The sequence below is a fragment of the Hesperophylax consimilis genome, chromosome 1 (assembly GCF_061612785.1).
Source record: "Hesperophylax consimilis isolate HC1 chromosome 1, BYU_Hcon_1.0, whole genome shotgun sequence".
NCBI lineage: Eukaryota > Metazoa > Arthropoda > Insecta > Trichoptera > Limnephilidae > Hesperophylax > Hesperophylax consimilis.
Genome location: NC_142836.1, coordinates 13003551 through 13075639, shown reverse-complemented (window position 1 = coordinate 13075639; position 72089 = coordinate 13003551). Strand labels below are relative to the sequence as shown.

Here is a 72089-nt window from a genome sequence, read left to right as displayed (position 1 = left end):
AACAACTTTATTTTAAAAACTTTATTATAAAAAAATGTTATATTTACTATGGAAAGCATTTTTTTTGTGTAATATCAAACGTGTTTTATAGTAAAATTATGTTGCTAATTAACTACTTTTTATTCTTCTATTAATAAACTTTTAACCGCTTTTTGGAATCTAGGTATGTTCTCTTCCTTTCACACATAGAATGCCTTATTTCTTAGTGAGAATATTTTACAGTCGTAATTGATAACATAGCTTGGCACTCAGTTTATAAAATTAACCTAATCATTCATACTGAAGCTATACTTTATTATAATATTATTACTACTAAGACGTGTAATATTACTTATTACACAATAATATTTTAAACTCGCGTACGCACTTGCAAACATAATGTTGTGATAGCTCAAATTAATGTTACTGAGATTAAAAGAAAATTGACAAGATGAAAAAAATACTTAACAAATGAAGTTTAGAGATAAGAAACATCGTTAGACCATAAATCATTACCCAACAAACGAACAAAAATATGATAAATGCATAGTAAAATAATAATTAGCAGCGTAGTTCGACTAACATTGTTGCAACTTTATGTTCTAAATTTGAAATAATTAACATTATTTATTAGGCGCCAATTCACCGAAAAGAAGTCTGATTAATTAACTCTAAAGGCCCGTTCACACGGCGCTTCAGCCTTGATAATATTATTATTTACTGTTCTCACCGGGGTATTACCGCCCACTTAGTTTGTAAACGGACCATTATATTTTAACACATTACCGGTCGTCCATGTATTTTATTCAATTGAATTAATGACGCTGTTGAATTATTATAATATGTTAGTTAATTAAATTAGGTAAATTATTACCTTCTCTAATGAGTATTGACTAACACTGGACTGATTTGAAACTGACTGGTGTATGTAGGTTCTCGTTTTTTTTATATCTCTCTATATCTATTTACACCTATGCTATTTTTAAAATTCTAATTATACAAAAATCAGGATACATTTTTGGAGATGCATTTATTTTTCACACTTTTATTCATTTTTAGACCTCTGCTCAAAGTCAACAGCGAGATTTGTAATTAATTATTTTTCGTAGTTACAAATCGTATATTTCTTAACATTGTACAAATTCATTTATGAAATAGATTGAAAAAAAATATCAAACATAATTATTAATACATTGCAGAGCTCTTCTTATTGGAATCGAACTCAGTTCTCAGTTATGTTACTTCGCAATACTTACATTGGAACACGCTTATGATGTTAAGAATTACTAAATATCAAATTTTAATATAGTAATCTAAGCCCAAGGCTACTAATGTACATTATATATTTTTTTGATTTGCACACGACTTCGGGTAGGAACCAATTCAATAGGTACCTACAATGAAAACAATATAAACTTAACACCGTATATCACTAAACGTAAATGAAATAAGACCCGGAGTCAAAATTCGTTAAAGATATTTGACAAAATGCCAGAAGAAATAAAATTTGACGAAAATTTAATTTAAACTTAAATTACGAATTCATATGTTCGATTTATTCTAAGAAATATATATGTTTTAAGATTGTATTAGGACATAGATAACTTTACATGTACCTATTTAAAAAACCACAAATAAAATAAATAAATAACCACACATTTTAACTAACTCCGCATCCAAAACATCAAAGTAAGCTTCCTTTCAATAATCTTTACCACAATCATCATTTCTTGCACAAAATGTCTAATTAAGTACCTATTTATTATAACTCGATTGTTGTTTAAGTCGGTTCCTGGCAACTAACTAACCGACTAAATGGCCTCTGCTTAATTACCTCTGTGTTGCCAGGTCCGGCGTTTTCCCGTATTGGCGCGCAGGTTACCTTTTGGCGGGCTTTCGAGGTAAAGGCCCGCCAATTAGTGGGGCGTAACGGCGGGAGCCGAACATTGTCTGACAAGTGTAAACCGCCCTTAATAGCAGGACCGAAGTTACGTCCACTCTAACTTATCTATTAAAAAGTAGTTTAGTTAGAAACGCATATTAATAATGTTATTATGAATAATATAGGTTGTCGTGTTAGCCATTAGATTTGAAAATGGATTTGAGTTTGAAATATAATTAGGCAAAAAAAAAAAATTTTGGTTTTAAAAACTTCCCACAACTTAGCTAATCATATAAAAAAATATACACTTACTGTCGTTTTTGTGCAAATTTTCGTAGAATTTCGTTAAATATTATCATTGGAACGAAATTTTAACTTAGTCGAAAACACACGGTATTGTAAAACATTCCAGCTGAATCGAACTAAAATTGTAAAGAAAACATGTTACAGATATTTTTTATTTGGTTGTGGTGGTAACCAAAAATTTCGCATGTTTTCAACATGTTTTACAATAAATAAATCATTAAATGGAACGTCATCGAGCAATTGAGGTCTTAATGTTAAGCCCTCGACATTAATTTATATGAACTGACTGTTATATTATGTCATAATTATTATAATAATTTATATACATATAAACCGTCTGTTAAATTGAAAATTGGCATCACCCAAAAATCATATTAATACCTACCTAAACATTTAAAAAATTTTTTTTTAGGAACATTACTTTCCTAGCCCCTCTAGACTGTGTTCACGCAGTTTAAACGTAAATCAGTGTATTGTTTTAGTCCAGTGATAGAAGCGGCGACTGCCAGCGGAATAACATAGTCAGCTGTAGTTAGTTGTCGGGCGAGACCTAGTTTATGGTCGGACTTGGGCATAGGGGTTCGCGTAATAACAGGTTCTAAATAAACGCGCCAAATTTGATCTATTTTTAATTAGTTTTTAGTTATCCCGCCGACACTAAACTAAACTGTGGAGACTTTGTATCATTATCGCTGAAGTTTGTTGTCTCCGCCTCCGAGGATTATGTTATTAGGATGGTAAGGATAAGAAGAGTTTTGATTTGATTTTGTTCTAAATTGATTCTGCCGTACCGGTGGCCTTTTAGATATCGTATGTTCGATAATGCTATAAATACAAATCTATCCCTGAATAACTTCCTGGGTTGTTGGTCAGCTTGGAATAAGAGTAACTGAAACTTTAAAAATAAACCGTATCACCGTATGACCACTATTGAAGAATTACGAACAACGTTTACAAAAGTATTTTAGTAAATGATTAATTTAAATGATTATAATTAATCAACTAGATTTTGTTTAAAATTTACCATTTGTAAGATGCCCCAAATAATGCTCTCACAGACTTAGATGCGGTGAACGACGTCATATACTTATTATGGTTTATTATAAGTGAGGAAGAATACTCGAAACAAAAGTAAAGAGAGAGATTTGGATGAAAAAAGACGCTATGAGGAAACTCAAAAGATAAGCAGTGACAGACGCTTGACGAAGACCACCAAGATGAGACTCGTCCGGGCGGTGATTTTCCCATTATTTCTCTACCGTGCGGAAACATGGAAACTTGAAGCCAGCGAAATAAAGCGCACAGACATCCTCGAAATGTGGCGCTGCAGAAAAATTCTCAGGATTCCATGGATAACTGAGCGTCCAAATGTGTCCATTCTGGAAGATCTAGGCACCCACAGTAGTTTTTCAGCTGTCTGCCTACAACGTATTTTAATATACTTTGGACACTTTGCTGGCCAAACCTAGGAATCCAACTTGGAGAAACTCATAGCCTCTAGCGTCTGTTTTGCAGGAGAAGCAGAGGTGTTGTAACCAAGTATTTCTGATATCTTATACTTCTGTGTCCTTGGGTCGCTGAGCGGAGGAGACTTGTTCATGATCACGATCCTCAACAATAAGGAACCGACACAAGAAAAATATTGCCTTGTCAACATTATATTTATTTATATTTATGAGGAATTTATTCTATTTATTTTATTTTATTTGTAAGCTTATTTAGTAACACGTAAGTTAGAGTATTTTTCTGTTAAATCTATTATTAAATTGTGATTCAATATAAGTTAGATTAAACATTTTTCCTTATTTTAACCCGAAGCTAATCTGTATTGATTAAAAAATGGGTATCACAGCATGATCCCAAGAAGAGGGCGCTTAATCAACTTCCGATTAGTATCTTCAAGAAGTCATCAAGTAATGGTGTGTGGGTACTGGGCTTGTGTAAAACACGGCCTTAGTGAAGTGTTGAATTATTTGTGTTCCGACAGTTTTGAAGGATTGCTCAACTCTTTCCAGGAAGGCCGGCGGCAATTCCGTTTTGCTGAGTCGTTAGTGTGGCTTAGTAATGGCCTGAAACTACAATAAAACAATAACTTTTTATACAACTCTGAGTCAATTGGCCGTAAAATTACATAAAACCAAATGATTGCTGTTTGTTGTAGTAACCGTATCGCATAGGCGTTTAATTAGGTGATGTACGAGAATAGTTACTAATAAGTTAAGATTGTATAGTTGAATCATTAATGAGATTCTTGCTTGTGTAGTGGGTAGTGTTGTACTGTATTGTAGCACTACTAATTGCCAGCTAAGAGGGAACTGTGGGCGAGTGTTACAAACTATTTCGAACCATGTGGTGGTCCTCAAAACTAGAACCACATTCACTCATCGACAGTTCTGGTTCATCCATTCCTAAAATACACAATGTTTGAGCATCATATCCCCTTTTACGAACCGTGTACAACATTGTTAATTTGAAACTGTGGGAGCTTTTTTAAAGATTACATAAATTGTCAATTACGCTTCACATATTTCATTACTTCTATTAAATTTGAATAGATTTTACTTTTCTTTCGTATTGGTCGGTAATTCTTGTGAGCTCTTCATCGCTCTATAAGTTGTTGTTTATATATTTTTTTTTAAAAGGGATGTAATCAAATATGTATACTTTTGCTATGCTTATATATATAATGTTGCTTAGTAACATTATTGGAGTATTTTTCTTTTTATTTTCTTTTAAATGTCTAGTTCAATCATTCATATTATTTTTAGTTTTGATTTTTTTTTATTCATGTCCGTTTACTGTTTTTTGAAAATGGTTTTTACTTTTGTTTCTACATTTATTGTTCTTGTTATTACTTTGCAACACATGAAGCCTATAATACAGGCATAAGACCATTATGGTGGTCAAGATGATGTGAATGAATTGTTATAAATTTATCTGAAAAAAAAATTATAATAATAATAACCACAATCGGTGTGCACGAATGCATTAAAACGTGGGCTCTTTAACATATTTTATACGTTTTATGATACGAAAAAAGGCCAAAAAAGGCATTTCTAGAAGTTTCTATATTACAAATATTCAATATTACAAACCGTAGTCTGTTTATTGTTGTGGATATGTCATAAATATATATAAAACAGCAAAAATCCCTGCTGAATGAATCCATACTAGATACATGTGGCAGTAACTCTCGAGAGGGTTTCCTCTAGGGGTAAGAATAACCTCGTCGAATTTAACGTTTCAATAATAATAATAATATTAATTTCTTACACACTTACAAATTCGGGTTTAATGCATATAAGAAATTAGGTTGTACAAATTTTTTACAAAAGATTGTTTTCAAGTATTTATACATAAAAAAAGAAATTTCAAGAAATGTGGAATTTCCGAAAAAAATTCAGGCAGTGGTGAAAGATCTCGTCAATGTGGAGAGACTCTTTCAAGAATCAGAAGAATTTCCCTTCAGAATCTCTCCTCACTGACGCCAAATATATCAATCTGGGAGGAGATTTGGTTCATGAGCAATATACTCCTCCCTACCGGGAGAACCATTGGCAGGTTAATTCTGCAGGTAGGAAGATAGAATAATCTATGATGACGTTGTCTAAGATAGTCATCTGGAACATAGAGACTCACGCGCTCCAAAATGGCTGAGTTCTCAATATAGCCTCGCAGCAGTCTGAATAAGTGGGTAGCGGCATACTCCTCCCTTCTGAGCTGCAGGGAGTGAAGTCCCAGCATGCCCAGAAGAAAGTTCGTCGGGTAGAGCCATGGATAGTGGCCGAACTCCCTCATGTAGAGAAATCTTAGAAACTTTTTTTGAACCTTCTCCAACATGAGGGAGCACCCCACCTCATGAGGATTCCAGATAAGCGAACCACTCTCCAGCCTACTGCGGACCAGGGAGAAGTATAAAATCTTCAGAGCATGGGTATCCCGAAAAACTCTGACGGCTCGGAGAACAAAACCTAACATTTTAAGGCCGACTGGCACACCCCTTCGATATGAGGACGAAATGTCAACTTATTCTCATACATAATCCCAAGATCCTTTATGTTTGAAACTCGTTTGAGATTATCACCGAGCATAGTGTACCTGTGGTATGTAAGACTAAATGCTCTGGTGAAAGTCAGAACTCCAGCAATGTCATTAATGAAAATGGAAAAAAGAAGAGGCCCTAGGATCGATCCTTGGGGAACCCCAGAAAAAAACAAGAAATTCGGCAGATTGGAAGATTCCGTGAGTGACAAGTTGTTTTCTGTTCTTGAGGTAACTTTTAAAAAACTCTAACATCCGAAGTGAAATACCCATCTGGGCAAGTTTTATGAGTAAGATATCGTGATTCACAGTATCAAAAGCTTTGGAGAAGTCGTTTTACGAACAGCCCACTCTGTCTAGGGACCTAGCAATATAGTCGGTGAAAACCATCAGATTGGTTTCAGTGGATCTTCCTTCCCTGAAACCATGCTGTTCGGGGATAATGTATGCGTCTATCTGAGGCATAATGAATTAATTTTTCAAATAGTTTAGCAGGAGCTGATAGTATAGCAACTGGTCTATAGTTTTCGATTAACTTTTCCGAACCATTCTTAAAAATAGAACATATTTTTGAAGTTTTCCATACTTCGGGAAAAGTGGAAGTACTTATAGCTAAGTTAAAGATAAGACATAGTGGTGTTTTTAGGAACTCGGCGCACCCTTTAATAAAAAAAATACGGAAATGAAGTCTGGTCCGATAGAGTGTGAGTTCTTCATAAGTCTTATGGCACTCATAACGTCAGATTCCATAAGTAAACCTAAATCGACGTTTGAAGCTCCTCTGGTATTAAATGTGGCCGTATGTCTAGAAGTGGAGGGTCTTTATTGTAGACCGATTGAAAATGATCAGCAAATGCGTTAGCCACCCCCAAGCCACGAAATTCCTGATTACCTTTCATCATGGTGTCTTCGAGACCACCATCCTTCCGAAGAGATTTTATATAGTGCCAAAACATCTTGGGATCATGCATGATGTTTTCCTCAATTTTAGACACGTAGGCTAGATAGGCCACTCGAATCTCGCGCCTAACTAACGCTCGGTAAAAACTAAACAGATCGTATTCACTCTGAAGGCGTCCAGCTTTCCAGCGCTTATGATGGACGTGTTTGATCTCTATATTCGAGATGACTTCTCTCGAGAACCACTTCGGATACTTGCGACCACCACAGCCTGCACGTTTTTTGGGAAAACAAGAATCAAATACGTCATAAATACATCTGTAAAAATATTGCGCCGCCTCATCTACTGTACAGAAAGTGCTGAGATTTTGCCAGTCCATCCGGCTCATTGATCCATACAAGTTGATGAAATTACACCTGTTACAAAGACCCTATTATGCCCGATTACGTCTAAAAAAGATCAAAATGACAATCTACTCTCCTTCAACGGAAACGGTATTCCCAACGGGCTTTCCATTGATTTGCTTGGAGTAACTATAAGTGACCCGCTCATGTACGGGGACTCTATCGAAACCATATATAAGCTAGCCTATCTGAACGTACCTAGTATTTAAAATACATAACTGCTAAGCCTAGTAAGCCCCACGTTGAATTTGGCAGCCACCTCTGGTCTGGAGCCTTAAAATACCCGAAAAAAACTCTCGAATCTTTAGAATACAGAGTCGGTTTCTCATCTGACTCTGGTGATCGACTATGGCCGGTGTATCGACAATGGACGACTATGCTATCCTTGTTCTACCGGTATTTCAAAAGAAATATGCAACTAGCGTCATTGATCCCTCTGGCACCGGTGCACAGTCTATTTGCATAGACTTTACATTATTTACAACATGAGACTTGTTCTTGAGCTCAACAGCTCGGCTATGGAATAATTTTCCTGTTTCTGTGTTTCTTTCCTCCTACAACATGGATCTCTTCAAGGCCCAGGTTCACTCCTTCCTTCCTTTCTACAAAAATACCCCCCACAATGCATTCCCAAAGACGGCCCCCTTTGTGGAGTCAATCAAATCTAAAAGTATTATTTGCCAGCCACCTGAGGTCAAAAATAATGAGTAAAATATTTGTAATAATTAAAGAAGGGAAAAAATATTCATAACTAACTGTACAAAAGAAACAATGGCGCGTGCTGCTTTTACGTTCTTTTTAATGCTGTTTTTCAAAAAGCATGTTTGTCCAATGGACGGCACTGTTTAAAAAAAAACACGTGTTTACCTTTAATCAATCTATATAATATATAAAAAAAAACACATGCGTATTCGAACCTAACGTTGGGCCAAAATTTCAAATTCAAATTTTTAACAAACGAACATTTAAATTTTTATTTATATAGATAGATTTGTCAGTAGGTAGGTTCTCCTTACCACTTACAGTTAAAAATGGTTTTTAACCTGCACGGGATCGAACTCGTTACTTCTCTAAACACGTATACCTTTACACTACATAAAGCAACAATCGCATATTAAGCAGATTAAAAAAAATATTTAAAAATAATTAGTTACAATAAATAAGTTTTTTTCATATAAAAGTTTATGGCATTCGACATTTTTAAAGAACAACGCTCGTGTAAAAAAAGGCGGAGAATCTTAGTAAAACAAATAAAATGAATAAACATTAAGCAGAAAATAATATGAATGAGAGTGAGAAGAGAAAAAAGAACGCACTACGTAATCTAATATTATTATTATTGAAAAATATTATAATTAAATTTAAAAAAACATATTGAGAAATATTATCGATAAAATTTTTGAATAGTTTTGTTTTTCTAATCTAATATTTATTATTAAACCATTTGACTCCAATATATTTATATAATTGATGGGCTGTGGTAGTGTTACAGCACGTAGTTATTGTGTCAAGAATACCTCTTAGTCTGTTGCTATTTGAATGTAATGTTGTGTTTCCATTATTGAAACAATTTTAGCGGATTTCTAAAAGAGCTATTTTTAACAAATAATTTACAACAAAGAATTAAAACTATTGAAATAATTTGATGATGGGGTAATCATAAGGCAAAATATAATTTATTTATGTTGGATGATTTCTAATGAAAATATTGATTGGTGGTTTTGAATGTACCACCCCAGCCAACAATTGCATCAGGGAAAATATATATGTAATACTTGCGACAAAAATTAGCTTAAGTGCAATAACTGGTAAATATGAATACAAATACTCGTATCATTTCGCCGTGGACTGCAATTATCCATCATGATAATAATCGTTTTTTCCGAGGAAACTTTGGCGGCATTTCCTTCACAAGAGCAAGAAAGTAAATTCGTATCGTGCAAGACAAAATCAGACTTCAGAGGTAAAGAGAGTCACAGAGAGGTACCCGGTAGTAATGGAAGTCCCATAAAGCCTCACCGACTCGGCTGGAAACTGTCACCGAGATACGTCATCTCGGAATCTTTGTCATAACTCATGCGGGGGCCGTCTGCGCACTGTGCGCACACTTCTGCGCAGGTCGTGTGAGGTTTCCCCTTTGTGGTTTATTCGCCGTCATTTTTGGCATGGAAAGGGTTGCAGAATTGATATTAACGATATTTTTAATTATTTTGTTGATTAGTATTTATTTTATTATACTTTTAACCGGTCCATCATATATAATTTCAAAGCTTTTTATTTATTTAAAACGAACATGCGCTGTTAAGCAGACAGCCATATAATTTATTCAGTTAGATCTCGATGTAACCTTACTTTCAATGCGTGACAGACAGGATGATGTTAAAGTGGAAATTTCGATTATATGCCTTCATTAACTTTAATATTTATAACCATCTTTTCCATTTTCTCATTCATCTCACAGAACTAACCAATCTTATTATAACCAGAGCAGAGTTTTCAATTAGCAGTCTAGTGTCTTAGTCCTAACCACCATTCGCATTAGCAGCCCTAGCCGGCGCCTCGCGGCCAAGCGAATTAATCTCGCAGTATCGCATCACAAAGTGCGTTGCCGCTCGTGTAATTGGATATCCCCTGAACTATCCTGGGCCCGGATCCGAATTCATCCTTAGACGGCTTTATCTCCCACAGGAATGCAAGAATGTGCAGCAAAAACTGCGCACTGAACACAGCCTTAATCACGATGGCAAATTCAAATTAGAGACTTTGACCAGGAATGATTTATTCACTTATTCGAATCGTGGGAAATATTTGCACCTGTTTTACGTTTTCTTACTGTGTAAAATATATTGATTTATTTAGGTTAGTTACAATTTATCACCGAGAGGTTGTTACGGCAAAAGTGGGTATGAACGAAATAGTTAATATTTAATAGTTTCACATCATATAGCGAACAACTTTGATTTCAAAAAGGGCGCCAGACAACACTGGACCAGTGCTGTCGCTGTTCGCTGTAATATTGAATTGGTAGAGCAGTTTACAATTATCTCGAGGGCCTTGACATTATTAACCTGTATACAATATTTTAAGACATCACAGGGCGTCAATGAAAAGAATAGATGTTATAGAAACTTGTTAGGTTATTATATTTCAAATTATAGTTTGACATTATAAATCGGTTAAATAGATATATAAGAAGACTCACCCAAAAGATTGACCCTGGTCGATAAAACTCATAACTAATCCTATCTATATAATATCACTGCGTTCGGTATGGAGCGTCGGAGAGATCCGAGGGTTGGCAGCAACCCTCTACGTTGTGGTGGATCCAGTCCCAAGAGCTGTGGAACGGAGGGGACCCTCGGCGTTGTCATGGATCCAATCCCAGGAGTGGTGGGACGGATGAAACCCTCGACTTGGTGATGCATCCAATCTCAGGAGCTGTGGGGCGGAGGTAACCCTCGACGTGGTGATGCATCCAATCTCGTTAATTGTCGCATGAACTGTGCGTCCCGCGGCGGCGGGATATGTGGGTAAATAGTGGTCAAAACGCATTCTCGCCAAATAGATGGTTTGTTTTATTATGCAAAAGCACGACAATCACTTGAGAATTCCAGGATGGGTGCGGATAATCTTCCGATGCTTTTCTTCACGCCATTAATCGAGATCGGCTTCTCGCTGTAAATATAACATTCGTGCTATTGATTTGAAATTTCGAATATGCACAACTCATAATGAGTACACAACACTCGCACTACTGTGCTTGAAATCCGTAAGATTAAAATGACATTTTATTTAACTAGTTGACTGTATGCAGCGGATCCACTTTGCCTGCCTTTGAATCCGTTCTAGAGTGTCCGGAAACAGGAAACTTTGTTCTTCTTGCCTCTCGGTGTTGCTATCATTAAAAAAAACAAAGATTGTCAAAGATAATGCTGATCAATATACTGCTATTAATGCAAAATCCCGTTATCATTGGATGTTGTGACGTAGCGTCATAACAATGTGCTTTTATGCTCAATACTCATGCACTTTTACTCAAAAGATTATTATTAGTTTTATTAACTTTACTAATAATCTTAAAATAATCACACTAAAGGCTTTAGGATTAAGGGAATATTTCTAATTTGATTTGCCAACCATCTGAGTGAAAGAAAATAATTTGTAAATGTTCGTAAAGACAAAACGACCAAATCTGAAACAATCATTGCATCTAGTGGCGTACCGCAAGGTAGCCATTTAAGCACTGCACTCTTCCTACTTTAACTAACCATATAAAATCCAGCTTGACATAGTTCAATTTACATTTTAGACATACAAATTTACAAAGGAATTACCGATTGATAACCAAGAGCTTCAATCAAATTAAAATGAATTTTATAATTAATGTGTAACGAACAATCTATTTCCAAATATTAACAAATGTAAATCAATAACCGTCTAATAATATTATCCAATTATGTGATAGATCATATAAAACTGGAGATATAAACTTCAAGTTATATTGGATGAAAAACAAGAATTTGTGCACCACATAAATCACATTACAAATATTTGGATTTTTGCTGAAAATTGTTAAAATCTTTAATTCACTTCCTGTCATGAAAATGTTATTTGTCTCATCGTTCATAGACAATTAGAGTATAATTTCATTATTTGGCCACCTCACCATAAAATTAAAATTAGAAATATTGAAAGAATTCAACTAAATCTTATGATTTATTAATTTTAAGTTGAACAATCCCTCAGACCGAATTAACTTTTTTTTTAATTAATTTATTTACAAATACATACACTTGAGGATCGGTATAGGATAAGCGACCTATGTTCCTTTTACAAATTGTACCTTGACTGTTGCGAGTCTGGTCAATTTAAGAGTACCTACTCGACTCACTAGGCATAACGATCTATTTCAATGACACCATTCACAAACAAATTATGTGACAAACTCGCTAATTCCTCGCTTGCATTTTTAATGTAGCAAATTCGATGTTGAAAACTGAATTAAACATTTTTTTTAAAGCCAAGAATCATTTCTAATAATTTCAGGTTTTAATGCTCCTTGCTTTTTTCCCATTATAGATACTTAATCTCATGCACATTCTTCTGCCGCACACTTTGCCTGACATGTCCTTACTGAAGCATTTGATTCACTTGATGGTGTCATGTGTTTTTAGATTGTTACAGACTTCTTCCATTCATTTTCGAGTCACTAAAACACTCAAATATTTTTCAGATACTCCTTTCTTCGTCCATCCGCTCTACGTGTTTTTACTGTCAATCGTAACCTTAGCGCTCCCGTCGTAATTTAGTTAATTACTAATCAGCCCTGCATTATTTTTGGATTTTATCTTCAAATACCGCATTTAAAGTAGGTACCTAAAATTACGATGATTTAAAGGAAAATCAAGAGTTTAACATAGGTACATATTTTTTAATCTCGTGGGTAGTCGGTACTGGTTTATCGCTGCCCTAAGAGTGAATATTACCGTAGTTTTCGTCGCCGACGCATGGGCGGCCCAAAAAAACACCTTTACAGACAAATTGATCCCTGGCCCGAACATAAATATCCCCATCTACCTGAATGTGTGTGTTTTTATGAGACAATCTTTAAATCTGTTGCAATTAATTTCTGTGTGTAGTCTGACACCTTTTTATTCCCCCTCTCTGGGAATTTCAGTATTTTTTACTCTTTACCCGTCTACGAGAATAAATGGATTTGATGAGTTTTTTTATAGGTTAGTGATTTAAAATATCAAACATTATTCATGTCATGTATGATTAAATTCAGACAGATGTGTAATCATATACATCACGTACGATTACACATCAGCCCTGATGATGGAAACTGCAATGCTGTCCGAAACGTTGGCTAAAGAAGGAGGTAGCGCGACACGGCATAATACCCCAAAAACAAATCACTATAATTATTCATGTCGCTTTCTCGAAAATTTGGGAGAAATTAGTTATAAAACTAAGTCTTTGCTTATAACAAGTTTATATGGAAACTCTTTGTTTTACACATGTATAATATTTTTAATGAATACAGCTTATTTATTCATATGAAATCTTTTAAATACGATAAAAGTGTGTGTCTGAACCGTTATATTCAATTTTTTACTATAAAAATACAAAATAATTTGAATCCTGATGTATTCTTGGAGCATACGACCTTTTCCAGTTTTGAATATACGACACGGAGAGATATAGCAAAAAAAACATCAAACACACCATTGAAATAATTAAAAAAAAATAGTTCAAAGATGAGAAAACTTCGTCGTATTTTCTCCCAAAAATTTGTAGGTCCACCGTAATACCGAACTATGTATTTATAGCGCGCAATGTTAATCCGTTCATGATCATCGCTTTGAAAATTCTTATTTTGTCAAAAAATACAGATTGCAATCTCTAATGGACAGACCCAATCTAGGAATTTCAATGGAGCCCGCTTTAGCTGGCACCATTGACTTCGTTAGTGTACCGGTGCATGTTAGCGAATCTCCACTACATGAGCGGAATACCCATTCACAGTTGTTGACATTAGAACGGGTCGTTTCTCCGACTCATTTTTGTGTAAGTCGGCTTGCATGTGGAACGAGCTACCGGCATGTTTTACCACCCTGATACCGGTCACTTCAAGACCTGCATTAATAAAGACTTTCCTACATACCTTACCTTAACCCGCCCCACCTTAACCGGGTGGCGATATAGTTCTCCAATCTTGACACTGTACATACAGACACGGACGTTTTGAGAGATGTAACATAAAAAAAATAGTAAAAAGTTTTTCTCATCAAATCACGGACGAAGTTTTGTAAAAAAGATAAACCCGGTATAAGAGTCACTACAGAACAAAAAAATCAATAAAAAAACCTGTGTCAAAAATGTGTCACTTCAATTAGGAACTACACCTTATTTAACCGCAGGTCAACAAGGATGTTTCAGATTGACAAGTCTAGGAGGCCCAAACTAATTGGTGCAGGTACCAGGACCTGCCTATCTCAGGAACGGTGTCCGGCCCTAGATTTACAAGGACCTACGCTGGGAATACAGATTGTACCACGTCGATAGATAAATAATATATACTAAGAGCCATAAAACCAACTCATGACCATAAAGAAAACGATTTTTTGCTTTGTTTTCTATTTTTGTGTTTTTAACTGCGAATTTGTGGTATAAATAATACCAACATTTATAACGTCTCGTACGGTTTTACTAGCGATAGCCATTTACTCTTTAGACGGATAGAAGACATGAATCGCGTGATTTATTTCACAAAGTTGAAAAGGATTTTAGTTGCGACTTATTTATAGGTTCTATCGTTATTTCGTTGGCAAGCGTATACCAATATTTCAACTATAGAAGAATGCAGTTTTACGGACGCACCCATGTTGCGGTTTATGTGCATTTCTAATTTTAAATCACGAAGATCAGTCAAATGACTTTAATCCTTCAAAACATAATTTAATGTGAAAAATTGCAAAATAATTTATGTTGTTATCTAGCAAAATACAAGTTACAAAAACTGGTAAAACAAATTATTTAGAATTATTACTATTCGTTACTTCTACAAAATCATATGCTTTGCGCCATTATAATCCGTTTGAAAACCCTACTATTCACTTTCCATTTTTTTCTCAGATTTGAAACATCTTCACATTCCTTTAAGAAAAACAAAGGCACATAAATATATCTATCATATTTTTCCCTACGTTTTTCATTAGCTATTGGATAGTCTCGATATCGGTATCTGTTAATTGATTAAAATGTATTGTTATTTTATTGAATTTATTAGAAACCTTACTAAAAAAGAATATCGCCCGATCAAAACAAAAGCATTAAACCTAAGTTTTCGGATATGCCATTCATTATGGGCAAATACGATAAACCAAACTGACATCTTCATGAATTTGCTAAAATTTAAATAGCAATATTTTACTTGGGTACCCTTGATAAGGATTTACAAGTTGGGTATATCCAAGCCACTTAACGCGAGGCCATAAATCGCTGATAAAATATATATTTGTGATAAAACGAAACTGATTTGGGTAGAACGAGTAGTGTAAATGGAAGTGTTACCCTTACCATTGGGAGGCTGGTCATGGTGACCAGGACATGGGCGTGCGGACACCCTCTCTGTTTCAGGGTGTCTCGAATTACATCCACGAATTCTCTGTGTCTTCATTTGAACATATCATAATATATTGTGAGTTTCTGCAAATATAGAGAAGCGTGGCATTTCATCCCCTCTGAGAACAGTTTGAAAATGATGCAAAACAAAATATTTGTCATGCACTGTTTTTATTTATTTCATGCAAAAAAAAAATTGTTTGTATTATTTCACCCGTCATACTAGGGATGTCCCTGTGTTATAGCCGGTGAAGTTTACAGATTAAATTTATTCGTGATATGGTCTGTAATAATAATAATTGAATTATGCAATTCATTTTGATATATAAATATTTTATGTGATATTAAAATTAAGTAAATTAAAATAGGAATGGTGTTTTAATGGCTAGCGTGTAAAAAGTTCAGGTATTATGTATGATTGAAATGTATTGCGGATTTTATTTGTGCTTTGAAATAGAGTATATCCATAGCGTTATTTGAATGTATGGAGTTGGAAATTATGATAATTGAAGTAGGTAGAGATACTAGTGTGGTGTACTGACTTTCTAATGCTGCAGTTCCAACCATGAACCGAGAAGAAAAATATAAAATAGTCAAAGAAAGTTATCTATCCTACAAATAGTGTAGCGGGCAATAAAACAGTAAGATGCCTCAGTCCTATTTGACCACCCAGATCAACCTTGGCCGTGAATCAATCCCTCCTTATCTCGGCCCAAACCCAATACAGTCAGCTGTCAGCAAAAGACGCATGGATGGCCTTCCGTCCACTCTGGTTTCCTGGCGGGGTTAACAACCCAGAAAGCGACAAGACACCAGAGTCGGAGTCTGACGATATCCTTTTGGCGACATGTCTGCTAAAACTTTTACGGCGACAACGTGACATGTCCACCAACATTTTTTGTTGTTTTCGACAGGTTTATGAGAGATTGGTAGCTGGGAATGTTGGAATCATGTTTACTGGGGTAATCGGTTGGTGATCTATGGATTTGGGTAATCGATTTGTGATCTATGGATCTTGTTACAATAATTTATCTTTTTCAAAATATTGTTACTTTAAAGGTCATTGGAAAGACTTGTGCAACTTTTAATCATATGCAGTTTTGTCTATTTGAAACGAATAGGTCACGTCGATTCCTGCATACATTAATCAATTATAACAAAAAGTGTCGAGAGACTGGTGATCTTATTATTTTGGTTGCGTTCTAAATTTTATGTATTTGAAGTAAAATGATAAATTTTTATTAGTCGTGTCAGCACCATTTACTAAATCGTCGTTAAGGCGATGCCATACGTAGTAATGCAAAATCATGTGTTTTTGGTTTGTAAATTTGGTCGCCTAGAAATATTTCAGATGCTTTAAATAAATACCGCGAGTAATTTATAAGGCCCTTGAAAACTTTAAAGTTCAAATTTACCTACTTACGAACCCATTTTCGGTTACGGTTTTATTGTATAATGTGGCAAATTAAGTTATTTATAAAATGATCGGAAAACATTTAAATATTTATGCTTAAAATAAAAGGCACTTTTTGGCCATGTTTTTTTCTTGCCTAAATCAAAACAGTTGGATGGTGTGAAGCGGGAATTTAAGCCTTATCGCCATCTACGTAAGGAGTGTTATTGATGGTGGCTCGATTCAAAATATTACACGACGTATGGCATCGCCTTAAAACAGAATGGAAAAAATGATTATCGTAAGGCATATATAGGTACAGCAACTCAGCTTTAAAGCCGACATTTATTTGAAATAATATGGTCCTTACTTATAAAGGTGTTTTAATTTTTACGTAATTGATAAACGTATAATGTTTAATGTATGGTAAATGGTTTTTGTTGAGTATTCCACACAATACCAATGGAACGCTGGCATTGGAAAGTGTATAAAAGGGGAAATAAAAAATATTTTAAATTACAAAGATGTTATTTGAAGTTTGATGTTTTTAGAACCATCGACCTTCGAACCCAGAACAGTTGATCTTTCCGCTCTGCAGTAAGGTCATCAAAATATTTATAATTTTACAACCTTCGTACGTGGTGGGAAAAAACCGAAATACGCATTTATTCCACGAAACAATGGCACCATGCTGTGATTTCACCAATCAATAGATTGATCATTGGTCAATAATCGATCCATGAATGAAATCCTGTTCACAGATTCCACTACAAAAGGTTACAGGTGATTCATGGAATTTTGCGTAAAGTCAAAAAGGCGATGTTGCGGTTAGCGGCGATCAAATTAAAAATATACCTTGGCCACAGTAAAGTTTCAGTGAGTTGTTATCTTGTCAGTTAATACTAGTTATTGTTATTTTCGAGGCGTATTTTAGAGATCTCTTCTAGGAAGTGCCGGATTGCCCGCTGAGTATCGGAAATGGCACCCGCAATGGGAAAATCGCGGCTTATTTCGGCTACCTACATTTTTACCGAGAATAATATGCCAGACGATTAATTAAATTATATGATACGCTTACAACGGCTGTTAATTATGTGCTTTTATGGCGTTGGTCAAATGTTTGCTTTTAATAGGTTAGCAACTTGGAGATTTGATGAATTAGAACTTTGTTCAGATGTTTTATTCTATTTCTTTCAAGAATTAATTTTTAAATTTTTGCCCCTTAAAATTAAAATTATTTTTTTTAACCTTTTATTTAAAGCAGTACGATTTCTTATTTTAAATTATTGTAAAATATTTTTTCACATTGAAATATTTTGACCAATTATGACATACGTTTTAAAAAAAATTTTCAAGGATTCAAGAAATATTGTGTAATAAACTGTTCTATGATAAGCAGAATTATCGAAGTTATGTAATTTCATGGACGACGCCGACGCGCGCCGGTTGCCATTGCGTTCAGTGCGTGCTATAACTTGCGATATCTAGAATCTCCCGAATGTACGACCTGCCGCTAAGTAAAGTAGGCGCAGTCGTGTGTGGCATTAGATTTAATTCGCAGCAAACTAGTTGTTTCCTCTTCTGTTGCACTCGTAACTTAACTGAGCTTAAACCGCACCCAATACAGTAAATTCTGCAACACACATCTAGGTAACTCTTTATGAAATAATAAAATAAACAACTACTTGAATGATGGAAAGATTGAATTGTAGGGTAAATTAAAGGGAGTTTACATCTCCCGAAAATAACTACAATATTATTTTTACCTAGATTTTTGTGAGGCTGGTATCATTGTAAACCTGCGCGCGGTACCTCGCGCGGCAAATAATATGATTCCGTCTCCAGCAGTCTAGCCGTCAGGTTGACCCTAAACCTCCTCTAGCGTACGGGATTTATTTGTTCATAAAATTATTATGAGTGAGTTTTGTTAAAATAAAAAAACTAATTTAGAATTATCCAAATTCTCGTTATTTCACACTGAAAGTAATCACGCAACCTCGGATTCTGCGGATTGGAGAACCGCAGAATCATTTAGCCAACAACCCATTTAAACTAGCGATGATAACCAATCCTCCAAATAATGTTACAACATTAACAAGAGAATTTTTATTTTTTATTTATTTCATCAATTTTCATTTATTTTATAATTTTTTTGTTTGAGGACAGTAATAATTAAATAAAATACTTTGGCAGGTATATTCAAAGTTGGATTCAACCTGCCTCACCAGACGAACCTGCAATGATGCAGAATAAAGAACACCAGTGAAAAATATTACGGCCTTAAGAATATATGTTGATCAACAAACGCCGTTTCTGTGATACAAGTTTAAGTACCTATATATAATTATATGTAAAATTTATAAATTTCCATTTAAAAATTAATAAAACACCACATTAAAACGCCTTGTTTAGTTGGCACAACGGAATCTGTCGATTATGATGTCACGAGTCACGAATCACATTTCATTCTGGTTTTGTAATTCGAATATGCGTGAATTTAAAAGATTTTATTGTTGTTTCACAGTGTTGACGGAATTGAAACGTCATTTAGAGGACGTTTATAATTAATATTTTAGAAAATTAACGATAGTTAGGTGTATAATATTAAGGCAATAGGTTAGTGTCAAAATTAATTGAGCGGCATTATAATACAAAAACATTTATATGGTAATCTACTTACATAATATTATCATTATCGATTATAATAATTCTAAGATGATAATAGGTACCACAAAGAAAATTTCAGCAATTCTGCAGATAACACCAAGGTGTAATCAAACTTAATCAAAGTACAATATGGGTTAAAAAAAAGTCTCGAATCTCTACGCCACCATACAAAATACAGGGTTTGTTAAAATTAAAACGTAGTTTTTTTGCGACGTCAGACAGACAAAAATACATCCGATGCGTTTTGGGGGGGACCCGAAAAATGGAAATTTTGAACATTATTTTAACTTCTAAAACTAAAAGTAAAAAAATACTGTTACTTAGAAGGTCTTTATAGAGAAAAAAATATAAATAAAAATAATGAAGTTCTAAGGAACCAAGGAACTATCGAAGGAACAGAACTTTGCCAACATGACTTGCAAATAAATAATACTATAGAGATATAGGTTTTACGCAATATTGATACTGTCATTAAAAGGGCGTTTAAGTGAAGGCACCGTTAAAGGCTCGATCATTAGAACTTATCTAAACTTTATCTAAATTCTGTTGCTGTATATCTTAGTGGCAAAGTATCATTTAAAAGTATTTTAAAAAAATACACTCTAATGTCCAAACTCAATTTTCAACCTTTTTTATTTTAGTTTTATTTTATGGTACTATATTACTAGTTAAATGATTTATTATAATTTAGTGTATAGCTAATACCTCACTAAAAAAACTTGTGCCGAGGTGTTTAGTGTAGTATTTACTTTGGTATAGGTATAGCAGATATTACTGTTGATTGTATATATTTTTGTAGCTTTTTTTGTTGAGTAGATAAGTTGATTTTAATAAAAATGTTGTCGTTTGAATGAACTTACACATTGTACATAATTCAGTGAATTGATTTGTGAGATAAGTGGATGAACATAAAAAAATCTACTGACATGTGAATTTTTTATTAACTATGCAGAGTTTTCAGTTTATACAAGGTGCAGTTTACCCCCTACCTCCCATTCGCCCACACGTTAGCCAATAGTCGTTAACGGCGGGTCTATCAGGAACTACGTGTTATATGGCCGCGCACACCGAGAAAGAAATTGTGGCGCAGTAAAATAATTAAGTTCATAATATCTAATAACTCAAACAGTGACAGATCTCGCAATTATTTTTACATAATGGGTAGTGTACAGGGTTATCATGAAAAGATTCAGAGTGTTTCAGTCTTTTTTTTTACAGCTTTAATGCGTGCATTACTGGCCATTATTGTTGGCTGCTCTGTGACAGATTTATTTCTCATTTTCCTATTTAGGCGGACTGACACTATATATTTTTTAGAAAAAAATGGTTCTTTTGAAAGCAATGCGTTAAGTTAAAACAAACGCCATTGTAAGTTTTTATTTAGCAATATCCAACATTTAAAAGCGTGAGCGTCTCCTTCTTCCCAGTTCTGGTAAATAGATATAGTACATTTCTCTTCATGCTTGTCAATTTCTTGTCATTCTTCATTCATCCATTAGTCAAATTTCAAAATCATCATCAATTGTCGTAGTAAAGTCATACTCCTGTTTCTTACAACTTTTCCATTATTAAAGACATCCAGAGAATTAAAAAAAAACGTATTACTATTTTCAAAAACCGTTCCACTATAATTTTTTTACGTGAATACCACACAAGACTTCCAACTGCCCCCAACCGTCTGGAGCCAGTGCGGCTTGGTTTCCAATTGGGGTATGTGTAATGTTGATGGTAGTGAGGAGAGGAAACAGACGGGGAAGAGGAAGGCGGGGAATACCTGGTTATTCAAATCTGGTCTCCAAACACGGCTAAAGCCATTTCAAGCAACGTTTCAATTCTGAATGGATGTCTAACACTAGGGCGATACTGAGAGTGTATTCCAATCTAGAACGCATACTATATATTATTTTAAATAAATAAATCGTGAAATAATACATATTCATCAAATAATATTTACTGGCGCACGCCGGGATTTGAACCCAAGTTCTTGGGTGGAGGCCATTGTTCGATATTAATTTCTCAAACTGTTATAAATTTGAATAATCACTATAATAAACATATCGTTATCTTAACCACCCTGTGGATGAAGTCATTATGACGGATATAAATATATTATATTATAAGATTTCGGATTTGGAATGAAATGTTTATGGCACGACAAAAATAGAAAAGCTTTTTATAGCCAGATAAGTACCTGAGATGCTGGGTAGGTTCTTAATATTATTAACTGAATGAAATTTTGCGCAATGAACTTGGCATTTTTATTTGGCCGATCAAAGTGATTTATAAAGGCTGCCTGTCTCTAGTTTAATGACACTGGGTGAACAGTTTATGTGTAACAGGGAATCTAAAGATTAACGTGTGTTCGGTTATGCTTATACAAAATACAAACCTTCGGTTTGGGTAAACCTTCGGTTTGGGTAAACCTTCAGTACTGTTCTTCCAAAATCCGTTTAATATTTGCTTCCTTAATGATCAAGCATATGATTATTGAATAGTCTAACACGACAGCATACAGACTCCATACGTTTGTTCAAAATCTTAAATCTCCGAAAGTTCTTCACCTATTTGCTTTGAAATTTTGACACAATGTTGCATTCGAATTCACTTTTGTTTTTATATATCTGTTTTATAGATGTCACCTGTGACAGGTTAAATAATTAATTAATAATTTTTAATTAATTAATCAGTAAAATAATTTGCAAACAATTTATTTATTCGAAAAAACAGTTTTTAACATAAAAAACATACTCTGCACATCTCAATTGGGCATTCCTGTATCAAGATGTGCAGCTTTACAATTATATCATTAAAAAAATTCATATATGTAAACTTAATATAATAATAATAACATTAAATTTAAACCTAAAAAAATAAAAGTTTATGACACGGTCGTTTCGAGACCGGTAGACAAAAATAAACAAAATTTTAGTAACAAATGTACGAAAAAAAAAAAAGTCAACAAAAGAAGAATTAGTAAGTAAGTTGGCAACAATAATATTCTTCTGTTAGCTAAAGTACAAGGTACCTGTGCTGGCTTATCAGACACAAGCATAGGGTAACCATACTAACAATTACAACATGGGTAGTATGAATAATAAATTATAAGAAAAATAAAATAACTAAATAAAAATAGGTAAATAATAACCGATAGGTAAGTAAATAATATTAATAATAATATAATAAAAAATAAGTAAGTAAATAAATTAGCTAGATAATAATTAAAGTAAATAATAATACTAGAATTAAGTAGATAGTAATAAGTACATAATAATAATAAGTAAATTTTATAAAATAATTTTCAATCAAGTTCTAAAAATAATTCACCAAAGTTTGGTAATTAAACATAACTTGATTTACTGTCGTAATATAATACCATATTATGAATACGAACCAAATTCATTTTTAGAAAACGAATTTTATAAAATATATTATGATAAAACTATACTAACAGACCGAACGATTAGACATAATAGACCCGATATAGTTTTACATGACAAAATTAAAAAAATAACTTATATCATAGTTAGCTATTCCAAATTCCTGTAATATTAAAAAATCTGTTAATAAAAAAATAAGAAAATACACAGATTTAGGAAATGAGATTAAAAGAATTTGGCATTCTCAGACTGTAAAAATATTACCGTTCGTTATTTCGGCTACTGACATTATACCTAGCTCTCTCATTAAAAATTTAGGCGTATTAGATCTATCAAAAAATTTATATATAAAGATGCAAAAGTCGGTCATTTTGAATACATGTAGGATAACGAAAGATTTTTTAAATATTTATGTTGAGGGATTAGTAGGATTTATAGGCTCTGTTAGAAGTTCTACCGAGCCGAACCCTCTGATATGAAAATATCTGGAGTCGGTGAATTTTTTTTCCCATTTGATCTCTGGTGATTTGACGTGTTGTTGTTCTTGTATTGTTTTGTATTTATTTTACTTATATAATGCACTTGCATAGTGTTGATTGACTAGCTGATCATTTGTGGAAAAGTGAGTGGAAGGGTTTAGTTTTTCCTATGGGGAAGATTTAACCCGGACAACAAAATCGGAAGCATTAAAAAAGATATTAATAAGTATATAATAATAATAAGTAAATAATAATAACAAAAAGTTCTTATTTTAGAAGTAAATAAGTACATGCGCAGTAAGTAAATAAGGATTGTATCTAAACAGAGCTTCTCAGCTAGTACAGAGATTTTGACCATTTTCTTGAATGAATTTAACGTACCTATAGTTTTTATATTTTCTCCAAGCATATTATATAGCAACGGAGCTTTATATGAGAAACTCCTTTGTCCGAATTGATATTACTTACCTGTCCGTGCTATTGGATCGATCATAAGTAAAACATTGATATTTCTAGCAATGTTCCCTCTGAGCCTGTTTGTGGTCGCACATTTATTAAAAATTATTCTCACACATGTTTTCATCTTCAGCATACATCTCGAAGAAAAGAACGTTTCTTCAGATTTTTGTTTGGCGCAAGTATAGGGACGCAAAAATAACCGATATTTAGGTATTATCTCTTTTTAATTCTACTGTTTCATTGTTGTGTACCTGATGAATAATACATTTCCTTCCGAAGCGATACATAATTTATAGAAAAATTTTCAGTCTAAATTTTTTGGCCTTACCCTGCTCCCTCGTGGGCCGGTGAAGAATCGGCATAAACCGGAATAAATAAAAAAAATTACTACATAACAGTGGCTCTTTCTAATCTCTGACTGACATTATACAAGCTAAGGCTTTTAATGGAAGACCAGTAAAATTATAATATAAAAAATGTAACTAACTAAAAAAAAATATCACCAATTATTTACTTCGATAGGAAGGAGCATTTTTGAAAACGAAAATAGTTTTTTTTTATATAATCTACGCATTTAAAATATTTTATCGTTTATTCTTGGTACGTTAACTAAATTACTTAGTTTTATCTACGCATAAATGCAAATGAACCTTTGTCTGTTGTCGTCGCACTCTAACACTGCAGAAGTCATTCTGACAACTTTATTATCCCACAAATATCTACATTAAAAGAGCTTTGAAATTTCATATTCTATTCACAAAACCACATTATTATAATTGAGAAAAAATAAATTATTGTAATCACAATACAAAATAGTGAATTATGGGCATGAGATCAAGGCTATTTTAAAAAGAATTTTATTGTAATAACAATGATAAATAAAATAATTCTTCTATTTACTAAGTAGTATATCTATTTTTTTTGTATAATATTAGCAGAACTGTGAAAAACACGGATATTATATATATATATGAAAAAAAATAAATATATATATATATATATTTTTATATATAAATTTCAGCTTATATTTCGATTCAATTATATTTTTTTGTTGACAAATTTAAGGGACGTCAGAAATTAACCTTTCGAATGAACACAGTTAGTAAACTGGACAGAAATACACGTTTCAAATTTATATTTATTACTTTAACGCTCGTATGAATTATTCCCACAATCAGTTCCAATTGTGAAAATTAGAAGTTCATTGACCGTGAATGATTTCACATAAAAAAAACAGAAATTAATATATCTGATGATATAGGAAATTTATTATTATGTTCTGCTTACCGATGTGAATTGTAGGTTAGTAAAAACATTCGTAAAAGCAGTAAAAATGTTATTTTGTAAATACATTTCAAAAGTGATAAAAGCTGTAACAGACCTCTTCTAAAAAAAACATTTTCCATTCTTCGAAATTAGAACAACACACGATCTACAGGAAAAGGCCTCCACATTCTATAAGTCTTATATAGGCACTGTTTTGACATAAAACAGCAATAAATTTTATAGGGGTGCGCCCAGGCATCAGATCTAGACGTTTAGACCTTTCAATGGCGAATCGTTAGACGCCATTGAAGGGTCTCGTATATTCGCTAGGTAATTCCCTCGTAAATTATTCTCTTGACTCCTTACACCACCGTGCGCCTTCGTGGGGAGTCCGCGTTATCTGGAGACGTGTTGGTTTCACCATTTGATGTCTTTTTTCGATCTTGGCATCCTCTTTCTTCGGATTCACATAAATTTGATGGCCGACACAAGACACACTCATGGAGGCCTTTTAACCACGTCTCTGCATTACTTAGAGCAGGGCTGGGCTTGGGAGGGAAGGCTAACAAGGGAAAATGTGATTTAAAAATGAGACTGAATTCGCAAAATATGTTTTTTAATGTTTTTTTTATGATGATCAGTTTTACAATTATATTTATCAAATAAGTAAAGAACATAATACGATGGAGTTTCTAAGGTGATTTATGACAAAACCTACGATATGGGTAATCCAAAATCACCACCCTTAGTTAGTATGGAAATTTTGACCATTTTCTTGAATAAATTTAACGAACCTATAGTTTTTATATTTTCACAACTGGAGCTTTATAAGAAAATTGCAATGAGTAGTTCAGGATTGCAGGCTGCAGAGGAATTTGTTTTGCTGATTGTGAGAGAGCACATGAAAAAGGAGAAAAATTCACTCCATGTTTAGTACCGACATTGTGATTTTTACCCTTTAACTCGCTTTAACCAGTTTCCCATTTGTAAGAATATAAAAAAATAGTATTTTTTCAGTAAAAAACCAAAAGGACTACAAAAACTAGGAAAAAAAAATTTTCATATTCATAGAAGGGCTTACTTTAAGGCGCTGCAGTATTATTGATTAACTAAACTGTATGTTGAAAACACCGAGAATATCTGATAATTGTGAAATATGGTGATCATTTTAAATGTGTATTTTTAAGCGAAAAATTTACCATATGTTTTTGCGTCCCAGCAATAGTTTTGTTAGACAACCCACCCGTGCGAAATGTGTCGACTGATTTGCATTATTATTAAAGTTTATATGTATTTATTATAATTTTTGGTGTATGTTTGCCACTCTCCAATGTCTAAAGCATTGTTCCGGCCCTGTATTCATGACATTGAATGAATGGGTTGAAACGAGTGACATTATCGCCTGTGTTAAGTGTGAATGTTTTTTTTTCTGCTCATTCAAGACAACTTTTTCGAGGATTGAAACAAGAAATAGAGGTGTGAAATTACAGGATGTGATTTAAACATTTATTTATTTTAATTGAACGCTGGATCAGTAATTCTTCGTCCAATCTTGAGTATAATGATGGTAAATTTATTGGAATATACCCATAGATTTTCTCCATCTATCGGAAAAACTTTTAAACATTTAATATCTTATAAACATAAAACAAGGCGAGTTCGCGAAGGTTATGCAATGACAAAAATGCAATAAACAATGTCGATTACTTCAATAATACCTGCATTTGAAATTAATATAAACTAGCGCACACCCGTGAAAAATCATAGGATATTAGAGTTGTATGATTTGTGGCTCTGAAATATTTATAAAAAAAATATTTGCCTCAGGATCATTTTCCTTCAAAAGACTATTTTAAATAAATTTCGAGTGAAAATTGTTAGTAATCTTGAGAAATTGCGAAATCTGTTTTAATCTAATTTTAAATAACATAAATACACATTTCAAACATAGAATTATTGTTGATTAAATAAAATGAAATAATTTTGAACCTACTTTATCGCTTGTTTGACGTTCCCACAAATAATTCCAAATTTTGAAATCAGAGCAAATCCCAGTTCTAGACCTATTACCCGAGTTACACATAGACCCAGATACACAGAAAAACAAGAAACCGAAAACATTATTTTTAATTGTGCGTAAAAATAGTGAAGAACACCTTCTCAAATTTCAAAAATCAACATAACTAAAAATTAATTGAAGCCTTTTTAAAGATATTTATTTAAATACCTCAATTTGAATTTCTTTTTTGTTTTCATGAATGAATGCGAATCCTGGAAGTGAAAATTAATCCACTTTCCGACATCGGATCAAGCTGAAACTCGGTATATAGAATCATTGTCAATTAATCAACTTTGGTTGCAATGCGCTCGCACACAGAAGGCGACATATAATGCATTTCTCTGAAATTCAAAGACATTACAGCAGTTAATATTCGCAGTAAATGTCAGTCTTATCCAATCTTGATTTAGCTCGCTTGGTAGAATTGTCGTCATTTTATGAGTAAAATGTTTCAATCCTCATCTAAACCAATTAAAAAAAAATATGTATATGTTTGAAAAGAAATTTGAAGATAGTAAAAATGTAGTTTTTTTACGGGTTGATTTTCTCATTTTCTTGTATTCATAACATTACCCGATATGGAAAAGTCACTGTATCAATGGCAGTTGAGGGTAATTCAAAATATCACAGAATAAAAACACCCCTAAGAAAAATATTTACGAAATAGGTTCATCAGTTTTCTCTTGTCTGTTGTACTTGAAAGCAACCAATGCATATGTTACTACAACCAACATCTTGAAAGCAACCAATGCGCATGTTACTACAACCAACATCTTGAAAGCAACCAATGCGTATGTTACTACAACCAACATCTTGAAAGCAACCAATGCTTATGTTACTACAACCAACATCATGAAAGCAACCAATGCGTATGTTACTACAACCAACATCTTGAAAGCAACCAATGCGTATGTTACTACAACCAACATCTTAAAAGTAACCAATGCGTATGTTACTACAACCAACATCTAGTTGCTTTCATTGATATCTGACAGGTTTAAGAAATGCTACTAACCCGAAAGAAACTTAAACTGAACAAATACTTCTGAAAGCTATAACATCAGTAAAATGTAAGCACGGCATTATATTTACAACCGATTCGTTTTCCATTAGAGTGAGTGTATATACCTACTGTATAATATTGTATCTCGAGGTGTGAGGCCGTTCGCATCAACCATTAAACTGGCAACAAGCTAATTGGCCCTATAAAGTTTAGCCTCCACGTCAAGTCAAGTATTGGACCGCTGCAGTCTCTCAATAAAACAATCACTGGGCCGAGCGATACCAAACAAACTGTGCAACGGTTTTAATCGAATTACGGATATTTATTATGCTGTTTATAAAGAGGTTCTGAAGTCAAGAGTCTTTTTTGTAAAAGAAACTGTATTTTGTCATGAATAGGTAAACAAAAAAAACATGTATATAAAATATTACGAGTATAGCCCTAAGGCTAAAGGAAGCTTCTATTAGTATAGTACTTAATATGTAATGTATAAAAATAAGATAAATTGTATAGGATTAGTGATAATAGCGACCTATTTTAAAAAAGTATTTATCATCCTTTTTTGCAATTTTTAAGCATTATGTTAACGTATAATAATAATACTATAGTTGGAAAATATTTACTTCAAAATTTAGTTACTTATCTACATAAGCAAGTGATTTTATAAGTAACGATGAAGACACTTCGTCCTTCTATGAATTGGCCAAGTAAATATACATTAAAATGGCAGGTCACAAGTCACAAGTAAAGTTTGACAATCAATTTTAATAGCTAGATTATATTTGTGTGTATTAATTGAGTAATTCATTGGATTGGCCACCTACCTGTAGTAGCTACATTATGTATGTGTTATTGTCAGGGTAGCTAAGGCGCTTTTAATGAAATTGTCTAGCTTAGGGTGGTCCCAGATTGAAAACCTTTCAGAGATAAAACCTTCCCTGCCAACATGTGTAGGACCAAGTAATGACCCCAACCCATTGACGACTTTATATACTGATATCAAATCTCGAGACCGTATTAGAAAAAAAAGCATAGCTAGAAATCGAAAATGGGAGAGGAGAGACAATAAAACGATCAACAGGAAACAAAATATCGTATTTCAATTAAGATACCGATTTTGAGAGCGTTTTATACAGTGTATTTTATTAAGACCTCCTACCTCTGGGGAACATGTAGCAATGTGTTGTATCCTTAATTTTTGAAGGTGCTTTTACGATACAATTTATATACATTGCTAGAAGTCATTTGGACAATTCTATGACGCTGGTAAATAATTGTCAAGGCTTCAAGAAAAAAACATAACTTTTATTCAATTTTTGCTAACCATACTAAGAAACAGGATGCGTTGTGGTGTTTCTAAGTTTTTGGTAACCATGCGTATTGAAAAAAAAGTGTCTTTGTGGTGTTTTAAAGTTTTTCATAACCATACTTAGAAACAGGATGTGTGATGGTGGTGTTTCATAAAATAATAATATTTTTGTCAAGCGGAACAACATTAATGGTTAGCAAATAATTTTATTGGCGAAAAATACAATTATGGTATGAGGTTATTAAATGCAAATTTTTATTTGCTGTGACGTTTTTCTTCAATATGTATATTTATGTTCAATTTATGTGGTGCTCTACTATTGGACCTGTGGTCGAGGGTTCAATTCCCGACAAGGTCATGGAAAATGTATTCGCTCAGGAATATTTCTCTCTAAAAAAACTACATTCATCGATTACGTGATTATCTAGGAACATATATGCAGTGAACACACTATAATTAGTAATAAATACAGTAAACTTAATGAACACTTACAGCCTAACAGTGTTGAGGAGAAGGGATTTGTTATTACGAATAAGAGCAATCATAAAATGAATAACCTTATTAAATACCTTCTTTGCCACCTTTCAGTATTATGACACTCATTTAATCTAATAACCGACATAATAAGACACTCTTCGTTACGACCAAGAACCCGAGCCATATTCATAATCATTTTATTATTATTGCGATTTAATTTTTGTACGTAGGTATCTAGAAATTTTTCATATTTCTTTCTTTCATACCAACAAAAGAGTGGCCACCTACAAGAATCTTACCAAAAAAAAATGGTAAGAATTTTAACCCAAAAAAATAACTCCAACTGTTTGGAAATTGATTTCTTTCAGGTTCTGTTAACACCTACCTTTCAATACTAATTTTCTCGTAATCCTTAATACCGTTGGTTCTTCTTGAAACCGACGAATTATTAATCCACATATAAATTCATAAGATTATTCAAATTTCAAACAATGTTACAATGGTATGCTGTGACCTTTTCCGACTTCCGATATATTTCTAAAGCATTCTATACATTTACCCTAAGGAACATAATTTTAATTTCAATTTGTGTACGGAAACAAAATAATCTCCTGTATACTCGTATTACTCCAGCAGAAGAATTTGACAACAGAGTGTGGCCATAATTATGTATAATGCAGTGTTAAGTACGATTAAAACTGTTCCGATTTTTTGCTTTATGTCATCAGGATATCACGTACTCCAAGTCCGTTGATATCTTATGCTGCGTATTTTCTATTGACACGCGAGAAAACGCGTGAGCCGAGTCACGAATTACGGGAAAGGAACGAAGCAATCGCAATAGGCGTTTCGCGACATTTGTGGTTGGTTCGTTCCTTTCCATTGATTCGTGGTTCGGCTCGGCAGTTCGGCTCGCGTGTTAATAAACCCCTAGGCTTACACTTAATCCAGTTATTCTAATTTCTAAGCGTCAGCGACAGCTCAACTTCGAAAGTATTCCGTGAGAAATGATTCCCCTTGACACCTCTCCTTTATATCTCTTTTATTTTAATACCTCGTGAGCGAGAACTTCAGAAACTATTTTCTATAAATATTATGTAACTACAATATTTTTATAACTATTAGTTCTTACATTCACCAATAGTTGAAATATCCGAAGAAAACAAAAACTCGTAATTTAGGAGTCTTATTAGCATTCGTTTACTTCCATAGAAAATCTCTTTTGAATGAGCTTCTGGTGCAGCCCTTTTCAGACCGATAGTTTTTGTCATCCGAAAGTGTAATTATTAATTTATTCCACATCATTTTATCATAATTCGATTGAATTTTAAAGATTATTTACAAATTAAAAATATAATTTTAATAAGTTTAACAAACTACTCTAACATTGACTAAGTTCTATTTTTTTATTTACCAACACATTTTATAATTTACAATTTTTTGAGTTTTTTTAACTACCTACCAGGCTCATGCCACATTACAGTAGTCGCACTTAGTTTAAATTTTAATAATTAATGAAAATAATATTTTTTACAAACAAATAATAAAACATAAGGAGAAATCAAACCAAATACAAAACCTAAACAGTTGTGTTACTCCTTCACGTTTTTCGTGTTATTTCAATATTATCTGTTGCTAAATTCATTAATGCGGGTTCTGTTTAATTATTAGTTTCACTTCCTCCGCAAGGTTCGAAATACTATTCATTCTGTCTTCATCAAATTATTCGTCATACTAACTCTCAAAAGATTTTATTTGATAATCAATAGTTGACTTTAAAACATTATTAATTTACTTTGGCGTATCTGCCAGAAAATAATAAGAAGAAGTAAACACTCGATCCATCTTGAGCAATATTAAAAATATTATGATTATTTGTCCATCATTAGAGTCGTCTTGTAATTCTGGCAAAGATGTGATGTTTGGGATACAGGTCCCGTGTCCTTAAATACCCATTTATCAAGAATGTCCCGCGGTTTAATACGCCTTTATGAAGATATCTGTCATACGTATTATAATCCCCTTGTTGTGTGCCATCGGGGAGATTACTCCATTCATAAGCTACAGGTCCTTTGGTCAACTTATCAAAACAAAGGTGTTTGCTTTAGTACGTGAGGACATAACAGGTGTTCACGTTTTTAGATATTTTTTAAACCGTTTTTTACCTAAAAAGGTTAATTCAAAATACATTTTGTTAAGTATACAATTTTCCCAAAATAATCTATATTTAAAAGGATCCAAGATATTCAGTGAACTACCGCCGGATGTTAAAGAAGCTAAAAACCGTGCAGCTTTTCGTGGGTTATGCCTAAATGATATAAAGAATACGTTTTAGATGAAGTGTGCCTAAATTTTATAGAAATATGTTGTACATGCAAGTCATTCTAAAGGTTTAAACAAGTAACTCTGAAGGTTTATAGTTTAAGTAACGAAATAAATTAACTACAATAGACTGTATGATCTATTTAGCAATGAAGATTTTATCAGTCAAATTCAAATTTGCGTTAACACCTTAGGCAGAAAATTTGTTTTATTTTAAGGCAATCTGTTGATTTTTTTCCTAAGGTCTTGCTTTTACGAATCACTTAATTACATTTTTAGACAATGTCGAAGTTCAGATATTACACACGATTTTCTAATTAGGTAATTCTTACACACTCCCAAAAAGCATTCATATTGTTGGTACTATTTTACAGTCTAGGTACATAATAATACCAAGACCAAAAATGTATTAAAGAAGACGCTTGCACATCATAGAAGTATACATCCTGTACGGGACCAAGTTAGTGAAGCCCGCACAAATACTGCAAATTCAATAGGGCACCGGCACACATTGACACCTTGATCTGAGAGTTTTTGCAGGGGCAGTAGGAAAACATTAAATTAAACAAGTATTACTTTCCCGAGAACTCTCGGATGAGAAGTGACCGTTTGTACCAGTTACTTCTCTATTTATTGGACAAAATTATACATTAAATTTCACACATGTTCAATGAGAGTAATTAGCGATCACCCTTATCTCTTCACTGTGTTGAACAAAACAAAAACATTAGTTTTTAAATGTATGGTGGCGCCAAAAATCCATTAATATTAATTATAGCAGTCGCACATTAAGGATGTGGAATAATATTATAGTATCATATTTATTTTGACGCAGATATCTAAATGGTTTTATCAAAAATATTAAGGACATCGTAAAAACTTGAGATCTTGTTATCTCATAATGACTTTGGCTCTGCACGTCCGATATACTCCCCACGGTGCAGTCTCTGCTGCGCCCAGCTACTCCGTCGGGCGTGTTCTGTTTCATCCCAGCGTCTCGTGTTTGCAGTTGATGTCATTGCAAGGAGTTTCGGCTAGGCAGGTGTTGTCGTGCTGGTGATTGGATCGGCTGGTGTTGTTGAAGCAGGTAGTATGACGGCGATTTTAATGGCCGGTCTAACATATATTCCGGAACTTGTCTGGATACGGGCTGTCCTGACTTGTCCGTCGGCGGCGGGCACGGCCTCAAGGACGCGGCCACGCGGCCAGCTGTTCCGTGGCAGCGTGGAGTCCATAATGACCACCAGGTCATCCTTCTTAATGGGTGTGACCGGGTTGTGCCATTTTTGCCGAGCTGCCATGGTGGGAAGGTATTCTAGAAGCCACCGCCTCCAGAATATGTCTGCAAGTTGCTGGCCGATACGCCACTGGCGGCGAAGGCATATTTCCTCTTCCTTTTTGCCAAACATGGACAAGAGGGGACGCTTTCCAGCCGACCCTAGAAGAAAGTGGTTGGGGGTCAAAGGCTCTTCGTCGCGTGGGTCAACTGATATGTGAGTGAGTGGTCTGTTGTTCACTGTGAATTCAGCCTCTGCCAGGGCCGTGAGTAAGGTTTCTTCTCTAGGTGCCCGTTCCTTAAGTGTGGTGCTCAGGGCTCTTTTTACTGACCGTACAAGCCTCTCCCAAGCTCCCCCCATGTGGGGCGTCATTGGAGGTATGAAATGCCACTCAATGCCCTGGGTGGCTATGGCATCAAGCATTCTGGCATCGTGGCTCAATGATACCAGAGCGTCTCTCATCTCTGCATCGGCTCCATGAAAATTTGTTCCGTTGTCGGAGTACATGGCTGCGGGTTGTCCCCTTCGCGCAGTCATCCGCTGTATGGCCATGATGGCTGAGTCTGCGGTCAGTGAGGCGGCCAGTTCTAAGTGAATGGCGCGGGTCGAGAGACAAGTGAAGATGGCTCCATATCGTTTTTCCCGATGTCTGCCAACCGTGATCTCCATAGGCCCGAAGTAGTCGAGTCCGCAATGTGTAAATGGGCGGATGTGATGCATCAGTCGAGGTGGTGGTAGCGCCCCCATTAGTGGTGGAGAGGGTTTGCTTCTCCTTATGTGGCAGGTGGGGCAGGCGTGTGCTATCTTCCTGCTTGTAGTGCGCAGACGCAGTACAAAGAAATCGCCCCGCACCTCTGCGACCGTCTTCTCCGTGCTGGGATGGTCCGCCTTCTGGTGGTAGTGGCGAATCAGGAGCTGAGTGTACGGGTGGTCTCCATCCAGGATGACGGGAGTCCGTGCTACACACTTCGTTTTCGCTAGAGCTCGCAGCCGGGTACCCATCCGCAGGGCGCCGTCTTGTCCGAAGAAGGGGTTTAATGGGTTCAGACGACTACCAGTCGGCAGCATTTGGCCTTGCTTGAGGGTGGTCATGTCAGTATTGAAGGCGTCCTCCTGAGACCTTTTTATCCATCTGTCTTCCGCCTCCTTGATCTCCTCCGCTCGCAGTGGGCCCCCTACAGATTTGTTAACTTTCATCCGACATTGTTTCACAAAGCGGAGAACCCATGCTGTTGCACGAATCAGCCGTTGCCATGAGGAGAATCTCTCGATGGATGGTAAGGCTTCCCTTGCAGTTGATAGAAGGCCGACGTAGTGAGGCTTAACCTCTAGTGTCTGGTCGTCGGGCCTTTTGACAGGTGCACGCTCTTTTGGCCACGCACTCTCAGGTAAAATGATAAAGGCCGGGCCGGTAAACCACCTTCCTTTGGGTGATAGGTCGGGCACATCTGAGTCCCTTGTACCGATGTCAGCGGGATTGAGCTTGGTTGGCACCCATCTCCAATCGAGTATGTTGGTTAACTCATCTATTTCGCCCAGTCTGTTTGCCACGAAGGCAGAGTACGTACGTGGGTCAGTTCGTAACCAGCACAATACGGTTGCAGAGTCTGTCCAGAAGTACGTTTGGGATATACGGGCCTGGCTTTCCTTGTGGATGGTCTGGGCTAGTCTTGCCGCGATGAGTCCGGCTTGTAACTCAAGGCGGGGAATGGAGAGGGGCTTCAGTGGCGCCACTTTGCATTTACTGGCCAGAAATGTCGCCTGTAGGGATCCATTTACTTCTTCGGTGTAATAGGCGACAGCGCAGCAGGCTTGTTCTGACGCATCGCAGAAGAGATGTAGGGTCACGCTGTTCTGCTTGAGATGGAGGCAGCGTCTCGGAACTGAAATGCTGTGTGTATTCAACAGGCTCAGCCATTCGGTCCACCTCTGTGTATGTTCAGGGGTAATGGGGTTGTCCCAGCCTATACTCGAGCGCCACACGGCCTGCAGCAGTATCTTCGACCGGATTGTAAGGCAGGAAATGAAGCCTACTGGGTCGAAGATTTTCATTACTATTGAGAGCAGCTGCCTTTTCGTGGGTCGCGTGGCCACTTCTGGGGTGATCGCCTCTTGGAATGAGTACAGGAAGTTATCAGTGGATGGGTCCCAAACTAGTCCGAGCACTCGTTCCGTCTCCGTACCTCCACCGCTGATCCGCACTGTGGAACTGGCCCGGTCTTCTGTGGGAACACCGGCTATGGCAGCTGGACTGTTAGATGCCCAGCTAGTTAGGTGGAATTCTCCTTTCGCGAGGAGGGTGCTCACACCGTGGACGAGTGAGGCAGCCTCCTGACAACTGTCTACCGCATCTAGGTAGTCATCCATGTAGAATTTAGAACGAATGGCTGCTGCGGCAATCGGGTTTTCATGTTCGTATTCCCCGGCTACCTTGTTCCGGACGAACTGGGCGCTGCTCGGTGAACAAGTGGCTCCGAACATCATAGATGACATCTGGTAAGTATCAGGTTCGTGTTGGTTCGGTAATCTCCAGAGGTAGAGTTGGGACAGCTGATCTTCCCGCCTTATCTTGATCTGCAGAAACATTTCCTTGATATCTGCGGCAATGGCGATGTTTCCCTCTCGAAAGCGCAGAATATTCCCTAAGAGGGAAGACAGCAGGTCAGGGCCGGTAAGCAGCTGGTCATTAAGGGAGGTCCCTCGGCATCGACTGGCGGCGTCAAACACTATCCTGATCTTCCCTGGCTTATTGGGGTTTGTCACCGCAAAGTGCGGCAGGTACCATTTTCTGGGTGCGGTTGTTGACGCTTCCAGTTTAGACAGCTTCCTGGCGTATCCTTTGTTGACCAGCTGGCTCATCTTGTCGCTGTAGGCTGCTGCCAGATTCTGATCTGCTGCCAGCTTCTTCTCAAGGGAATGAAGTCGTTTCAGCGCGCACTGCCGGTTGTCAGGCAATGTGGCTTCCGGATTACGCCACAGGAGGCCAGTTTCCCACCTCCCAGTGCGAAGAGGCCGGGTAGTCGTGTTCATTAGTGCGATGGCCCTTTGTTCGCTTGCCTGGGTTCTCACCGCGGCAGTTACGCCAAGAGAGTCGACGGCAAAGTTGCATTTTACCAATTCTCTTAGGCGGATATCTGCGGCTGATTCAATTTGTAGTGCCAGCGTCGTGGATTTATTGTCACTGCCAGTCCCGACACCCCCATGGGCGATCCACCCCAGTGCGGTTCGTGACACTATTCGCGTAGTGTCATGGTCTTCGCGCACTTCCCGTGAAACGATCAGATGAGCATTGTCTTGCCCTATCAAAAGTTTTGGGGTGACAAGGTTTCCCTGGGCCTGTTGTTCTGGCAGGTTGAGGTCGGAGATCGTGTTGGCGATGATGTAGTAGGTGTCACTGCTATCACATCCTCTTATGGTCAGCTTCACTCGGCGGGAGAGTGTGTCAGAGGTGCACATCCCTTTGGCGCCATGGATCCGTATGCCGCGGACTGGGCCGCTCACCCCGATCCGTGTCGCGATGTCAGCGTCGACAAGTGTCACAGTTGAGCCTTCGTCGAGGAGCGCGAACACCAAAACTTTGCTTCCTTGGGGGACGCCCAACATAACCTGCACAATTTTTAACAGCACGCTCCGGTCCGTCGTCTGGCGTCACAAGTTAACCTCACCGACAGCACCTTCCGGTACGAACTGTGGGTCATGAAGCAAACGGTGATGTGGTGATCTGCACCCTCCTATGCCGCACCATGCCTTGGTTTTACAGTCCCGTGAGTGGTGTCGATCCAGACACTTACGACACAGGTTCTTCTGTCGCACCATTGTCCACCGGAGGGCGAGACTTTTCTCCGCGAACTCGGTGCACTCGCGAGTTTTGTGGTTGCCACCGCACTGGCCGCAACTTTCACTAGACAGTTTGCGTTTACGCGTATTGTTCATTTTATTTTCGCGAGGCTCACTCCTCTTACGCGATGTAACAAATTCAGCGGGTCTAGAGTCTGGTTTAACTTCTTCACCGTTTACTACATGCACCTGCTCGGTCCGTCGCGGTCGAGGTCGCACTGGGTCGATCATCCCGCTGTTGGGTATAGCGTTAGCCATACTTTTCAGAAATGCTGCCAGCTGAGTTATTGTAGCTAGACTCGTAAGACCACGTGTCTCATACAGCCAGGTCATCCGTAGCGTAATCGGCATCTTTGTTGTGATGTCATTCAGTAGGGTGGGGTTGGTCAGGTATCCGTCAGTCCTAAGGATCCTAAGTGATGTCACCAAGTTCTGGACGGTTCCGGAGAAGTCTGCCAGGTCCTCAAGGGTTGCGTCTATTGTGAGATACGGCAGCTTTTTCACCTTTTCCAACATCAGCGTGGCTATTGCGCTGGCGCCACCGTATCGCTGCTCGAGGACAGAGAGGATCTCTGGAACTTGAGCGGGATCCATGAGGAGAGGGCCGACTGCATCCCGAGCCTTCCCCTTTAGTGCACGCTGCAGCCGGATGAGGTTTTCAGATGAAGTCATTCTGCAAGTGGTTGTGGATTGGGTGTACTGGGCTTTCCATGTGGGCCACTCGAGCGGGTCACCCAGGAAGAGGGGAAGATCCTTGGCCGTGGTCTGCCTTGCGATTAAGGCGGCCATCCGTGTATCGTCCTCTATCGTGCGAGGGCTTTCTTGGGCACGGGACGTGCGAAAACCCTCTGCTATTGCTGAGGTGATCTGGGACAGCTGATCAGCGCCTTTTTGCACCCACTCGTGAGTGTGCTGTGCTGTCTCATCGGCCGTAGGCAGTGGCGGAAACAGTGGTGAAAAATCCTGACTCGTAGGGAATTGCTGCGATCTGTTATGCGTAAATTCCACTTCTCCAGGTACTGCTGCTTGGGGCTGTCGCTCGGGGTACTGTGGTAGAGTATAATCGGCTATGGGAATGCTTGCCACGGGTGCCGTGTGTCCCGTAGTTTCCGACAGTATGTGCACTGAGCGTGCATTCGAGGCGGGTCCGGGTTTTATGATAGCGTGGCCAGCATTTGAGGCGGGCCGTGTTCCCGGCAGTGTACGCACCGGGCATGCATTCAAGGCTTGCCCGGGTGCTGTGATAGTGTAACCGGCTTTCGAGGCGGGCCACACTCCAGGCGCTGTTTGCACCGGGCATGCATTCGAGGCTTGCCCGGGTGCTGTGATAGCGTAGCCGGCATTCGAGGCGGGCCACGCTCCAGGCGCTGTTTGCACCGGGCATGCATTCGAGGCTTGCCCGGGTGCTGTGATAGCGTAGCCGGCATTCGAGGCGGGCCACGCTCCAGGCGCTGTTTGCACCGGGCATGCATTCGAGGCTTGCCCGGGTGCTGTGATAGCGTAGCCGGCATTCGAGGCGGGCCACGCTCCAGGCGCTGTTTGCACCGGGCATGCATTCGAGGCTTGCCCGGGTGCTGTGATAGTGTAGCCGGCATTCGAGGCGGGCCACGCTCCAGGCGCTGTTTGCACCGGGCATGCATTCGAGGCTTGCCCGGGTGCTGTGATAGCGTAGCCGGCATTCGAGGCGGGCCACGCTCCAGGCGCTGTTTGCACCGGGCATGCATTCGAGGCTTGCCCGGGTGCTGTGATAGCGTAGCCGGCATTCGAGGCGGGCCACGCTCCAGGCGCTGTTTGCACCGGGCATGCATTCGAGGCTTGCCCGGGTGCTGTGATAGAGTAGCCGGCATTCGAGGCGGGCCACGCTCCAGGCGCCACGGGGGCTTGGGTAGTTGTGAACCTGGAATCGGCAGGTTGGTGGCCTGCTTGCAGTGCGGCGGATGTCTTTGTTGCTGCTGCCAGGGCTGCAAGTAGGTTGGCGGTGTGCTTAACGTGCTGCTTCTCTCGAGTGCGCAACTCACGGCGCAACATTTGTATTGCATCCTCAGTTGACTCTGACCGTTGGTCATCATCCTCTCCGTCGGACTCCTGGGGGGCCGGGGAACTGTGGGTCAGGATGGGACCCCAAGCTGTGGTTGATTGTTCAATCGAGTCCGAGGCAAGCATAGCTTGATCAGCTTGCTGGGGTGCATCTTGGCTAATGGGAACATCAGTCGGAGAGTTGGAAGTAGGGTCCGGGGCTCGGCGAGACATACGTTTGTCTCGGTCTGCGGGAACGCTGGTTGCTGATCGCGACGCCCCGGATGACGTAGAGATTTTATGGCCACTGCGAAGCGAAGGCATCTTTACTGAAGCACGATTAAAGGCGTAATGCGTAGATCCGGCTCGAAGGACCAATTTGTACGGGACCAAGTTAGTGAAGCCCGCACAAATACTGCAAATTCAATAGGGCACCGGCACACATTGACACCTTGATCTGAGAGTTTTTGCAGGGGCAGTAGGAAAACATTAAATTAAACAAGTATTACTTTCCCGAGAACTCTCGGATGAGAAGTGACCGTTTGTACCAGTTACTTCTCTATTTATTGGACAAAATTATACATTAAATTTCACACATGTTCAATGAGAGTAATTAGCGATCACCCTTATCTCTTCACTGTGTTGAACAAAACAAAAACATTAGTTTTTAAATGTATGGTGGCGCCAAAAATCCATTAATATTAATTATAGCAGTCGCACATTAAGGATGTGGAATAATATTATAGTATCATATTTATTTTGACGCAGATATCTAAATGGTTTTATCAAAAATATTAAGGACATCGTAAAAACTTGAGATCTTGTTATCTCATAATGACTTTGGCTCTGCACGTCCGATATACATCCTGTGGTAGAAATCTAAACGATTTTAAATTTCTACTATCAAGAGGTCTTCACTGAAAGCACAACTCAAAATATTTCTCCGTTTGATGACAGCTCGATAGCTATTCAATTATTCAAATGAATGAGATGAACAGACCGTATCGAATTAATCTACGTCTCGTTAAGCTCAGATAAAAGCTTCGTGGCAGGATCAGCTGGTCACGTGGCGAAGGTGTTCAAAAATCCATATATTTATTAAGTTAGCCCCGCGACCTTTGCTCGATTTATATTCATAACCATTGGTGCTAGTCGGGTCGAAGGTACCCTCAGTCAGCACCAGCTTGAGATCCATATCTAAATTCATTCTGAACAAATAATCATCACACCACTGCGCAGGCTTGTGGTACACATTTTATTAACTTGTGCACCGAGGAAAGCACTTTTTTTATCTACTTTTAAAAAATAACAGGATTAAATAGAAAATCTCGAATCTGAGCAACTGCGTAAACTCAAACATTATTTTAAATTTATACTAAACATGATATGTATAATTTGATACCCATAATAATAATTGTAAATATTGTATCTATTGCTAGTCCTTTGTTTCGTATCTTGCAAAAGGTTCTATAGTTACTTATCTATATACAAATTATTATATAAATTCAAAATAACATATTCGTGACGATTAATTTTCTAAATCGATTGAATTGTTGTTATGCTACCATTAAGAGGCTGAATTTGGTTACTTTACAAAATGATTTAAATTATTTTTTTTATGCAGTTAAAATATGATTTAAATAAAAACTTTTTGTTTTTGCCTGAATAAGCACTTTAGTAATAGTAATATTTTATTTTTGTTACTAAAGATAATGACGGTCTTACGAAATTTCATAAAGTTACCCCATTTAATTCACGTTCACGCATCAGTTTAGGACATTTGAAACCCGCGCTCGCGGGGTTGAATAGGGCAAATTATTCAAATTTATTCAATTGAAGATTTGTTACGAAATTAAATTTATATCTTGATAAGTCAGGAACATCGTGCTCCATGTACATGAGCGCCATCGCCTATTGCCCATTGAACACGCGAAGAAATTATGGGTCCACTGATTAATTTAGATAGGTAACATTTGAAGCCTTAAATGATAAGAAACTATAAAATCTCATATCTTCTAAGACCCAAACCTATATCAAGTACAAGTAGAAATTATAAAAGGTAGTAGGTAACCCAAAATCTCTATTTTGAGTCTTTACTTTGGACGAGATAAAACATCTATCTTTGATTAGGTGCGTTTCAGGATAGACCTGAATAAATGTAGTGGGGTAATCGAATACCAGTATACTGCACTTTCATTTGGAGATTAAAGTATGAGAACAAAATAAAAAAATAAAATGGTTTTCTTCGACGTAAAAATGGAAGAGATTAATCGTGAACATAGGAAAATTCTGTGGAAAATGTTGAATGTAAGAAAATTGGCCTATGGACTTTTGGTAACCGGACAACTCAGAAAACGTTTGAAAAGTGATATGAAGTCAGAAATAGTGATGAAAAAACATCTAATAATTATTATTGGATGTTTTGGTCACAATCAAGACATATACGCTATAGGTCGTGATTGTAAAAAAGTACCTCAAGAATGCTGTTTAACTAGGCTAAATTACATTTTTAAGCAGAGTATTTTATAATCACTTTTAATGACTTTATATCACTTTTAAAAAGGGTCCCGATTTGTCAAGAAACCGTAATTTGACGCAAAAGCCAACGTTAAATTATTCATTTAAATGTTAAATAAATAATAAAATTAACTCAGCATTGAAAAAAAAATTACGTTTAAAAAATTGGTGTTGTCATAGATACATACGCAGTTTTTTTCATGGTCTGAAACTCTAGCTGCACATATAACATACTAACATTAATACTTATGAAAGAAAACTAATAGTTTCAAAGAATGAGTCTGGGGGAAGATCATCACGAAGACAGCTACAAGAAGAGGGCGGATGATGTCAAGGAGTAAACATTATAAAATTGTAGAGTAATTGATCACTTGAAATTGAAACCTGCTGAAGGTGATAGGAGTTAAAATGATTTTGATTGTAAAATTCATCTAAAATATTAACACTTAGGACGGGTTGTTTCACAGAATTTAAACATTCATCAAATTTCAAAGTTGTTTTTCATGTTCTATGAAGGTTCTATTCACGTTATGTCATTATATAAATATTGGACTATTGTTTCACAAAACTGAAATGATGAAAGAACTTGAATAGACCTTTCACAGAACTTTAAAACCAACTTTGAAATTTGAGGAATTGTTAAAATTTTGTGAAACAACCCGTCCTAAATTTGCTCCTTTCAAATTTTTGAACCCATTCAATAGAACAAAACATAATTTCAAAACAAAACTAGTTGATATTTTCGGGAACGGAACATTGAGGTCTAGCAATGGAACGGACTAATCTAGATTAATCTATAACTCAATATATATATATATATATATTTTTATATGAATACTGCACAAGAGTCCCAACTGCTCCCAACCGTCTGAAGCCAGTGAGACTTTGAAATCCCCAACTGAGGTATGTTGTGAGGCAGAAGGGTTGTGTGAAGGAGAAGTAGACGGAAAAGAGAATTAAATTAAATTAGAATGAAGCTGTAGGTAGGTATATACGGTTTGTACAGTATTGTAGAGAAGAGGTGCCTACGATCTTAGATAAAAGCATTTCAATGACGATACGGTCCACTGTACCTGTATATTGGGGTTGATCTGTGAAGCAGATAATTAAGACTTTCAGTGATGAAGATGCTTGGTAATTTCTGTTGACGGATACATGGCCCAGGCAGGCCCAAGTAAAGACAATAAATTTAATCTCGAATCGTGTCAAAATCTTGTGGAGTCTGCCATCTCAAAATAGTTCATTATTTTATCACATATCCAGGCACCTGATAATAATGTCGATAATAATCATAGCAATAAGGTTTCTGAGTGTTATTAATGGCCAAAAATAATTCAGTTAATAGTATAAGCATCAATAATCAAAATAACAACCACCTACCAATAAACTACGGAGTTCCGCAAGTATCCATACTAGGACCTGTTCCAAATTTATATAAATGATATCTCCCAATTAGATTTAAACGGTGATATTTTTTTATATGCAGATGATACTGCAATTTTCTACTGGGGTAAAGATTTAAACATCTTAATAGAAAATGCACATTGAGTGACTTAGACAAAATTAACAGTTGGCTCCAATCAAATATCCTAACAATGAATGTTAAAAAAACAGGATACATGATTTTAAGCTCCACTCGTAAAAAATTCCTCCTCATGTACCCTTAAAAATTGAATATAACAACCTGCAAATCCTGATACAGGAGAAATATCTTGGGCTGTGCATTGATAAACTCCTAACTTTTAAACAGCATATTCAAGATATTAAAGATAAAATCACCCCCTTAATTAGCGTATTCAGTCGGATATCATATTTGTTAAAATAAAATTAAAAAAGGTCTATATTATAGCCTCGTACACTTACATTTAAACTACTTGGTTGAAATCTGGGGAAATACATGTGAAACATATATAAATGAACTACAGGTAACACAAAACAAAGTAATCAAAAAGCTATTTCATTTCAAACCTAGAACATCAAAAAAAAATTATATATGGAAACAAAACTGTTAAAATTAAGAAAATTATATGAATATAATACATGTCTCTTTATTTACAAAATAAATAATAAACTCATACATACAAATACAGAACTCATTAAAACGTTCCAAGTACACACACTCTTTACACGGCAACACGATAAAATACATTTAAACACAATGCATACTCATTATGGCAAGCAATCCATTGGTTACGAGGGAAGCAACATATATAATTGTCTCCCAGACGAAATTAAAAATGAAAAAAGTATAAGTACATTTAAAAAAAAATTGTTCAGTTTTATGCTCAATCAACAAAACAATGAAAATGAATAATATCGGTGTGTAATATATTTATGAGTAATAGGTATACAGGGTGTCCGGGGGTAAAGTGCAGTAAATTCGTCGGGGGATTCTACATGATCGTAGGAGTAAAAAAGATAAATAACTTTTTCCGAAATTCCAATTTTTTCTTTTTCATACAAAAAGACATACCTGCTAAAAAGCCATAGTGTAGGTGCAAACTTACCCGATAAATTCGCAAGTGTGAACGTGGCAACGTTGCATATTTGTGAGTGGCGCGTATCCATGGAAACCGCATGTGAATTGTAAACAATAACAACACAGAGTTCGCCGTATGTTTTGATATTTTACCAAATTCAAAAAGAGAACTGCACTAAAATTACGTTACACTTTTTATTATAAAAAATATTAATAACTAATTGAACACTTAACTAATTTCATCGCTTTTTACTAATTTAAAATATTTTCAAAATGTCCACCTTCTGCTTGTAGGCAAGTATGTAAACGTACAGTAATATTATTTATAATTCGTACATTGTGGCGTATTTCATCTGCGGCTTCGTGAATACGTAACCGGAGATCTTCGACGTTATTTACTTCTTTGGCGTAAACTTTATCTTTCATCGCACCCCAAAAGAAAAAATCTAACGGTGTCAAGTCTGGAGAACGCGCCGGCCATGGCGAAGTACTCCCTCGTCCAATCCAACGATCTGGGAATTGTTCGTCTAGGTAGCGACGAACGGCAAGTCCGAAATGTGGTTGAGCTCCATCCTGTTGAAACCACATTTCACGTCTTCTATTTAAATCAACTTCTTCCAAAAGAACGGGAAGGTCATTCTTCAAGAAATCCACGTAATTTATTGAATTAAGCCTAGGTGGCAACACATGCGGTCCTATAATTTGATTGTTAATAATTCCAGCCCAAACGTTAACGGAGAATTGAACTTGATGGTGCAACTGCCTTACGGAGCGCGGGTTTTCTTCCGCCCATTCATGCAAGTTACGCAGGTTTATCACACCAGTTCTGTTGAACTGGGCCTCGTCCGTCCAAAGGATGTTCCCAATGAAGTTCGGGTTATTAAGTTGCTTACGAAGTAGCCACTGACAATATGCAATCCTTGATACGGGGTCACGTTCCAGAAGGCCTTGCACGCACCGATAATGGAACGGGTGCATTCCGTACGTCTTGAAGAGATCCCAGATAGAACTCTTAGGGACACCAGTCATTGCGGAAATTCTACGAAGCGACAATGTAGGATCATTTACAATTGTAGCCATGATGAAGTCTTCCTCCGCTATTGGTAAATTAATAGCATTGTTGTTTCGGGGTCTTCGGCCAATTCCTTGTTCGCGAATAAGTGCATGCGTTTGAACAAAAACACGAGCGTTGGGCACATTACGATTCGGAAAACGACGTGCATATTCCCGGCGCGCCGCTTCGGAATTTCCACCATGTAGTCCATAAAAATAATGAATATCTGCCCGTTCTTCGTTGGTAAAGCGAGGCATTGTCACAATAATTCAATATTAAAATTACGCCCAAAAGAAACACATTTTAACAGTTAGGTTACTCTTAAACTAAATAAAACTCGATGTTTAAGGAAAACACGCACCAAATAAAGATGTACTTTTTAGTAAGACTTAAACACTAGATAAAGACACTAAACTAACAAGTTTTTATTTAAATGAGACTTTTAACACTAGATAAATTAAATTTTCAAAGTTTAAAAGTTGGAATTTCAGAAAAAGTTATTATTTATCTTTTTTACTCCTACGATCACGTAGAATCACCTCCCGAAGTAACTGCACTTTACCACCGGACACCCTGTATATGTGATTTCTAGTTAAATAAGTGAAAAATGTCATTTTCTTTGATTTAGAATAAAATAAAAATTAAAAAAAAAAAGTTTTTTTTTTAAATTTTTTATTCATAGGCATATTTATGTATGCTGTATTTTTAATGGTCGTCTTTGTGGCGGCAAGGCTTAGTAATTATCCTTTTGGAAGTGTTTAGCACTCAGACGCTTTGTAACAGATGTGAGGTTAAAATATTTATGCAGTTAAGTGAAGCCGTAAAACTAGAATAACATATTTTTCCTTTTGATTTATCACTCACCGTGGTTGAGTGAAACCGGTCCCATCGAAAACAAATAGCAGACAAAGTTATAAAGAGTATGTAATTATCAAATTAATCTCCACACACATCGTTGCAGATGGTGGTGCCTCTGTGTTTTCTTTATATTAACTCCACACAGGAGGCCCTGACGATAATAATTACCCTCAGGGCCTCAAGGAAGGAAAAGGGTATGAGGGGTGGGTAATCTAGAGATCAGTGTGTCAAGGAATGACCTGAATGACCTGTCTATTCTGCTGCGGCGCTTGGCGATCAAGAGACAAGTTGGAGAGGTCAAAGTGTCTTCCCAATCGCAGTTGGTTGTCAGGTGCTTCCTGAACACACCTCACCCGATGAACCCAGGCACCACTGGTAAATCACCAAACTTTGCGAATTATATACCTACTTAAGCGGTGTTGGTTATCCAATAAATGGTTTCCGGGGCAGCGGTACCCACAACCGCCTCTCAAATTGAGTTATAATTACCCAATATAAAATAAATAGCATAAGATACGTTTTCAGTAGAGGCGAAAGAAGTGTGTGCTGAATAAAGGAAACATAAAAAAAGGTTTTACATTTTTAAAATCTCAATCATGATTGATTCAATCTCACATGGTACTAAGACCTGATGTTGTATGTTTTAAGTCATGAATACATTCAATTCGAATATATTTGTGGTATTAACTTCCCTTTTCGGTTCCGACAGTTTCGAACTGTCAAAGAACCGTTTACATGATTTGCTGCACAAAGTAAAGGCTTTTTCCCACAAAAATGTATGATGAAAAAAGGAAAATACATTCTATTTTAGTAAAATAAACATGTGTTCACAATAAAAACAATGAAGTATCTAATTATAGTAACACTGCTCCGTGACGTCCTCCGTGGTTGATGGGTAAGCCTCTCGACTAGCAATTCGTAGGTTGCGGGTTCAAATCCCGGCGTTTGATTAAGTTGTGTTTTTTCACGATTTTATAGAAAAAATATATTTGTGGCTCATTTCAGAGTGGTGGATACTATCAGTATCGCCCTGGCGTAAAACCACAATTCAGAATTGAAACGTTACTTGAAATGGCTTTAGCCGTGTTTGTTGACCAGATCTGAATAACCAGATAATTTTCCTCTTTCATATCTCCTTCCCCTTCCCACTACCTTCAGCCTCACAACATACCCAGTTGGGGATGGCATAGTCTTAATGGTTGGAAGCAGTAGGGAATTTTGTGCGATATTCACATAAAAAATGAAACAATAAACCAGTGTAAATTGCACTGCTTTATTTCTGCAGAAATCTTAAACTAAATTAATTGGTCAATTTAACAATGCGTATTTTAGCTTGAAATATCATTTCCAGCATGAATTTCTCCAAGTTTTCCGCTGAGTGAAAATGTAACTGAGCGTCGAGTTGTGATTATTGAAAGCGGCTTTTATTATTTATTTCACAGACTGTCGCCAGCCGCCTGCCTCTCTGGTGCGGTGTTTGCTTATAATTTAGCATTTACCATTTGGTCGTATCGCTGGAGGCCTCAGAACGTAGAGCACAGAGCCCCTGCCCAGGAGATGTCGCAAATATCTTTATACGATGCGGACGTATTAAATTACAGATATTTAAATCTCCGTGAGTGATAACCGCTGAATCAGAATCTTCGGCCCGTTCTCTAAAAGTGGTCGGGTCGCCTGACCTCTGACACGGCGCACAGGTCAGACGCGGATTGGAGTCTAACCGAAATAATAAATTATATGTATTTAATTTCTACAAGAATAAGAAATGATTTTTAGCCGTATGTAAAAAGTGATTTTTTGGAATAATATGTGGGAACTATTTTAGGGTTGTGAAGATTATTGGTTTGTACTCTTAATAATAACGTTAGTTATTAAGGTTCACACGGGTGAGTTATTTTTATTTATTGTTTTTAAAATTGTAGATAAAGATTACAATTACTTTAACCAGATTAAAGTTATGTAAATATAATATATGTTTTTGTGTAAATTAATCACATTTTGTTTGTATTCTAATGGTTTTTTTAACCTTTGGTTTCAAATTGATTTTTGGCGACTCATGTGTGTGATTGAGTTGCAGGTTTTCAATTTTAATCAGGTGAGGTTTAGCCATGAATTATTTTGTGTAGTATTCAAAATATAGTGTTGATGCAAATAATTTGTTTAAATGATAAAATGACGTATTTAAATTTCGAACATCTATATTTCATCAGTATAATTATGTTATTCTTGGTGAAAGTATAGATTATAGCTGCCCGTCAAAGCGACGGAGCTAACAAGATGCAGGAGGAATGGGTGATCTAAAGAGATAGCTGGGAACATGGCCGAACGATATTGAAGCAAAAATTCCCTTCTTAAGTATAAGAAATCGGAAAGCGTTTACTGAAGGCAGCCAGAAATCTCCTAGGTTATAGCACCTACCACGATGATGCCAAAATGCAAATACCAAATTTCAATGAGTAGGTACCTATCTTCCGTGGTTGTAGTTATGTTTTTGTTGAAGGCGAGATTGAGCAAAATAGCAAATATTATTTAAGTGCAATTTTAATAAAGGCAACCGAAAATTTGATCAGACATGAGTCTCCGTGAGTCTAGAGAATTTATTTTAAGCTACTCTCCAAGTCAAACATGAGAATTGATTTTGCTTTGATATCGGGTAGTCTTTCTAAAAAAAGTATCCTTTTGCAATTAGCTTTAAGAACTATCAATATATATTTTTTCTTTTTATCGTATTTCTAGGTAATATTAAATACAATCTCATTCTCGTTGTATGAATCGAATGGAAACAGCTTAAGTAAGTACTTACAATTTAAAAATTTTATCGACTTATAACTATATTTCGGAATTCATTTTGATTTTTTAACTTTTTATGTTCGAATTCACCCCTGCATAAAGCACCCAGCCGAGAGCGTTGACGTTGCATGTCGCCAGAAACGAGTTGAGGCATCCGAGAAACAAGTTGACTACAACATGACTGGAGTGAATCCATTCCGCGCCGTGGTATGCAGAGACCTGGGACTTAAGAGCGGGGAACACATAACACAGAACACGGAGCAGGCGATACAGCAAACAGCGTACAGCGCCGCGCAGAGAAGAGACCTCGAGAGGAATCCTCCGCGAGTGGTCCATTGTATGCTGATGAGTTCATTTTAATTATCGACAACACGGCTCTTCTTATTTCACGATTGACAGAAACAACACTATGGATTCGAAAAAGACGATGTAGCTTTTTCATAGTGTTATAAAAAAATTTAAATTGATTAATTTAAATGGTTTTCCTCAGCATCGTCAAAAGTGAGATACGTTTCAATAGTATCTGTAGACAAAAGAAGAACACTGTGAATCTTTGAATTCTGGATTACAAAAAATGTTTTTTTTTTCATTAACTCCACACAGGATGCTCTGAGGAAAATAATTTCCCTCAGGGCCTATAACATCTTTGGACATCCTGTGTGGAGTTGTGGAGGCTCTTTTTAAGTAAAAGAAGTAGAGGAAGTTCTGGGAAGGAAAAATTATGGGGGTGGGTAGGAATCTGGAGGTCAGTGTGTTCAGGAGTTAAGTGTTAATCCATCCCTCCCACCGCGGTGCAAGGCATTGGGTCGAGAGAGTCCGGCTGAAGAGGTCAAAAAGTCTTCCTCGAGCGGCCTCTCTCGATCCTGCCTACCACGCAACTGGTGGGCAGACAAACCTCACTCCATGAACCTGGGCACCCCTACTAAGACAAAAAACATTGCGAAGCACTTGAGGTGACTTATTATAGAGATGTTTGCTATCGAGTGAATGGTTCACTGGGCGACGGTACCCATACTAGCCTCTAAAATTGAAATTGTTGATAAAGATCTAAAAAAAATTACACCGGACTTGCTTCGTTCTTACATTTTGCATTATATCAACTAACCATACCTAACTAAAAAGTTGCAAGGTGGAAGAAAAGAATTCTTCAACCGTTTGGAAAAATACAGGTATACCTCTGGACTCTTATTTGGAGCTAAAGAAGCACCTTATAGGTTGTCGCAAAACTACAAATTAGGTACTCCCACACTAAACAATAAGACTACAAACTATGCTTGATAATCCCATCATCAAATTACTTTTTGAAGTGAAACTTCTTTACGCGCGTCATGCAATTTCGAGGACCGGAGTAAAACCGACTCATGACCGAAACGAAAATGCGGGTACCCCCACCACCGATTAAAGTTCATTTGATCTAGTCAAAGTTTTGAAGTAACATATAAATGCTTCTTAGCTCATCCCGACAACTGGCGTTGGTGGTGTAATGGTCAGCATAGTTGCCTTCCAAGCAGTTGATCCGAGTTCGATTCTCGGCCATCGCACATTATTTTTTTGTTTTTAACGCCTTTTTCATTCAATATCTTATTTTTTAGTAGGTCAGAACATTTTTTAAAAGAAAATAATATTGCAAAATAATAAAAACACTTATCTCACTGTGATAAAACATTACTCCGCTAGAGCGCGCTTTGCGTTATTGTGTTGGATTAAAATTATTATCTAATCCGTATATTATGATAATTGTATTACATTTATTTAATTAATTTATTTATTTTGATAATATGTAATAATTTACAGAAAAAAAAATTAAAACTATCTCCCTCTGATAAAATATCCGTTCGCTAGAGCGCACTACGCGATCTTGTGTGGGATTCTATTTCTGTACATTGTACATTATTTTTAAAAATATATTATATTTTGGGTGTGATGTAGGTAACATTATAAAACATAACAAGCTCTCATATTTTCAGAACCTACATAATATAATCAATTTATGCGGCTTTGCTTACAGTTGGTGCTCAGCGTGGTTGGCTTTCAATCAGTTAAGCGAGGTTCGATTCTCGGCTGTGGCATTTTTGAAGTGAAACCTTGTTGAGGTGGGGGAGCCGCTCACGAACGTTCTCTCTCTTCTCTTCTTTCCTCTCTCTCAGACACCAGCGAACTGCGCCACGCCAAGCATCAGCTGAAACTAGAAGTTTCACTTCTGTCTTGCGTAGGCTTGACACACCCACTTTTTTTTTTTCTGTCCCAGTAGTTTCTGAGTAGGCTCATGTATTAAACATAACATGCACAATCCAAAATTACAAAAACGTATAAAAACACTTACGTACCATGTACGGTACATTCATATAGATACCAGTGAGGTACGTAGGTACAGGTACATACTTTAATGGTGGTCACGCTTTATGAAGATAGTTATTACATTTATTTTGTTTAACCCTTTACTAGTTTTCCATTATCTGACATGATCTACGAAGCTACAAAATATGACCAAGGATATCTCTTTGTTAATTCACATCATTTCCCGTTCGAGTTCCATTGAACTTCAATAAGGTACGGAGACACATAAAGGGCGTTATTTGTCACGCGGCTCTCGGCTCCGCTCATCCATCAATCGCGCCGGTGTTTGGTGTTTGGACAGTTGTCGTGAGTTTGACAGTTCGGCGAAAGGCCGCTATGGCGGAGGTCAGCAGTCAGCAGTCAGCAGTCAACCGTCAATCCGTTGTCGGGGGAGACACCCAACTCAGGCAATCAAGCGATCGCGGGGAGGCTGTGACATCACCTTCATTGAGAAAACAGGCGGAATGACGATGTTTTGATCGCGTGTTAGACGTGTTCCCCGACACCTTTGCTGGTGGTCATGGGCGGCAGGTTACAAGAGCGATAGTATATATTTTTTAAATAATTTTCCAGATTGGAAGAAACTATAGAGCCGGCACAGTGATGGACTGCATTTCAAACATGAGACGTGCTGGAAAGGACTTTGGCTCTGTTTAGTGACATGTTCTGAATATCCTGATAGGTAGTTTCCAATCTTCCTGTTATCGTTATCTGTACCATCACCCGCTAACTTCACCCTCACCAGATTTTTCTTTCAACCTGATGTATGCAGTTAACATAAACGTCATGAACGCTTTATATATTTTTAGTGACTTGAATATATAATCTAAATAGCCAGAAGCTTATCAATTATTGATTTCTATCCATCACCATTCAAAATATCGTTTTATTTGAGCGCCACTGCATTTCAGAAATTGGGTAACCACCGGCTCCGGTGATTTAAAATTCCTGTTCTGTATCTCACAAAAAAACATCTGACGAAATAATTCTCAAAAAATAATTCATTTCGGCTATCGATATGTTTCAAGTAACTCAAATTTGTTTTGAATTTGAGTCCCATTTTCAAAATTAGAACTTACTGTGGAAAGAATTCAAACAAGTGATAAAACATATTAAGCTAGTCAAACTGAGGACGTGCTACAACAATGCAACTCATGCACTCATTCCCTGCCTTATTTTGCCACCGACTATCCAGCTTCTGGGGCAGGACACAAAAACCAACAAACGTCACCATCGTGGCTGCTTCTCAGAGTGTCTCAGCTCTCCACCTAATGAGCGATGGGTGCAGAAGATACGATGACTTTTCTGATGGACGACCCTTTAGTTTTAATTTAATTTAATTTACTTATTTACGTAATGTTTTTATTTTATGTAATCATTAGGTACCCACGTATTATGTTTTTTTTTACTATTTTCTATAAATTATGTAATATGGAAGATTTGACTGATTTATTCTCCCAATCCTGCTGGATTAAAAACTTACGTGATATTTTTAACAGAAATTTATTTAGATTTTCATTGAAACTGTTTTTTTAAGAATTCAAAGTATTCCGTGATTTTTCACCGGTCTGCGTCAGTTTATGTTATTCATCCACAATGTGAATCTTTTTTGTATAAATAATTTAAATGTAAATGAAAAAACCCAATGTTTATAGTGAAATTATGCATAAGCATTGACTTAAGAGGAACAAAGTACTTGACCAAACTGAATTATATTTTTTTAGTCAAAAGGTACAGCAAATATCTTGTACGAATATGTGCTGCTTTATTTATTTTTGTTTTGGATTATAAAATATCACCCATTAAAGAATTCAACTATTCACGATTTCGGAGGCAACTTTGACAATTTTGAGTTGACAATTATTAAAGAGAATCTATCCCAATGTACTATTTAAATACAAGGAAAAATAAATTTTAAAATAAAACATCGATAAAAGGGCGTTTTCGTGTTGGAATTTAAAGTTCATGTTCAAAAAATTTGTGTTCCAAAGTAATTGAAAATTAAACTTAAACCCATCAAAATACTTTTTTTACCAATTAATATATTTATATTTGCATAGTATAAAAGGATAACTTATTTTTAGTGTGTATTATTAAATCTCAAATAATTGCTAAATTTTTCACTAAAATCGTGAAAAATCTTTTTCTTTAATTGCCCATATTCAACACAAATAAATGAAATATTAATTAATTATTCAGTTTGATTGCGTATTTTTGCCTCAAATCCAAATTTAAGTTTGAGGCTAGGGTATAAAATTAAAACAAAAGGTTATCTTAATGCTGAAAAAACAGTAACCATCGCCCTCCACTGCATAGTACCTAATGTCAAAGTTCACGTATGTTTTTGGTTCACCAGCCGGCATTAACGAAGCGATGACGCCGGGTGAAATCGGTTACAAGGCGCGGCCGAGCGTCATTGTTGCCTCGGCCGGACATCGCCGAACTAAACCGAGCATTACCGAGCACGCTTTTATAATTTTATAGGCAGATAATTTTTTAACAGACATTTGATTTAATGAATTAGCGAGACTATCGACAATTTCATAATCGCGAGCTTTGTTTTGCTTTGTTTTGCAAGGAACAACATTATTTTAGTTAACTTTATATTTATTAAGAAGCCGTTATTTTGAAGCATTTTCACGGTATTAGTATGCATATAGAGTGCGATAAACAAAGTTGTTTTTAATTCATAATAATTTTGTATCCCCGATGACAGTTTATTTTGAGCACATATTTTTGGGAAAAAAATCGTTTTAGTGCTTGCGTAGTGCACTGCGTAAACCTTATAATTATAAATTTTTATCTCTAAACAGGAATTGTTGGTTCTCTTCTATTTTTAAATGAAACAATTTAACTTGGTTTGAACATATAAATATTAAATTTTTTAATAAACGCCGACCGGTTTCGGAATAACCGATCTTTCTTTTGGTCTACAAAGTATATATTTTGCCCTGAGGAAGGAACGGTTGTTCCGAAACCGGTCGGCGTTTATTAAAAAAAATATATATACACATATAGTGGTTCAAACAAAGTTAATTTTTTTCATTTATATATAAGGATAACCACAAGTTTATAGCTATTTTCAAAAGTATCTTCTATCTTTGCCCAAAAATATGAAGAAAATCAGTCGCGAAGGGAAGTAAACATTGATTTTCTGAAATATTTGTAATAAGCATTTACTTTGTGGCTCGTCATAATTTATAATAAAAGATACAAATTTGTTTTAGACCACTTTAATTTTAATTGTACTCTACCGCTTTCTTCGTCGGGAGAATATTAAAAATGACGAAGGAAGGGTGTTTCCGAAACCGGTAAAGTACAATTAAAATTAAAGTGGTCTAAAACAAATTTATATCATTTATTTTAAATTGATTTTCTTATTATTTTCACTGCGCAGCAAGATTGTATTGTGGCATTTACAGATTTACATTGGGATTTTTTATACGGTCCTATTTAGTTAGTATCATAATAGAGATATCAACTTATCAACAATGGGCAAAATGGATAACGCAAAAGTTGTTTTATTTTCGAGAGATCACATCGATTTTTCAGAAACAAATGCTCTGTTGTTCGATTTGATTTAATGCTAGTATTATGAGAAAATCAATCTAGCATTACAATACATACTATCAATATTTATTAAAGTGTTAAAGTTGCTAAGGTAATCTCTTTTGATTCGATGTACCAGCATTACTGGTAATGTGAAATTACTGGCGGGCTATGGGAAGCTTTTGGTTGGGAATGCCGGTGAGGCGGGGCTGAAGATTATATGAAAACATTATTGTTCGTCTTGTGGTAACGCCCTAAACCCTATCACTGTCGTTTCATTATGAATACGTAACATGAAAAACATATCGTTGAAGACATTATAGTTTTGTAAATATTTTAAACCGTATCGATGCTTTTCATCGCGAGTTGTTGGCTACACTAGGTAAAACAATTACCTACAAATAATAAAAAAAACATATTACGAATTTATATATATATATATATATAAAAACATACACTGTGTGTCATAGTTTGAGACACCTACTCTTTTCACCATAAAAGAGAAACAGATTTTTTAAAACAGTATCAGAAATACTAGGGCCTTCATGGGCGACACTTTCCACCATGCGAATTCATAAGGCTAAGGCTAAGAATCGAGATGTGATTTCTGAAAGCTTCGAGAATATTTTTGATGTAGATTTTGTCTTTAGATCTATTCAGATTATTTTGAAGTACATCTATTAGAATTTTATTTTCATTTTCTTGGGGAAGAAGGTTCAATCCTCAGTCAAACAAAAGAAAGGCAAAAAATGTAATTACTATAATACATCCATTTTTACTATTAGATGTATTTTAGTAAAAAAAAATGTTATATGGGATTTCTGTAAATTATGCAGTAAATTTATGCAGTTTTTTGCTTGGTGATACTGTGAATGCGCTTCGTGAACACCTCACAAGGAGAACCTATACAAGTATTCATGTTTGTTGGTTAATTTATAATATTTATTTTTGTTTTGCTTTTATATATATAAAATCAAGAGATAAATACGTTTTTATTAAACAGTTAGAATAATTTCAAACCCTATTACGAAAGAGTGATTAAAGCAAATCATTAAAAAAATATATCATTTTTACTATGGATACTTTCGGGAAAGTTTTTTGTGGATAGTATTATACTAAGCGGAAAGTAAGAGAAGGAATATCTTGTTATTGATTCAGGCCGAGACATATTTGTGATCAACTGTAGTTCTTCCATTTTATTGGATTAATTACTTAATAACTTTTGTAGGTATACCCGTCAATGTAATATATCATCGAAGAAGAAGATAATACTGAAAATCTAAACGGAACGTGAAACAGATTGAGACACAGAAAAATAAAAGGTAACAAATAAAATAAAAGTAATAAAAATGTACTGAATAATACACTGAATTTGAATTATGGGATCGACAAAAATGACGTCAAATAAATAGGTCCCAATGACCGTGTTTGTTGAGACGTTGTCCCAGTTAGACAGAGATTCTGGGTTCGATTCCTTGTTAAGACGGTTACTTTTTTAATTTTTCTGTGTCTTGGTCTGTTTCACGTTTCATCAAGAGTTATTAGTATTATCTTCATCTTCAACGAATTATTGTAGATATATTTAAAGTTAGTAGTTGTTTCAGTGTTTAGCCAAAAGAGACAAAAAATATTCTTGATGCTTGAAACATTATTTTACACAACGAAAATTTAGATGATGATACAAAGGGTTAACATTTATTTATGCGAAACAGGGACGTCTGAGTCTGTTCGATAATTTTACACGTCGTAACATTATGCGACTTGCATAAGTAAGTATGTAGGTACCTACCTCTGTACATTTTTATATTTGACATTAGCAATTATTTCGGACCATTTTCTTTTTTTATCCTTAAAAATTGTGTAAGAATTGCTTTTTGACGGAATATTGGTTGATGAAATTAAAGTCATGTATAAAGAACTTTATTTTGAAAATTTCATTTTGCCCCCCACTACTAATGCCTGAACATACCTTTTTTATAGAAAATAACCAAATCATTAAATGGTAGGTACCAGACGTCAAAATGAACACATCCAAAAACGAAATAAATGTGAAAGGATTTAAACTTTACTAAATTGTTTCCTGTGTAGATAAATACAAAGATACATCTAAGCACAATCAAGGAAAGAATGCAGGTAACAAATATTATTTGATCTTAACAGGGATTTGTGAAACGGTTGTCACCTTATTGACAACTCTTAACAGGCGACCAGGCGACCTGTCAAATCTTAAACAACTCCGAGTAAACATGCTTACACATTGTTAAATAAATAGGCTTATATCCCCTTATATTGGTAGACGTCTTTCTTTTCCAAGCAGGTGAGTTAATCGCGGACACTTATTCGAAAAGGATAAAGATTTTGCAAGGTGTCGAACAATAGCAGTATTGAAAAATATTGGTTTCGACATCCATTGATTTCAGCAGATTTATTCTCGAATAAAAAACTATTGATTTAACGGAATTATTAAAAAAAAATAACAAAAGCGAAAAAATTCAATTGTTATTTTTTCTTCGATAATTTAAATTTAAAAATACATTATTAATATTTTATGCGCAACATGGTAGTAGTTATATTGCACTATCCGGTCAGTTCTGCTGAAATAAAACTTAATTAAATTAAATTCTAGCAAAAGTTCTTTTCATTGTATACGGATCACAACAAGTAGGAACACTGGTTAAAAATTAGGTTATATATTAAATATTACACGGAGAAAACTTACTGATGTGAAATATTGTGAATTTAATCAAAATCTGGAAAAATTATTCGTTTTCTTGTTAAAAATGGGACTGAAGGCCCATAACGAATTATTTGATAAATTTCATAACAAACTATCAAAACGGCACGAATATGTTATGAGGAAGTCGGAACACGTGTTCTTCAAAATAATAATATTTTCGAATCTCATACCTTTTATTTATTCGGACTAGGGTACCTGGGTGAATACGTGTTTAAAAATATTCTGAATGACTAATATTTTTTTGGAAATATCATGCAGTCACATTTTTAACAGTATCTTGATCAAAAAAGCCGTACTCATTTTTCTCTGGGTACACGTAGTATGTACCTACTGAAAAACATTAGTAACTGACCACAGGATGCATTCGTCGTCAGAAATAATAGTTTGAAGTCAGGAAACAAATATTGATAATTTCTCAGGGAGATAAGCAAGGCTTGCTTTCTTCCGCTTTGTTGGGTGTGAAATGCGCCGACTTCCTGTTTTAAAAGCTTCAAAACTTAACAGTCTTTAGTTTATCTCACAGGCAAAGATTGTTTGCAGAGGTGTCAAATACTTTGTCTACGAAAAGATGAAAAAATCAAAAGATTAGGTCAGCAAACAGCCCAGAATTCATTGGATAATTCATTAAATGACCATTTTAAGGAAGACGTCTATTAGTGTCTTCCTAACTCATAAGGCGATGCACTGCGTAGTAATGCAAAATCATGTGTTTTTGGTTTGAAAATTTAGTCGCCTAGAAATGTTTAGAGTATTTTTTACATAAGTTTTTTTATAAGCTAAGAAAAAAATAATTTTTAAGGCCTATGAAAACTTCTTTAATGTTCAAAATTTCCTAGTTACGAACCTATTTTCGGTTATGGTTTTATTGTATAATGTGATAAGTTAAGTTATTTATAAAATGATCGGAAAAAAATTAAATATTTATGCCTGAAAATTTACAAAATAAAATAAAAATCACTTTTTGGCCATGTTTTTTTCATGCCTAAATCGAAAAAGCTGGATGGTGTTAAGCGGGAATTTAAGCCTTATCGCCATCTACGTAAGGAGTGTTATTGATCGTCGCTCGATTCAAAATATTCACGACGTAATGCATCGCCTTAATATATTTATTTACTTAGCGTAGTGAAGTCCCTTTTTAACTCGACCGTTTAAAATTTCGTTAAACGGTCGAACATTTTTGTTTGTAAATTTTTTTATAAAGTAAAATTATTTTTTTGAATGTGGATTAACCCTTGTTTATTTGGACTTTCTTATTCGTATTTTTTTCAATATTATGGAACCTAAATGTCTGAAGAAAGTGTTAATTTTTTTATTGACATCGTATATGTACCTACCTAATTCCTTATTTAAAAGTTAAGTAAAATTATTGGGTTTTAACTAAGTAGGTAGGTATTTTATGAAAAGTGTATCCAAAGCATTCACTAATAACTTCTTGCAAACCCAAATTCATTTAATACAGAGAATCATTCGTATTTAAAAAACAAAGAAGAAAAATTCCAATGAGGTTTTACAAATGATAATTCAAAGAATCGATTCAGATTGCTGCCGACTCGTGAACTTTGAACCAAAGGGGAATTTTTGAAAATGGAATAAAAAGGCTTAAGACGAACAAAACAGGTTATGAGTCAGCGTGCTCCGAAATGACCGTTAATTGCGCAAACCGATACCACGGTGCAATACATACAAGTACTTACCCGAAAAACAGGCTGTTTTATTTTTGCTAACTTAAAAACCTATTTGAATAATGGGGTAGGTACTTTGTTGAGCAGACTGATTAACTATGTCGAAAAGTATCAAACAATGAGAACCAAAATGAGAAGCAGAAAATTGCGAAACTTTTTCTACTTTAAACCTAGTAATAAATTAAGGCAAATCTTGAATGCGCTAATTAACCCACTTTCTGAAATCCGATAGCCGAAACTAGTTCTAGATGACAATTAAATTTTGATGACCATCACGCACATACACGCGAACATATATGCATTTTTCTGAAATTCGATGACATTTCAACAGTTAATACACGCAATAAATGTCGGTCTTACCAAATCGGGATTTTGTTCGGTTGGTAGAGTTGTCGACTCCAGTTCCTGGGGAGGAACGTTCAATCCTCAGTCAAACCATTTTGTTAAAAGTTTAAAAAACATTTAAAATTTTAAGTATTATGGTATAAAATATTTTGTTTATGGATTATGGATTGATTTTATGGATTGATTTTTCATCTCTGAACTTTCTCCCTATGTCATTTTTATCCCAAAACGTCAATTATTCTCGAAATATTCTGTGCTAATGATTTCATAAAGGTGTTTTTCTTTTTTGCAATGTTATATTTTTAGCCATATTCAGTGAACTATTAGCCCACATGAAATGGATGCCTTGTATAATTAAATTACTCTAATGCATACTACATTCGGTAAATAAAAAAATGGTACATTGCAACAAGATTGTACACTTCCGATTAGTACTCTTCCAGTAAACATGAAAAGTAATATAAGGGCCTTTGCCGGTGCTATCACCCAAATTTGAAATTATTGACCTCACAAAAATATTGAGCGATTATTTAATAATATGAGTGTAGGTATATTCATATGTATTTAAATTAACTTTGAAAATGACTGCCTCAACACAGGCCAGCCTAGTGAGGCAGGATATGAGAACCCTGATCTTTATTTTTTTGTAAACATGTATTCTTAGTGATAATTTTGACGGCCGGCATAGTCCAGTGGTAACGCATTGGACTGCCATTCCGAAGGTCGCGGGTTCGAACCCGGCGTGCGCAAATAAATTTTATTTGATTAATTTGTGTTATTTCACAATTAATTAATTACAATAATATATAGTATATTTGCGGCACGTTCCAGAGTGGAAGATACTACCAGTATCGCCCTGGTGTAAGACCACCATTCAGAATTGAAACGTTGCTCCAAATGGCTTTAGCCGTGTTTAGTGACTAGATCTGAATAGCCAGGTACTTCCCAACCTTCCTCTTTCCCTTCCCCACTTACCTTCAGCCTCACAACATCCCCCAATTGGGGATGCCATAGTCTCACTGGCTCCAGACGGGAGCAGTTGGGACTCTTGTGAGGTATTCACTATAAAAAAATAAATAAAAAAAATTGTAAATTTCTTAAGTAAAAATATAAATTATTATTATTATAAGGTAAAATGATCGAAATCACGGACAAAGCCGATCAATAATTTTTTTTTAAATAAACGGTTCCATGATAACTCAACACAGTGACAATTCAACACACTTTTAAAAAGTGATATAAAGTCATTAGAAACGACGAAAAAAATAAAGTTTAACCTAACCTAACCTAACCTAATCTAACCTACATAACCCAGTTAATAAAGTTTTGTTTCATCACTTTCCATGACTTTATATAACTTTTTAAAGATGTGATGAATTATCATTGTGATGATTTATCCGGTCACCGGGACTATTATATATCTCTAGGCGAATTTAAAGCTAACTGGTGACTTTTTATTGCGCGATCTTCATTCTTTGTGCCAAGAATGAAAAATTATTGAATATGGTTTGTTAATTACTTTGCCCGTATTTTAAAACATGTCCATTGATAATGTTGTTGGGAAAGTTAGTGCTAACGTGTGGAATTCTAGCTCAATGAAACCAGTTAAAACCTTCTTTCGGAAATTAAAAATAATTATCATGAATGAATTCACGTCTCACGATAGGGTTGACCCTGCCCGATGTTGACCTATCAAAGAAACCTACTTATTCTTACGCCTTCAAAATTATTTTGTTTTAATATTTTTTGAGTTGTTGTCGAAATTTAACATTAAAAACATATGATCAAATAATAAAGTCGTAAAAACAAAAGTCTTTGTTAATTTTATACAATCAATATAAAATGTAAGATACACAATAAATATTTTTTTATAAACGTATAATGGTGGCGAAGACCCGTGATAAATCGCGGGATAGTTTTAGAGGCACTAATGCGTACTAATATCTTGTGTTCCATTATTATCACGCGAGTAACAGTGCGCAGGGACCGGATTTGGTAGTTTCCGGTCGTTCGGAGTTAATGCGTTGGGAGTGCTAGAGGTCGAATTGGATTAATGGGATGAATAAAAAATTAAAAAAGTTTTTTCGCATCGTGTCTCATTTAATGGCGATAGACTAAATTCTCGACAAATTAGTTCCAATTTTAACAATGACAAAATAAAATAATTTTCTCTTGAAAATAATATGTTATAAGTAGGTACTTTATCGCTTGTCTGAATGCTCCGAACAAACATTTCCAATTTCTAAAATGAAACATATTTAAAGCAAAAGTTGCAGAGTTTTGATCCGGAGTTACAGACAGAGGCTCCACCGAAATTAGTACGTTTATTAGTAATGATAGATTTCTAATCATGTAGTCTAGTGCGTAGAATATACCTCATCAACATTATTATAATCATCAGCTTTGTTTATTTCATTGTAAAAGTTCAAGTGGAATTTTTTAAATTAAAAAATAATATATTTATTATTAAGTGTTGTTTTCACAACCCTGTTGGTTGTTTGCATATAGTCGATATTTTTGTTTGTTTTTATCAAAAGCTAGTCCATTCATAATAAAAGTTGGTACCTATATCAACGATTATCTGTCAACAATTAAGTTACAATCTTTTGTTTTTACTTTGTTATGTAAATTTTCTCAACTAAACGATAAATTTGTGAGTTTATTTGTCAAAACAACAGTCAGACATGTTTTATAACCTACCCTAATTTCCTTGCATTATATCTGTTTTTTTTTGTTTTCTTGCATAATTTTTTTGGAACCGGGATTTTACTTGTACGTATTTATGATTGATTTTTTGCCAATGTTTAGGAGAGTTCTACCACGAGATCTATTATCACCCCTGATGACCGACAGTGCAAAAGTTTTGATCATGTAAATGCATTTTTCTTGTAGTTCAAGAAAGAAAACAAAAAAAAACAGTGGTTTATTTGAAGTATTTATTGTGACTTTTCAGAAGTATACATCTGAAAGAAGATATTATTGCATTAATTTAACAATTTTTTCATAGAGAGACACTTTTTACAATCCTCCTAAATTTTATGCCTTTTTTCTATAATTGAAGCGTTAATGATTTAAAAAATGTTGACAGATTTATTAATTTTATAAAATTATTAAATTAAATGATTTTATTAATAAAAAGCATGTCATGTGAGATATTAATAACACCGGCTTATTCCGTATTTAAAAAAACATATTAAATTTAATTTAATTCATAAAATACTTTGTAAATTCAATGACTCTTTTTATGTGAATACCGCACAAGAGCTCCAACTGCTCCCAACCGTCTGGAGTCAGTTAGACTATGGCATTCCCAATTGGGGTATGTTGGTAGTATAATGGGGGAGGGGAGATGGGGAAAAAATGTATTTTGATCTGGTGACCAAAAATACGGCTAAAACCATTTCAAACAACGTTTCAATTTTGAATGGTGGTCTTACACTAGGGCGATACTGTGCAACGTGTCGCAAATATAATATATGTTATTTAATCAACAAAATATGCTTGCGCACGTCGGGATTTGAATCCGCGACCTCCGGCTTGCTATTCAAGAGTCTTACCCCTCGACCACCGAGACCGTTAATCGTATTTTGTGTAAAAAAATACAAAAACGACAAGCATAAATGTATAATAACATTAATAATGTAATATGTTAATAAGATGTAGAAAAAACATTGATTTACCGTTATTTTGACAACATTGACAACGGCTTGAATTAAGGAAACTATAAAATATATATTTTATTAATGTACCGTTACGTTTGGAAGTTTTGACGTGTCATTTTTATCGCTCGAGAAAATGTTAATTTAATAGATATTTTACATAGATACTTGAATCTAAACAAAAAATAGGTAGTTACCACCTCAGGCAAATAAAACATGGCTCTAAAAGCAAGAATATAGTTTTCACGAACCTACTTACATTAATTGATATTTTGAAATTGTCCACACATAGGCATACTTTTAAAATCAGTCTATATTATCAAAGTCAGTAAGAAGTAAGAGAAACCAGCGAAGTATAAATTATTTTCCGAAATATATTGATTTGATTTTAATCGTAGTTAGAACTCCGTCCTAGTAAGGTCGTGATTAAGCTGTCGGTATTTTAAGAATAAATTATCACAAATGAGTATTTTTCGGAAATGAATATTTAAGTATAATGTTTAAGATTAATTTAATATTTATCCAATAAATCAAATAAAATCCTAGTATTTGTCAATTTATATAAGTAAATATGAAGACTAGGTACATATCTATCATAAATCATAATAATAATAAGTCATATTATTTACGTGTATCAAAAATTTGTATATTTTTATTTATAATCTGTAAGCCACTAAACTGCAAAGAAATGGTCATTAATTGTTAATAAATGGTAAGTCATATTTTCCCATTAAGCTGCGCACAATTATACGTTTTTTTTCTTGAATTTTCAGTTATGAACACGTTTAATAGTTAATAATACATGTTACATAACTTAATTATTACGAAAAAATATAAAAGTTTTAAATGTACACAATTTATAACGATCCATTAAGAATTGAGATGAAAAAGTTATTTTTCCACAAGAGTTATAATACTATGGGACAAAATATGGCATGGAAAAAAATATTCACCTTTTAACACTGACGAAATATTGCAATGTTGATATATTATTCAGGGTGTTAAGGGACTTCTTGACTTACTTTAACGAGTGATTAATTATTTTGAGTAAAAAATGTAATTGAAATTTTGATCTCCTATGATTTTTTTTTTTTTTTTTTAAATAAAGTCAAACATTCCCAGGTTACGAATAACCTGACAATATTTGAAAATCTCCTACTACCACCACAGTAAGCTGAAAATGTTGCTTGTGTTGTGATGGAGGACTTGCCAGCCGAGGAATTGCACACGCTACGCCTGGGTGAGACCCAAACGCGATGTCAACTCGCCCACCGACCGGTCATATATTTGAAGTGTTTTTTTTTGCTACAAAAAATATAGCAAATAAGTAAGCAAAATAATTGGACAGTAAGGGTCGATATGAAGGGCTGGGAATAACGACATGTAGAAGAATTAAAAAAAAAACATCAAAAAGTCACCGGAAACCAAAATTTCAATTACATTAAAATAATGTCAGGAATCACTGGGTAAAGTACGTACCTTAACACCCTGTCTCTCTCTCTGGTTTCAATCCTGGGATTGCTTTGCAGCAATTTTATCTAATCTCCTCTTCCATTCTTCCCTGTCTTGTGCGGCTCTTTTGACTTCTGCATATGATGAGCAGCGCACGTCCACCAGCAGGTCCTCCAGGTACTCTCGGCGTGGGCGTCCCCTAGAGTTGGTCCCCTCGGTCATACCCTCTATTATGACATGCAGGAGGCCTTCTTGTCGTATAATATGGCCGATCCATCTTGCACGCCTTTCGGACAAGGTCCTGAGCAGGTGCCTTCCTCCTCCGATTCTTTGGAGAACCTCCTCATTTGTAACATGGTCTCTCCAGGAAATTCCTAACAGTCTTCTATAGGACCACATCTCAAAAGCCTCTAGTCTCCGTTTATCTCTTTCTCTCTCTCACACCCTGTATTGATATTAATTTGTATTCAAGCAGTAGAACAATTTTATTCCCATGGCAAATATGAACAATCTATAGTCATTCATACTCGTACTTACATTATGTAGATCTACTAGGAAGAATGACGTTAGTAATTTTCATATATAATCTTCGTCCGTTCATTGTTTTGAGTAATGTCTTTCAATTTCTGTGGCGTGGGTTTTAGGAATGCTTGGACCGTGTTGCCTGCCATTGAAATCGATAATTCATATCATCAGCATTGGTCTACCGGGCCTAGTCTAACTGCGTGATTTGCTTAATCGGGATAATGTGAGGCTGGGGACACAATTACAGCAGGAGATGTGACGGAAATATGATAAATAAAACACTGATGATAGTAGGATCGGAGTCATGAATGAACCGAGTTCAATGAAACCAGATGCTTGGGGGTTTGTGGAGGATTATTGTCGATTGAATCCTTTCATGTTCAAAATGGAACGATTCTATTGTTTTCTGATTGCTTTATTACATATTATTATGTCAGTTTTGACTGACCGAAAAGGAAGTTGAAAATTAACAACAATTTATAAGTAAGGACAGGAAATGATGCCTACATTTTCAATTGTCATTTATATCTGATGTTGAGAGTATTCTGGAAAACTTTTTAAAGTTATTACCTTGTGATCAGCCAGTTTTAAAATGAATGTCTGCATTTAAAAGGTCGACCAAATATCTAATTGTTTTATCAAAATAGTATTTTATGAAACAATTTTTATGTTCAGGAGCGAAATGTATGCAGCCATCTGAAGGAGTACTGCAAGTATGGGGGAAGTATCGTGGCGTATATATTGTATAGTTATATACCCTAGTCAGTTAACATATACCATGTTAAGTTCGATCTAGATGACCAACTGTATAAATCTGATCTGAAATATAATTGTGTTTTGTATAATTGATGGAATACTTCATTTTACGCTGTGAGTTCTGTGGGAATGTTGCGGGTGTGTTACCAATTATTTGATACAAGAATGTCGATAAATTAAAATGAAATACCTTACAAGCTGGTTTCTCGGAATAATCACCGAGAACGCAACTGAATCCATAGAAAACAAGGAGAGCAAATGGAGGGAACGGATGGGTTGGAGAATCCTCCTGCGCATGTCACATCGAGGGGGGGCGCCTCCCGGGTCCGCATTCCAAATTCAAAAATTATTATTTTGAATTCCACAGGGCGCGTTCGGAATTCAAAACTAGACCTCGCGCCATGTTGGAATGTGAATCGACATGTTGTTTTGGAAACAACTCAATTTATTGTAGCGATGACACGGTTATTCCAAAAGGCTCCGTAAAGTGACCTCTAAATCATATTATCTTCCCCGTCTACAATGCTCTTTTATTTTCGTGTTGAGCGGTCGTTATTTTTACGATTCTGAATATCGGCGGTTTCTCATATTTGGTCGGATGTAAAAATCAACCCATTAAAGCGCTACTATTAATATGCTATTCGTGATCAATTTAGATTTACTACCTTACCTTAATATTAATTTAGGACAAAATATATTTTTTGCATGAAAAAAACGAGTTTGAAATATACACATATATTAACCGCCCACTTGATGAGCTAAAAAAGGAATTTTCAATATAAAAGACAAGATTTTTATAAATTATCAACAAATGCATGATGTTTCTTATCTTTGTACGAGAACAAGTCAAAAACAAAACAATATTTATATTTTTTTGCTAAACTATCGTGTTTCTTCGGCCTGTCAACCGTTCAAATTCAAAACTTTAAATCTAAATTTTTACTCATAACAACAGATGAACAAGTACGTTTTTAAAACTTTCTTCAATCATTTAGCTATGTACGTATCTACATGTAAATTTAAAATGTGACATTATTTTTAATTCTAAGATTCATAACATAGTTGTGTTCATAAAATACCAGTCCATTCCAACAGAATGAGATCTTATTTGTGCAAATGTAAAAAAATAGAATGTTTTAATGTTGATCTTAAAAATAGAAATGGTGGTAATATAAATCTTGTGACTTAATTGTTTGGAATATGCATTGTCGTATTAGAGAGCAACATATAATTTTTATGGAATTATGGCTAGATTGTGAAAATTTTGTAACATTCTCGACAATGTTGATAAAACGTGTAAGCAAGCATGTTAATCAACATGGTTCTTAGATATACATATTTTTCTTATACAGGTAGGTAGTCTAGATTTATTCTAGGAAACGCAAGCAAGATTGTTTATAATGGCCACATTATAAACTATTTTAGAAATTTATTCTTTGTTGTTTACCTCACATTATGAATTTCAGAGAATAACATATTTATGACGTTGATAAACCTGTGTGTAATTCTCCTTTATTATTATTTATTCTTAAAGTTTGCCTTCTTCAGAACAATCACAGGCGATAAGATTGTCTTCCTGGGATTTTTGCGGTAGTTCTGGATTACTGTTTCCTATTATTTACACGTTCATGTTTGACAAACAACCAAAAAAAGACTTGGTAAAGATATTGTGAGGGAATACATCACCACATTCCTTCCTCCAAATTAAAGAAGATAAAGATGATCTCTAGAATCATTATTTTTCCCCACAATGATCGCGTGTGCTTTATTAACTTAGGTTCTTAAACGCCTTCCAAGTTTATTTGATTTTCTCTTATGCTTCTCTGAATTCATGATGTCCTTCTCGTATCCTTGAAAAGCAAATATTTGGTATTGTCGTGAAAATGTGATCTTTCAAACAAATTACACGGACCCTATATTTTTTTAATAGTCCTGTTGTAACCGTCATATTATGGTAACCATACGAAGGCAAAAGGACTAGAAGATAATTATTCCACGATCAGGGACAGGCTATTTTCATTATTCTTCTAGTCTGTGTATTTTTTCATACATCATTTCGTGTTATTTGCTAACATTCTTTTAACCGGTAAACAAAGTCAGAAAAGCAAAAAACTGAAAGAAAATCAGTGAATTTTCAATCAATTTGTGAAGCGGGTACAGGTACCGCCGCCCCGGAACCATTTATTGGATAACCAACAGCCATGCCGGAGGTCACCTTAGTGGTTTACTACGTTTGGTGACTTAGCAGGAGTGCCCGTCTAGGTCTTGGCGGTAGATGCGTTTGCCCACGTACTGTATGTCGGGCCGGATCAGGATAGACTGGATAAGGGACGCCTTTTAATTTCTCCAGCCGGACTCTGTCGATCCATCGCCTTGCACTGCAGTGGGAGGGATGGACTCAAACGTCCTTCACTCCTGGAGACACTGAGCCCCAGATTCTTACCCACCCTTCATAGCTTTTTCCTTCCCAGATCTTCTTATCCTTCCTTTCCTTTAAAAAACCCTCCACCCAGCATCCCCAAAGAAGACATATGCCCCGAGGGATTTTTTTCCTCAGCGTCTCTTGTGCGGAGGTAATGTAAAAAAAACAAGGTAACCGATTCCTCGCTATACATAGTAGGTTTTTCCAATTATCATCCCCTTATCCGACAATTTTGTCTACTCTATTATCTTGGTCATATCATGAGGGATGAGGAATACTAGACTAACAAACCCAGAGGAAAATCAGTGAAAAGGAAGAAAATAACACAAAACGTCGTGATTTCGAAACCGGCGCATGTGACGATTCGAGTGCAATTTTGCAGATATTTATTTTTTTAAATTATTGTACAACGGATTAATCATCTATTAACAGTACTAGATTTCTCATTTTAACATTTTTAATATTTGGGAAGATAGGTATATTAAATATTTAAGGTTATTTAGAGGTGATTAAATACATCTAATGTATTAAAAATTTCATTGAATAACACCATTCCTCTTGTGGTGTTGTGCTGCGCTAGAACACCTGTTCTGCCGTGTGGTAACGACTACTACGGCTGAGTTTTCAGACAACTAAAAGCCTTATCATTCCTAGAGGAATGGGCTGTCAGTAAGAGTTACGCACTATAAAAATAGGTACCTGTTACATCATATATTTGCTTTGTTTTGAAGAGTGAAGATTTTCCTGATGTAATCTATGCTTGGAATGAGAAGTGCCATGAGACGAAGAACAATATTATTATTGATAACCAATTAGCCGAATCCTGATCAAATGAAAAAAATTACATGGACATTAATTTTCAATTTTGTTAGATAAAGGCGGATTAATAAAATACTAGCAGATAAAAACCCGCTCCGCGGGTTTTTTGCTGCTAGGCCCTGCGGGCGGCACTTGGTTGGGCTTTGCCCAGTTTAAGTGATACTTTTTAGTGATACATATTAGGTCATTCACAGAGAGAAGGTGAGTATATATTGTAAATAGATTTAATATGCCCCTGAGGTGATATCTCACAAAAGCGGCTCTATACAAACTGTCCAATAAATAAATAAATATAATATTTACTATTAATTATTAATTTTATTGCGTACATATGCATTGATATACAACGGAAATAGATAATATTATGTAATCTTATTAAACTTTATTTCAATCACAAATAACTTTGTTTACATAACTTTATTATATACAACCACTACATGTTTCATGAACGAAGTTCACCTCATCAGGAGTAAGTATACTCCGAAGTCAAAAATTAAATATAGATTACAATTGGAAAGAAGAAGTGGAAGGGGGGGGGAGAGGTTAGAGTGGGCGGGGTTTATCAGGATTAGGAATTACAATATCGTTAGACGGAAAAGACCAGTTGAGTGGGAAAATCTTTAAAAAAGAGTATTTTTTTAAATCTTGTTTATTATATCTACTTTTATTTTAACATGTTTTCTAATTTCTAAAAACATAAATTATTTATTTGCGATGTTTTATATCCTGTGTGAAGTATTTTAAGACCCGAAAAAACAAATAGCATATAACCCTAAAACAATATATTTTATAAAACAAAAAGCATTTTATAACGGTTATTCTAATAAATTGATAGTTGAAATACTAAATAAAAAAATTAAACATGATCTCTACAAATGGTAAATTTACCCTATTTCTAAAGATAGATATAAACAATGGCGTAGACTATTTGTGGATAACGATATTTCCAAAATTAAAAATAAAAACTTTCCTGGTACTATTCAACCGGCGTTTTACACTACTAACAGAATGAAGAAATATATTCTTAATAATGAAGATATCGATAACCAAACAAAAAAATCGGGAGTTTATAAACTCAATTGGGATGATTGTAATTTCTTTTACAAATGTAGAACCAATAGAAACTTTGAAGTCAGAACTAAAGAATATCTCGAAGCTCTAAATGGAAATAGTGAATCTGAGTTTGATCATCTTTTGAATAATGATCACACTTGATAAAAATTCAGGTGTTAAAATACTTCACACAGGATAAAAAGCATTGCAAATAAATATGTTTGATATTTTAGAAATAAGAAAACATGTCGATATAAAATCAAATATAATTAATAAGCAAAAAAAATATAAACCCTTTTTTAAATATTTTCCCACTCAACTGGTCTTTCCGGTCTAACGATATTGTAATTCCCACTTCTGCCCACTCTTACCCCTCCCCCTTACTACCACTTCTTCTTTCCAATTGTAATTTATATTTAATTTTTGACTTCAATGTATACTTACTCCTGATGAGGTGAACTTCGTTCATGTAACATGTGGAGGTTGTATGTAAACAAAGTTATTTATGTTTTAATAAAATAAATAATGCCATCACAAAGTGATAAGCTTCCAGAAGAAATCTTCATATTAAACGTTTGTTAATGGTCCCGTAATTTTGCGTTGGTTAGATGCATATTTAAATATACGCGCCAGTCATTTGGTTCGCTCTTATACCGCCAGAGGGGCAGAGTGGTCGAATTTTGCCTGCAGACCCCCTTTCGGGATTTAAGCGAAACATACTATTTGAATTCGACCAATCAGAGGGCCTACATCGTCCAGACGCAAGGGTATTAATACTATCAGATGTTCTTCTGATTTCCGATGTATTTCAAAATTTACATGAAAAATTTTTTTTAGAAAAATATTTTTTTGATAATTTTCAAGCATTACATAATATTTAAAAAAATATATATTTTGTGTAATATTCATTACATTATATGCAAGGAAGCTTTTGACTGTCTTACAAGAAAGGTTTTTCGTTTTGGGACAGTCAGATTAACAGGTTTCAAATTATTCTAGAGGAATACAGGATTAAAGAATAGAAAAAATAAGTATTTAAAGCGAAGATACAACTAGGTGTTCGTGATAAATAATCATCAGATTACATTTTTTAGTAATTTTTCGGAATCAGTCCTGCCTAGATCTGATAGCCATTTTGTTATTTTTTACCGAAGGATGACAATTCACACAGTTTCAGCTGTGATTGGATTTTGTTATATATTTTAGGACCGAGATATGAGAATAGCGTTTGATAAGTCGCTCTGTTGCTTGTTGTTACGGAAAGGTCATTTCTTCCCTTGCTTCTGGTTTGATGTTTGTGTTCGGCTGTTTTCATTTTGTTTTTATTTTTATAAACATGAATTTCTATTTTTTTTATATAACACTGTCGGACATATTAAAGTATATTAAATTAGAGCTTCGCTCGAATTTCTGAAAGGTTTCTTCATAATAATTCGTAAAATAGATTTCTGTGCCTTCACTAACGGGTTTAATG

General features: G+C 35.5%; 1 protein-coding gene across 1 annotated transcript; it reads right to left on the bottom strand.

The window, feature by feature from the left end:
* Positions 1 to 33485: 33485 nt before the first annotated feature.
* On the bottom strand, positions 33486 to 39905 carry LOC149426296 (uncharacterized). Its single transcript, XM_089635508.1, has 3 exons — positions 39584 to 39905; positions 37520 to 38848; positions 33486 to 37312 (listed from the first exon to the last, which is right to left on the bottom strand). Exons 1-3 carry the CDS (start codon positions 39903 to 39905, stop codon positions 33486 to 33488), a joined length of 5478 nt encoding a protein of 1825 aa, XP_089491634.1.
* Positions 39906 to 72089: the final 32184 nt, after the last annotated feature.

Excerpts from the sequence above, each read along its gene's own strand:
- LOC149426296 (XM_089635508.1), bottom strand. The coding sequence starts at position 39,905 with ATGCCTTCGCTTCGCAGTGGCCATAAAATCTCTACGTCATCCGGGGCG. Across the intron at positions 38,849-39,583 it reads TGCAATACAAATGTTGCGCC|CGCCTGGAGTGTGGCCCGCC; the intron begins GTGAGTTGCGCA and ends CGGTGCAAACAG. Across the intron at positions 37,313-37,519 it reads GCGACAGAAGAACCTGTGTC|GAAGCAAAGTTTTGGTGTTC; the intron begins GTAAGTGTCTGG and ends GCGTCCCCCAAG.